Genomic DNA, 72,089 nt, shown 5'->3' on the forward strand with positions numbered 1-72,089 from the left:
AATATTAAATAAAAACATCATAAATATAATTTATCACCCCTCTTTTTCTCACAACATTATATATTCAAGTTTTCAACACAGAAATGTAGAATCCATAGCATGCTTCTTCGTGAATTTTACTTTCATATTTTCAATAACGTCGACTTGAAAGTCAAAGTGATTTCACCGTCGAGTTTAGTCATGTTACCATTTTTTTAACGCAAATATATTTCCGCGGCGCTTCGATTCAATTTTACAAAGAGTCCAGAGGCTTTGATGTTTTGAAGAATATATATCGCTCCCCGATTCACTGTTCATAAAACCCATATAAGAACTAATTTTTTTTCCTATTAAAATGCCATATTATATTTCATATCCAGAAAAAAAAAACATTAGAATATTAAAAGCATAACCTATGATACCCCAGAATTTTCCTTTTTTTTTTTTTTTTTTTGGAATATGAATGCAAACATAACCAGAGTCTCTAATAATTCCAATATCTGTAGGTATAATGTGATTTTTGTATGCTTGTCGAAAAAATAAAAAAAAAAGTGTGAAATGATAATAATAAATAATTAATAAAATATATAAAAAAAAAAAACAATATTGAAATGAAGAAGGAAGTGGCAGACAGATGCAACTGATTGGATAACAGCGTCAACAACATATTGAAAGCTTTTTTCCCTCTTTAGTGAAATTCAATTCCAATTTCCACCATATATACCCATAACCAAATCCTCCTTCGCTTTTATAAAAAAAAACCCCACTAAATCCCCTCTCCTCATCGATCTCCCCACCACATTTACTGTTTTCAACTCGTAGATTTCGCCATTAATACCCCAAGATTTCGTTTCTCTGTTTACTTGTTGATTGTTGATTATGATTGCAGCGTAAGAATTCTGCTCTGTTTCCTCTGTTTCTTGATTTTTTTTTCTTGGCGGGGCTCATTTCACCGGAGACCATGATAGCGTACATAGACCGGTTCGTGCACGAAAACGACGTGGAATCCATGCCGGAGCTGGACAGAGATGAGGAAGACGGCGGCGGGGTTTTGCCTCTCTTTAAAGGGCTGGAGCTTCAGGGCACGGTTGACTTCGACACCGCCGCCGCCGGGAAAGATTTCGGCGGCTTGCAATCTTCCGAGCCTTTAGCCATGATTCGCCCCGCCTCCGCCGACGACGTCGCGAGGGTGATAAAGTTAGCGTCACGATCGCCGCAGCTCGCCGTCGCTGCTCAGGGTAACCGCCACTCCATCAACGGGCAGGCCATGGCCCACCGAGGTCTGGCAATCGACATGAAGTCGATGGATAGCAGAATCCAAGTCGACCCATCCGGGTCGCATGTCGACGTCGGCGGCGGCGCATTGTGGGAGGAGGTGCTGAAACGCTGCGTTTCGGACCACGGATTGGCCCCCCGGTCGTGGACCGATTACCTCGATTTGACGGTGGGCGGGACGCTGTCGAACGCCGGAGTTAGCGGCCAGGCCTTCCGTTACGGGCCACAAACAGAAAACGTAACAGAATTGGAGGTGGTCACTGGAAACGGCGACGTATTGGTCTGTTCCCCGAACCAGAATTCAGAACTGTTCTTCAGTGTCCTCGGTGGACTCGGCCAATTCGGAATCATCACTCGGGCTAGAATCTTGCTTCAACCTGCCCCAGATATGGTATATATATATATATATATATATATATATATTCACAACTAAATTCGGAAATTTTAGCATTCCATATTTTCAAATTGCTCATTCAAAACGTTTTTCTTGTTTCTTTGGGTAAAAGGTGAGATGGATAAGGCTGGTGTACGGCGAGTTCAGCGATTTCACCGCCGATGCTGAGTTCTTGGTGAGCGGCGGCGCAGGCGACTCCTTCGATTACGTCGAAGGATTCGCATTCGTCAACAGCGACGACCCGGTTAACGGTTGGCCGTCGGCTCGGTTGCATACCGGTCATCCATTCGACCCGACCCATATGCCGCCCTCCGCCGGCCCCGTCTTGTACTGCCTCGAGCTGGCCCTGCATTACAACAATCACCACCGGCGCTCCGCCGTTGACAAGGTATTGAAAATTTGTATCCATCCTTTTCCTTGTATTTATTTATATATTTTATCTAACAAATCTCACAACAATAAATTTAGCATCGGGACTATGTAAGAATTGCTTTAGGGAGTTTCCGCCTAGGTATCTGTTATGGAGGGACCCAGATTTATTACAACACATGAAAAACCATACTACTTTTATTTATTTTTAAAAAATGAAATGAAAGAGCTTATGAAGATGATTGATATGTTGACCGGCGAGGCATGTAATAATGGGCGACCTTCTTTTGTGGCAAAAGAAAGTCAACAAGAAATTACACGTGTAATCTGTTAGGAGGCGGAGGCGGAGGCCACCGCCGCTGCTGCGGCGGAGATATATAATGCGGTGGCGTAATGTATCTCCCATTAGATTTGGTGTGTACAGAGTAATTTGACGCAACACTTTATTTTCGAAGTGACATGAAGTCAGCCCACCCTTATTACAGCAAAGCTTTAAATCTCCCAAAGATTGTCTTTTTGTTCTCTACATTTATATATGGTCCCCCTCGTCGCCACTTCTCCCCATATTTCACCCCAAAAATGCATGGTCTAGTACTGTTATAATTAATTAATACTATAACTACTAACAAAATGTAAATAATTATAGAAAGAGAATTGATTGGATATTATTATTATATAAAAAATGGTGGGAATGCATGCAGAGGGTGGAGAGAATGGTGGGAGGGCTGAGATATTGCAAGGGAATGAGGGGGGAAGCGGAGGTGAGCTACGTGGAGTTTTTGTTGCGAGTGAAACGGGCGGAGGAAGAGGCCAAAGCCAATGGTATATGGGACGCCCCACACGCATGGCTCAATCTCTTTGTGTCCAAATCGCACATCGCCCATTTCGACGCCGTTGTTTTCAAGAATATTTTGAAGCATGGCATCGGTGGCCCTATGCTTCTTTATCCTCTGCTACGTTCCAAGTACGTCTATTTCTATCTAATTTTGAAATTAGTGTGTATTCATTTCATGTGTATGTTACTTGCAAGTTGGAATATTATTGGCCATCCATGCACAGAACAAGGGGGGCAATTTGGTCTTCCTGAACTCGATACACTTTTTACAGAAAGCGAGATTTCAAGATGGGAGGGGCGCAGCTGATATTTACCTTATATATATAATTCAACCTACAAGTACAACCCCACTTATATTTCTCAAATTTAGCTAAAAATTCACTAGTCAAGAAAAAAATTTGGACAAGGTTTGATTGATTGTAAGTTATTACTATTTAACGAGGTCAATTTTGCGTGACAAATCTCGAGAATATAAACTTTGTTTCATTATTATAGGTGGGATAGTCGTAAATCGGTGGTTTTACCCGCGGAGGGAGAGATATTTTATTTGGTCGGATTGCTACGTTTCTCGTTTCCATATCATCCCAAAGGATTAAATCTGTCCGTAGATGAAATGGTCGCGCAGAATGAAGAAATCGTCGAGATTTGCAAACGCAAGGGGTTCGATTTCAAGTTGTACCTTCCACACTACGGTGATCGCAAGGAGGGGTGGAGGCAGCATTTCGGAAATCAATGGACGAGGTTCCAGCAAAGGAAGGCCAGCTTTGATCCGAGGGCTATTCTTGCTCCTGGCCTCAAGATTTTCTCAAGAAATTGGCAACCCTCGTGATATTATATATATGTGCTAGATATATTGGCTTTTGTTTTTTTAGCAGTACTGCATGCCCCCTCTTGTATTTTTTTTCTTTTGCTTGTAATTCTTATATATTTTCACTAAAAAGAAGAAGAAGCTCAAGGAATATGCATGTAAATGTAATGTTGAAGAAATTTTGATTTATTATTTCAAATAATGATCTTCATCGACGCTGGTTTTCGTTCTCGTCTAAAATGATCACTATAATTCATTCCCGTGCTTAAACGTAAAATATGATGCCTTATTTGAACCCAACGGGTTTTGATAATTGAATTAGTGTAGAAATAGGTGGTCACAAGAAAACGAGCTTGTTAATGTTATGTCGTGCATCAACGTACCGTATATCAGTGTATAGGAGGTTAGAATGCAGCCGACTTGTGTCGACTCGAAAAATATTTAATTTGAACCATATAAAGTTGGACCTATGTACAATAGTTGAATTAGTGTAGAAATCGGTGGTCACAAAAAAACGAGTTTGTTAATTTTATGCCGATTGCCGTGTATCGACGTATTGTATATCAGTGCATGTGTGGTTAGAATGCATCTGACCTGTGTCAACCCGAAAAATATTTAATTTGGATCATAAAAAGTTGAACATACAATAATTGATTTAGTGTAGAAATCGGTGGTCACAAGAAAACGAGCTTGTTAATGTTATGTCATGTCATGTATCGACGTATCGTATATCTCTGTGTGGATGATTAAAATACAACCGACCCGTCGACTCGAAAAATATTGAATTTGGATCATATAAAGTTGAACCTACAATCTGCCTCGAAAAATACTTCGAATTCGGGATGATAAGAAATTTTTTTAAATTAATTTTTATATATATAAAAAAGACTGAATATATTTTATATAGTGTACTTCTGAAAATTTTTTAAATTGTATATTAATATCATAAATTTCATCATTTCATATTTTTAAAAATTGTTTTTTAAATTAATATATTTTAATTTTTCTACAATTAGACTTTGAAATTTAAATTATTTATGAGTAAGATTTTTTTATTACATGTCTAAATTATATCATGTATTTAAATTTTATTTAATTATTTTGTTAGAAATAAAAAAAATCAAGTTAGTCATATTCGAGTTCAGGTTGGTTGTTTTAGGTTGATTCAGGTAGATAAAATTTTCTATAATATATTTAGTGGCAGACCTACATGGTCCCGAAAGAATGCGACCACCTCATCTAAAATTTTAAAAATTTGTGCTATATATATAATACCTTTTTTATCCACAAATTTAATTGTGTAACCTTCCCCTCCATAACAAAAGAGTCTCCTCCATTTTTCAGCTTTAAATAAATAATAATAAAGTCATATTTGGAGATCGCGATGAAATATTGAAAGAATGATCAATCTTTACTATTATTGAGTTAAAAAGTTTATGAAGTGATAGACATGCAACTTCAAAAATTAAACAATAGTTTTAACAAGGTTGTTACACATATGTTGTTATGTATTATATATTTTTATCCATCAAATTCATTTTTTTTACTTATGATAAGAACAATTGATTCATTTTGCTAAGTTTTATCGTCCGATTTCTCTTAATTGATTTATTGCATCTTGAGAACCAACTTATAACTTTATGTTTTACATATGGAGTTGTAATAATTTATCCGAGGCTGCAAAAACTAGCAAGCTTGCTTTTTTTTTTTTTACATATGATGTAGTAATCAATTATCCGAGACTTCAAAAACTAGCAAGATTGCTAAAAATATAATTTAATCGAATAAATATCGATTATTTCATTTAATATATATATATATATATATATATATATTAACATTTGAAGTTAACATTGTTATTATCTGTTGCATGTAATTACAAATGTGGAAAACATTTTTCGAGTAATGAAAATAATAATGAAAACATCACTTCGGAATCGGTTGAGAGATGATATATATATATATAACTTTTGAAGTAAACATTGTCATTATCATTTGTAATTACAAATGTGAAAAACATTTTTTGAGTAATGAAAATAACAATAAAAACATCAATTCGTAATCGGTTAGGAGATTATATGTAAATAATTATTTGATACTGTATATTAAGTATGATGTGTTTGATACAATTGATAATGCCGATATAGTTCAGTATTTTCAAAACATGAAATATTAGAGAGTGTTAAATTGAAAAAAAAATCTATATATATATATAAATAGAATAGTTTTCCAAAAAAAGTAAATAACAATTTTTCCTCCTAAAAAACAATACTAAAAATGGAAATATAATTAATGATAAAAAAATAATAAATTATTGTGAAGAATATTAATTATTGACAACTATTTGACACATATTTCAAGACAAAATAAATGGATGTCTTCTTGGATTTTGCATAGATGTTCAAACTATTTATTTTTAAAATAATAATAATAATAATAGAGTTTAAATAATATATAAATTAAATTTCATAAGTTAATATGAGTTAAAAAATTCAAGGATTGTTGTGCTAAAAAATTAAAAAAATAATAAGTTCTCGATTTTTAATTCAATATGTCGTGGAGATTTTTCACTACACTAAATGTTTGTATACGGACATTAATATTATTATTCTGTATTTTAAATCAAAACTTTGTACAAATATTTACTATACAACACATTATTATTCGATGACAGACCTAATTTTTCCATTTAGAATTTATTTTGAAAAACTCAATGTTTTGTCATGGTCATCGGTATCCATATTTGGATTGAGTCATTTGAAATCTATGAATTATTATTTTCACACTATTCATTTCAATGATTCTAACATTTTATGGATTTGAAAGTCATTGTGATTAGTTCAAATATAGTGTAAATAAATATAAAAATGACTTGATTTCTTTTTTTACAAAATGTTATTCAAGCAATAAAAATACATTTAAGTCTACGGATTTCATATCCATTTATATTCAAATTCGACGCTAATTTAATTTAATTTTAATTATTTATTCAAAAGTTCATACTTACTAATTTTTAATTTTAATTATATATAAATGAAGTCCCGTGCATCGCACGGGATAAAATACTAGTATAAAATTAATACATGAAATTTATTGTACATTTTTTTAAATCTATCAAATTCGTCTCATAGTATCGAAAGTTTTGAGTACGCCACTTAATATACTAAGTCTATCCAATCCACATGAATTGACATACCTGTATCAGTATATGATTATCTTGCCCAAATATTGCCCCAAAAGTATATCTCCCATGTGCATATAATAAAAGTGTATGGATATAGCTTTTGTCACCGTAGATTTTGGGACTTGTACTTGCTGAATTTTTCACCAGAAATTACTTGTTTCCCCATGTACACCAAACTGAATTCCTCACGTAGTGATAGCTTCAACTTTTGATTTTTTTATTTTATTTTTTATTTTTATAAACCTCCCTTTTTACCTTTAGCTTTCTCGTTAAAAGGGGAGAAAAGTTTAGAACAGAATTGATGGCGAAATAAAAGGGGGACCAACACCCAATATTTACAATTTTTTTTTAAAAAAAATTATTTTGCGCAATATAGGAAAGCAATGATAAGATCATGATTTCTTGTAAAATGCACCTCTAATTAATATAATATTATAGAGCTAGGGGGGGTTGAATAATTTAATTAACTATTATGAAACTTTATCGTGTGGTGCACAGAGTATCTGATACGTATATTGGTATCCGTGTGATGCACAACTTACGTCGCGGCTCACAGTGTCATGCATATATTCACACGTTGCTTTTCAACATTTCCAATTAATTAATTAACTTCACAAATTTTAGTCACAATAGGAAAAAAAAAATTCACAAATCAAAGTTTACGTATTACATTGGGACAGATGAACCCTCGTATTTAATAGTGTAAATTATGCCAATCAATTGAATCGTATTACATGACAAATTAAATTTATATTAGTCGACGTGAAGTTTTGTGATTGAGCCCGATCGAGTTTGTTTGATTTTAGTTTCTTAATATTACGAGAATAAAGTAAAACTATGGGCGAGATGTATATATATATATGCACATGGGCGGAGCTAGGAATGTGATTGAGTGTAGGCATAATAATTATAATGCAAAAAAAAAAAAATTTAATCGAGAACCATAAATAATGTATGTATTTTAGTTCGAACACAAACTACACGGTCGGAAGCACATTTATTTTATGGAAAAACGTCAAAAAAATGACGAAAAACATCGCGTACATAATTCGAAATCAAAAGCAAATTTGTAAAAATTTACATTTTACATTAAAAAAATAAGCAAATTATTTTTCCTCTTAATTACAAAAATTGCACATAATTTAAAAATAATTTAATAATTGACCAACATTGAAGAAAAAAAATAGACTTGAAATTTAATGAAATTGTGGGTTTTGTTAAGAATTTGAAACATGAAATTAAACAAGTAAATATGAATTGTAATGGCTGTTAATCAAAATTTAAAACGCATAATACTTGTGACTCGTGAGAAAAATACATTTTACAAATTTTGTAGATGAGGTAAAAAATTTAATCTAAGATTTGGGTCAAAAAAATTATAAAAAAAGAGAAAATAATCAATTTTTTTGGATTTAATGTGAATAACTAAACATGTAAAATAATAGCATTTAAAAATATAAATTTGAATTTACAATTTATACATAATATATACACTATATATTAAATAAGATCATGTTAGTGACATATCAAAACATCAATAAATTTCACACAAAAATTTAGTTTTTGCATAAATTGTATTAGAATTTTCTATTATATATATATATATATATATAATTTATTGGTGAACAGACACATATATATATAGGGAAAATTGCAAATTTAGTCCTGTATGTTTGTCACTTTGCAATTTTGGTCCTTTATGTTTTTACATTTCAGTTTTAGTCCTGCATGTTCTGATTTTTGGTAATTTCGGTCCTTTTTATTCGAAAATGCTTACGTGGCACTGTACACTTCATCTCCACATCAGCACTGAATTGGTGCCACGTCAGCGCCACGTCGGAAAAAGGATTAAAATTGCCAAAAAAATAAAGATAGCGGACTAAAACTGAAATGTGAAAACATAGAGGACCAAAATCGCAAATTGATAAAATATACAGGACTAAATTTGCAATTTTCCCTATATATATATATATACACAACTTTTTTTGGGGGCTCCGCCCATGTATATGCATACGAATTCATATATTGATTTAGAACGATGATTTTTTAAGCTTTATATATGTTGGAATGCAATAAATGTTTTTGTAGGATAGAACAATCGAATCATGACGTTTGAGCTGTTGTGCAGTTTAAAACATTTCGAGTTACACAATTACCACCAACTATAGTTTTTGGTAAAACAACATACGCTCGATCCTAAGATTATTTGTATAAAAATAAAAATTAAATTAAACTTAAAATATTCTAGAACATACTAATAAAGGAATAATTTTGTTGTTTTGACGGGTCGAGCTGGTTTATATATATTTTTTTACATAAAAAGTAATTTTCATGATCGGGTCGAAAAGGATATACGTCCCACAAAATTAATATGTGAGACATTGTTTATTCTAATGGATTGGGTCGTGTTGGAGCTTCATATCGAAAAATTAACTCGTGTGACATTTTGATAAGAGTTTTTGTACGTAGTACGAGCAGGAGTGTGTTTTCGATATATCGTATTAAAAATATTGATATGAAAAAAATTCATATCGATATCGAAATTCAAAAATTTTGGTATGAAAAAAATTCATACTAATATCGTATAGATATCGAAAAAAAACGATATACCAAAAAAATGTATATATATCGAAAAAATTTCGATATGGTATCCTGAAAAGTCGATATTTTGGTTTGGTATATCAACCCTAAGAACGAGTAAACTTATTGCAAAACGATATCACTGTATTATATATATGAATGAAACGAGTCAACTCGATCTGTACATCCAATTATAAGTAACTTTTGACGTAAAAATCAGAACTTTTCATGGATTAATGGTTCGAGTCAAAAATCTATTTCACATTATTTTTTTTATTATTAATATTCAATAGACGAACCTCGAGATTGGTCCAGGTAGAGGTAGAGGTAGATTGGATTGTATTGTTATTGTATGTGGCGAGAGAGAATCAATTGAAAGTTGAAAAGAGAGGGTAAATTGGTGCCCACTCTATATTCCCCTTTACAACTGTACTTTTTTGTATAATTGTGGTTCGCCAAAATCTTTTTCTTCGTCTGTCAAAATAAAAAAACATCTTTTGGTACCTAATCTACATGACTTTGATTTTATCTCTTCTTGTCGTTTCCCCCCATCTTTTTCATTTTTCCCATTTCTTGATCTCGTTATAATAATATTAATATTACGATTCATAAATTTTTTAGACCAATTATATTTTGTACTTGACTTCAAATAAATGGAATTGGATGACCAGTAGTTGTCGAGGAAATCTACGGAATGGGTCCGTCGATCATGTATTTAACATAGAGCAAACTGAACATAAGTTGGAATTAGAAACCTGATAAAAATTTACGTCAAGAATGTGATGTTTTTAAAACCGAACAAAAGATAACCGAGAGGATACAAATATACATCGCTATTACATAACGATTAACAGTAAGTATAGATTTCATCCAAGATTATAACTTTCAAGGTTTTATCTCTACCTAGCTAATCCATGATTGTATTCGTTATCGTGAAATTTTTATTTGGCTAATGGCTTTTTTATGTGTGATAAATGATGATGGTGAACATCGATCCATCATTTTATTAAACACAAAACCTTGTGAGATCACGTCATATATTAATTTTATAAAACTGATATTTTATACGATTCAACTCATGAAAAATATTACATCTTATTATAAGTTTATTTCCATTATAAATATGAGTTAATTTTACTTATTTCATAGTCCGTTAAACGGTCTCACACTCATGGGCAAAACCTTTAGTGGCCCATACTAGCCCACTAAATTTTTAATACTACTATTGGTCCATTCAAAGATTTGTTTTAAACATTTAATCAAGTCCAGCCTATATGTATCTTACCAATAATAATTTAGCTCATTTTCAAGCCCACCAAACGTATTTCGCCCTTGCTTGGACGAACCAATTTTTGATTAAATGGTTTAAATTACTAGGAATATATTATTATTAGTCGGACCCAAATCGGCACTTCGGCCTTATTAAAAAAAAAGTGCTTCTTCGGTGAGTCGGTCCATTAGGTGTGTGGGTGGGCTTTTGGTTTTGGTTTTTGCATCCTTCGGCCGGATGTTGAAAATCGAGAAAACTTGTTCCATGCATACTTGAATTAAAATTTCTAACAAATTTTCCCAACCATCCCTAGAAATAAAAAAAAAAAGGTATAAACATTAAATATAAAAAAATAAAAGCACAAAAACCATTTAAAGTTTAAACCCAAAAATACCCATAAAAGAATATAATAAATATGCGCGACACATGCTCCCAGAACATTGGTCCACCTACAAAGAATCATTTATTTATAGGAAAATACAATAAAGTCTGGGGTTTGTCAAATATTCAACCACCAGTACTCGAACGTGTCCTATATCATTTACATGGAACACATTTCTACAAATTTTTTCAACATACTCATAGATTAAATTATTTCCTATCAATGATTGCGGTGTATTAAGAAATGTATAGGTTTGGTTGGTTGTTGACCAACAGAAAGCATCGGAAGAGAGTTGATTCAGCACTTCCTCATTATATTGGCCACATTTTTTTCGTGGATTTATCGACGTTAATATCGAAATATTATTTAAAAAGTTGTTCTAATAGTCATAAAAAAAATGAATATGTCATGTCACGAAAAACATTAAAATTTAAACATATCATGTTCTTGTAATCAAACTTCACAGAAAGATTTTAAAATAGTTATGCGACCATAAACTATGAATGAAATATAAAAATATGTGTGACCTCAACATGTCAAAGTCAAAAAACTAGCTAGCCAACATCTTTATATATCCATGTTAGCCGCTTTACACTTCAAAATGAAAGCTAGAATCATCAACACAATCATAATCCCAACCGAAGAACCACCGGCACGATGAATCCAGTACGGATCAAACCTGGTGCATCCGAGCTCCCAGTAGGCCGAAACAACGATGGCCGCGATCAAAACCAGCAGCAGCAGAGGGAGATATGAAGAGAAGTTGAAGGGTTGTTCATCGAACTCGGGCTCGGTCAAATATCTTCTATCGATGTACAAGGGAGAGACTACTGCAAGAATCGTCAAGCCTATGGCTACTAGCCTCTGATCATGTGACGAAAGCCTGCGACCCGTCCTCCGAACCGCCGCTTGCTCCATTCAAATGCGAACAATTTTCATCAAAACTGAATCATTTTCAAGTCTGTAAAGGTGTCATCTTTGGAAGATAAAGGAGATGAAAGCTTAAATGCACGTAGAATCTGTGGATAAGAATGAGCTAGTGACATGAATGAATAGGACTCAAGCATTCTACTAATAGTGGGAATCTGATTCTTGTAGCATTAAGTCCATTCCCAGATAAAAGAGGTGTGTATAACATCATGAGCTACACAAGTTAATTTGAACCTTCTTTTTTTTTTTTTTTAAGTTAATTTGAACTCGATTCGAACCGTTCATTTCGACGGGTTGGATCTTGAACTTGATAGCTATGAGAATGAGAATGACTCGAGTTGGGACCAATTTCCCAAGGATTTGGGCTATTTTGTTATAACTTATACAACATGCTTTATGTATCTCGTTCACGAGTTGTTCTATGCTACATCAGTAAAAATACTCCTCTTATGTTCACATTGATTTATTTATTTTTTCCCCATTTTTTTTGTTGACGTTCCATTGGTTCCTTCAAATGACATTCGACATGGGCTTCGCAGAAGTATTGGGCCCCAATCACGTCTTATTCCATGGGAAGCCATTAATCCTCGGTCCATCCTCTTATTACATTTCCCAAGAATAACAAGCCGTCGATTAATTGTTTGAAATTAAAATTTCAAAATAAATAATTAACCATATATCCTCAATGAATTGGGAGTTAGATTTTATGGTATTATTATTTAAAATATTATAATATACTATAACATGGATTTTAAAATTTCATGTATATTGATTTATTGGTCATGTATGTTTTTGTTTCAGCAAAAAAATAAACACACTGACCGTTGATTGATCAAAATAATCGATTTTCGAAGTTATTGTATCAAAACCAAAATTGAAAAGTTACTAGATAAAAACAAAAAAAGCAAGTTATTGGATCCAAACACATATTTTTACAATATACATTTTTTTTAAAAAAAAAAAAATCACATACAGCTAATTTCTTGGATTTGGAGGTGTGGAGTTGTGATTGAAGTCGAGAAAAACACCTGGGAAATCAAATGGATAAGATGAAAGATGGTGTAATGTATGGATGGATCTTTACATATTTCCAAATATAAATAGAGATTAATTTTATATTATTGTAAGAGGTAGAGAATTCAAACAAAATTTTTTGGTTTCAGTGGGATCCATAGAACAATCTTGTTAATCTAAGTCATCACAAAATAATGAAAACAAAAGAATATCCACAGCCATACGTCCGATTGTGATGGGATAATAAAACAAATAATATATCTCCCCTGCACGTTGTCTTAATTTACAAGCAAAATGAAATAATAAAATAAAATACACACGGCAGAGCCGTTGACGTGTCATCTTCGATGGTTTACAGGCAACGTCAAGCGATGCCCACAAATTTTTTTGTTTTGGTTTTTGGGAAGTAATTTTCCAATTTCCGTGATTTTCAAGATTATATAAAATAATAAAAAAATAATTTACTTGTGGGGGGGTGCAGTGAAATTTGAAATTTGAAGGAATGGAGTTGAAAGAACAGTGTTGTCATAACTCATAAGTAAAGGAGCTGCCTTTTTTCGGTATTTTGAATAATAAATATATATTTATAACTGTAAGGAATTGGCTGGGAGGTCTGTATTGCATATTTTGACTATCGGGTACCCTTCCTATTAGGGCGGGAAGCTGAAAAATTTCGCCTTTAAGTGATATATTTATTCTGATTTTATCAATGGGGACTAGGGTTTTGTGATTTTGTGTAGTATATTCAAATTTCGAAAGCTGTTCATCTTTTTGCTGTGATACTGTTGTCTGGGAATCGGAGGAGAAGTGAAAAATGGCTCTCCGGAAGGGGACGTTGGTGTGGGTGGAAGATAAGAACTCGGCTTGGGTTGCAGCTGAAGTTGTCGATTTTGTCGGTAAACAAGTTCAGCTCCTTACTGTATCCGGCAAAAAGGTGATTTCTTTTTATGTTTTTCTTCGTAGGTAGTTTTTCCAAAAAATCGAGCTTGGACACTGCGTAGTGATTGGTCTTGTATTGGAATATGTGTTGTTATGCAGGTGCTGGCGTTGCCGGAGAAATTGCATGTGCGGGACACGGAGGCAGAGCTTGGAGGAGTGGACGACATGACAAAATTGACTTATTTGAATGAGCCTGGAGTTCTTGATAATCTGCAGAGAAGATACGCCCTCAACGAAATATATGTGAGCTCTTTAATGGCTTTCACTTTCTTGTTTTGGTCACATTGTAGGCTCTCTTGTATGAATTAGAGGGGAAAAAGTTAGTTTGCAAGCTTCACGTATGCCTTATTGTTGTACCGCTTCTGAGAATCGAAAAGTTGGCGCACTTGTATGAATTGGCAACTACTGTTGATTTTAGCATAGTTTCAATTGGTTACCATTCGCTGTTAAGGCATTTGTATGTTTAAAGCGGTGGTGATGCCGATGGAACTTTCATGAGCTTTTAGATACGCTGTATATCCATTATGAAGAGAGGTTTGGTTATTACATGAATTAATTGTTATGTGCCCAGTTCCCTTCGAAGGAAAGTTTTTTGTGCTTTTTAGATCTCACTTTTGCTCATTTTTTTCAAGTCGTGCAGTAACTAGTCTCGATTAGTTTGACAATCTTATCATCTCTTTGGCTGTAAACAAATCTTCCACCTGCAATTCTACAAAGTCAAAATTCTAAAAGCATAAAGCTAACGTCTGCTATTATTTCTACCATTTGGGCCTTAATACCTTGTAGATATTAATGCGTATCATGTTTCAATTTGAAAGCATGCTGAAAAAGCAATTATGTTAATTTATTGTCGTTTCTACTTCAAAGAGTAAAAGGATCAGTTTCACTGCATTCTAGTGTTTGGTTCAATAGCTTCTGAGCTTGGGAACTTTTCCTGGCCATTGCTACATAATAAATATGTTTTTATGCTTAGAATGATGCTGCACGGCTTGCTAGCATAGAGATATTTATTTTCATTTTTTATGTTGAAGATGTCTGAGCGGTAGCAGGATTATACTTTTTGATAGGGACACACAGCGTACAGGTTTAAGATGACATCAAGAAGGATATGATTAGTTGAATTCGATATGGGCTTGAATTTGAAGAGAACCATTTTTATATTGCACATCAAAATACTACTTTGCAAAATGTCTCTCAATTATAAAAGCAAGAAAAATCAAGAAACATTGGCAAAAAATACTCTGAATCAGTGTCGCAAGGAAAGAAAGATTTGAGGTTGAACTTGCGAAGAATCCAACATATTGTTGCCAGAATAGATGATTGCATACTAAAACCGTTTGGTCTTATGTATGCATTCCAACTACCTAATTACTTGTACAGATAGTGGTACATGATAAGCTGTACATAAATGTTAGCATTGTGTGAACTTTATACCTGGTTGGTGCTTCAATGATTCCATGTTAGCGGTGGTTGTTATTTGCTCCTCGTGAATCTTAGATGTGATCGCCTTCTACCTAACCACATTCAGTTAGCATGCAATTAGGATTATTAGCATAAACGATGAAAACAAGTTAACCGTTTACTTTAATAATGCTAATTGCATGTGAATTAAACGTGATCAGTTAACGGGCCCTCACATTAGAGGGGCTTCTTATAGAGTTGAAACTGTGGAACAAGGCTTATGATGCCTCATTTGGATGTTTCCTTTTAGCTCGATGGATTGTTCTGTGCCTGGTTTCATTTCCGTGTATGGCTATTATTTGGTTTTTTGACTTTGTATTTTTTGTAGATATTACTCTTTTGCCAGGTTCAAAGTGTTTGAATCATGCACTTGTCAGTTAAACGAATATAAAAAGAGGCTACAAGCAGTAAAGTTTTATTGTTTTGTAGTATCTAAGTCGATTTATGCATCAGATCAGGGCACCTGGTCGTTTGTTTTGAGAAAATACAATTTTTGGTTTTTTAATAAATTGTGCATTGGTTTATCATATCAAATTTCCATTTAAAATCTAAGCTTTGTAACTTTTGATTTTGGACGTGCATATATATATATGTGTGTGTGTGTGTATTTAATCTTTTTCTTCTTATAAGAGGGTTTTCACGATCCCGGTCTCTGTTTTTTGTCTGACATAGCTTTGTGTCCATGTTAGACATATACAGGAAGCATTCTGATAGCAGTTAACCCATTTACCAAGCTTCCTCATTTATATAACATGCACATGATGGAGCAGTATAAAGGTGCTCCATTTGGTGAACTGAGCCCCCATGTATTTGCAGTGGCTGATGCATCTTACAGGTTTTCCTCGTTTGAATACTTTGTTATGGTTAAAATTCAATCATTATGCTTGTGCAATCTGGTCATTGCTGGTCTGATATTTATGGTCCAGAGCAATGATGAGTGAGGGTAAGAGCCAATCTATACTGGTCAGTGGAGAAAGTGGGGCCGGAAAAACTGAGACAACAAAGTTGTTAATGCAATATCTTACGCATGTTGGTGGACGTGTTACTTGTGATGATAGAACTGTTGAACAACAAGTTCTCGAGGTAGGATTTTAATCTATTTTATCATCTAGTGCTTGTTGACTTAACACTTGCACTATAAAACTAATAGCTGTAGGCATCGGTCTTTTTCAATAAGTTTTTTCTCGTGTCAGTGGATATGTGATGATACAGAAAAATAACATACTATTGTGGTTAAGAAACCTAATAAAAAATTTATTACACTATTGTTACTGTGATTCTGTGAACCAAGATGTGTTGTTGAGCTGCAATCAATGCTAACATCTACCTGTTTCTTTTTTAGTCAAACCCACTTTTGGAGGCATTTGGTAATGCAAGAACTGTTAGGAATGATAATTCAAGGTATCTTATGACACTCATGCTTATGTTTGAGCAGAATTTCTTCCCGACAGTTGATAGTACGGACTGGAATTTCACTGTTTAAACTACTCGTGACATTGATAAATATGAAGATGATTTTTTTGTCGAATTTTTGTAGAACTGAGACCTGATCAATGTATAACATCTGATTGAAGTCTGAATTTATTGCTTTTGTTAATCTTTTCTTGATGATTTCATGGTTTCTTTCAAATGAAATATTACATATATATGAAAGGAATAATATTAATCTAACTATCAGTTTACCCAGCAGATCAACTGAAGCTTGTACTGTTCCAGGCTATGCCTTTGTATTTGTTTCCTGTCCTCAACAGTGTTGTGGAAAAAATGACAAAGCTTCATCATTTGACTTAGATCTTCTATCCTTGATCAATTCTGGATTATAATGCTATCTTTTCTGCTTACATGCAGTCGCTTTGGAAAATTTGTTGAAATCCAGTTTAATTCAAGTGGCCGAATTTCGGGAGCTGCAATTAGAACATACCTTCTGGAGCGATCTCGTGTTGTTCAAATAACTGACCCAGAGAGAAACTACCACTGTTTCTATCAGTTGTGTGCATCCGGCAGGGTACTCTCAATCATTATTTGTGTGCATCTGGCACTGTTTTTATCAGTTGCTTGCATCTGACATGCATCTCTTCAAGATTGATTTAGTAAATTGAAATTCGAATGTTTGTGCATTTAAGATTGTGATAAGACTTTTTCTGATGTTTAAAGTATTTAATAAAGCAATAATCGAATGTACTCCCTTCTTTACTGGTTTGGATGTGGTGCACTGGTGATTATAAATCAATGGTTTGGATGTGGTGCACTGGTGATTATGAATCATTTCATTGATTTTCACATGTGACATGACTAATTTGCTATCAATTTTAAGTAGCTGTGGCTCGTCGTGCTTTTTTGTTGCAGTCTTACATTGTCTAGCAAATACATTCCAGAAATGTTTAAAATGACACCTCCTAAACCATCTAATGGAACTCATAGCTTTTACTCTGTTTGCCTCTTACTTCGATTATAGCTTGCAGCTTTTAGTTTAGTCGCGCATAACATGCTGAGTTACGTGTCATAGAAAGTAACCCCTCCGTAAATGTAGATAAATAGTCATTTTTTTTAATTGTATGTGCTTAGTTTGTTGACATGAGATTGTGCACAATTTTATTGGTTGTGGATGAACATCAGTTGTTAAAAGTTCAATACAATGTTGTCTTCCCTTATCTTTTAGCTCTTTTAACTTCCAGATTTCATGTTTGTGGCCACTGTTTTTGTTCAGGATGCAGAGACCTACAAACTAGGTCATCCCAGCGAGTATCATTACCTGAATCAGAGTAAGACTTATGAGTTAGATGGAGTGAGCAGTGCTGAAGAATACATGAGAACAAAGAGAGCAATGAGTATAGTTGGCATAAGTGAGGAGGAACAGGTTTGTCACACTAAAAGCTGCAAACTTCTTTAATCATGCGATTGATATTTCTTTGGCTTGTCTTTTTATTTGCATTTTCCCACAGGAATCAATATTTCGAACCTTGGCTGCTATTCTTCATCTTGGAAATGTGGACTTCTCTCCTGGAAAAGAGCATGATTCATCAGTCATGAAGGATCAGAATTCTGTTATGCATTTGCAGATTGCTGCTGATCTTTTTATGTAGGCAACCTTTTTGTTCCTAGATAGTTCTGATTATATTTTTGTTACTCGTACCCTGGCCTGTTTTTTGCCTTGTTGACTTGTTGTTTATCTATGTGTTGGTTACCTGTGTAGTATTATTGTTTTTTTTACGAGGTTGGTTCATTTGCTTTCAGAATCATTTGTTGTTCACTTTCCTCAGGTGTGATGTTAATCTTTTGCTAGACACACTTTGCACGCGCTCAATTCAAACTTATGAAGGCATAATAGTGAAAGCTCTAGATTGTAACGCTGCTGTGGCTGGCCGGGATGCTTTAGCCAAGACTGTTTATGCTCGGCTGTTTGATTGGTACGCTGAATATCTTATGGATTGTTGATACGGCGCTTGATTACATTAATTACATGAATGTTGATCTGGACGATTTCTATACGTTTCAGGCTTGTTGAGAAGGTTAATAGATCAGTTGGACAAGATCTGGATTCTAAGATACAAATTGGAGTTCTGGACATTTATGGGTTTGAATGCTTTAAGTCGAACAGGTAAATCATCATTGATTTGTTTTTTCCCCCATTTGAAAACACATACTTGTTAATTCCTATAATATCTGGACAAAGATTGAAAACTAGATTGAAAAAAAAAAGCTCGACCAAGCAAGGAAGACCATGTAATATGTAGTATTAGCTTGAATGGCATCAATTTGGTTGTTTTAAAAGACCCGTATTGAGGTGGAATTTTGAAAACCTGAGGCAAATGACTGAATGAGCTTCTTTAGAATGTCATCATGTATGAGGGGAAATATAAGTGCTTCATTCTAGCTGTTCTTGGTCGATTATGTTAATAATTTGCTAGTGTTGGTCTGGTCTTTTGCCTTTTTGGTGCATAATTGGGATTTGGAAACCAGATATCAGAGCTCCTTTATTGTTGGTAAACCGTAAACAGCATAGTTCCATGTTTCTGCTGGTCTCTATGTGGATTACCTATTCTCAATTTTGATGGTTGTCTGCTTCGGGAACTTAACTTTTTATCCTGCTTTTAAGCTTATATTTTAAAATTTTATTTCTGGTGAACTTGGCTAATCTGCTTCCATTTGGACAGTTTTGAGCAATTCTGCATCAATTTCGCGAATGAGAAACTCCAACAACACTTTAATGAGGTGATGCATGATTTTTTGGTGAATGTGGTCATGATGTGCTTGGTCTTTGCTTAGTTTTATTCTTATCTTCTTTCGTTCTTTCTTTTTCTCAGCACGTGTTCAAGATGGAGCAGGAGGAATATCGAAGAGAAGAAATTGATTGGAGCTATATAGAATTTATTGACAATCAAGATGTTCTGGACTTGATAGAGAAGGTCTTTCATTACCTTTCATTCGACTAGTTTGATATCTGATGGAATTAAGATCTGATGCTCTTATTACTTTTGAGTTTTGATCTTATCTTTCATGCGATCAAAGTCAACATTTTTCCACAATTCCTGTCAAGGAGCAGCTGTATGGATAGCAACCATACTAAGATTTGAAATGATTTGACTAATCTTGATAATTTGACCTGCTTATGCCGCATGCTTACCACCCATGATGTCTGCTTTAGCTTGAAACTTGTTTGTGTGACTATATGGTTAGAGTAAATCATGTTTATGTGTGAAGATCCTGAAGTTGAGTTTTGTATTCCATGCGGTTGATTGTTTAGAGTTATATTTGAAAAACAGTACAAACAGTAAGCTGAAGTTTTTCATGCTTTAATATAATTAACTGTAGAGACACCTCATGTGCTCTTGAAATCAAGAGTCATTTGCCGCCTCTGAAATCACTCTAAAATCTTCAAGTGATTAACTTTTTTGCTAAACATTACTCTGTATTTTTCACTTTCAAAAAGGACTACAAAAGGATATGTTTCTTTTATTTATTCATTTGGTGCTAATGTTTCTCGTTTGGACTCAAGCTTTATATCCATTCTTTTCGCAGAAACCCATTGGAATAATTGCTCTGTTGGATGAAGCTTGGTACAATAATATTATCTGACTTCTTCTGAGTTGCTTTTATTTGTTTTGTGGACTCACTCTGATCGTAACGCTCTACTTTTTTCATGCAGCATGTTTCCCAAATCAACGCACAAAACATTTTCAAACAAGCTATTGCAGAATTTTCGATCACACCCACGATGGGAAAGCGCAAAATTTTCTGAAACAGATTTTATTATTTCACACTATGCTGGCAAAGTATGTTATAAGTTATATAGAGTCTCTACACATTGCTAATTTTGTTATCATTGATATTATTTACTTTCCCTATTTCTTTAGGTCAATTATCAGACTGATACATTTTTAGACAAAAATCGTGATTATGTTGTGGTTGAACACTGCAACTTATTAGCTTCTTCAAAGTGTTCTTTCATTGCTGGCCTTTTTCCAGCACTACCTGAAGAAGCTTCTCGATCATCATATAAGTTTTCATCGGTGGCATCTCGTTTTAAGGTACCAAATATAGGCTTTAATCTATTCCTTATTAATATCTTAAAAATAGACGTCGGTGCATAAATTATTTCTTTTGTTATTATGTGGGGCATTTTAACTGTTTAACAGCTGGGATGATATTAGGCTGTTAACCTGTTATTATAAATCACCTGGTTTGATACCTTATATTGTAGAATCTTTGCTGAGCTGATTTTCTGCTTTTCGTAAGAGAGAGCTTCAGATGGCAGTTGTATCGATCTTATAATTTTTTAAAATGTTTTCTCCTTCTAATTTTTGTTGTGAACTTGTGATTGCCTTTTTGGATGGCCTGGAACTCTTGGTGTTTTGACCGGTTAAAACAGAAATAGTTGTCAAGTTACTTCTTGGTGGAAGTGTTGCAAGTTGCAACCACAACAAGAAATGCACAAAGATATAAAAATATATAAAGTGAATGTATGTTGATGAAATAAAAAAGGAACTCCCAGATAAATGTCTTTGTACAACGCTAGCTCACGCTAGTACTTGACAATCAAGAAAAGAAAATTCTAACTCGCCTCTAGCAACATTCCTTCCATATATACTCCCCTTCACACTTGTGTGTCTGCCCTCTACTTTCTTCTAGAATAATCAAATTTAATTGTGGGCTTTTCACCCGCTATGTGACTCTCTTCTTTTTGGGCCACAACAGGAAGACTATCTGCTGTTCATACTTTGGTCCTCTCTTCCTTTTAGATTTGGTTGATCTTATTCTGTGCTAGTTGCTTGGCAATGTGTGTCGGCTTTAACTTGTGGGAAATAAAAAGAATTGACTCTCTTAAAGAGAGGGATTGAGAAATCTCTACCAGCTGATGGGAAGAGTCTATCAGGCTGGTGTTCTTTCAGGACTCCACAGTAATAAACTGTAAATTATTTTACATAAAATATGGAGCAAAATTGGATATCATGTGGTAAATCCTTTTTTGCATTTCCGAGGCTCGTTCCAACCACATGAGCTGTGTCAGCCCGATGTTCTCTCAGGACTCTGCAGATTCTTTAAAATCTTCACTCTCTTAGAGCCTAGAAGTCATTAAAATCTACATATAAGGCCCCGAAATAATGAACCTTTGAATTGTCACTGATTACATTTACATGCCACAAACAAGTAAAAATTGATTCAAAATTACTAAAAGATTACGTATTACTTCTGCTATGTCAGTCATCTGTTTACGATAAGTTATCAGTAGAATTGATTTATAAACTATCGTGGTATTTAATTACGTAATTTGGATGTGATTCTTTTATGTTTTAGGCTCTTGTTGTCTGTGCTTAGCTTAACTGCTGTAAAGTGTTATATTTACTTCAGTTTTATTTTGTCCCCACCTATGTTTGAGTTCTCACTTTAGTTGCTTGAATTACATGTTGCTCCAAGAATCCACTCTCCCATTTGCTTCATACTTATTACTCTACTCATAATGGGTCAGTCACTCCTTTGTACTTAATCGCAGCAACAACTTCAAGCACTTATGGAAACCCTCAGCTCTACAGAGCCACACTACATTCGATGTGTGAAGCCAAACTCGTCCAATCGGCCTCACAGGTTTGAGAATCAGAGCATACTACATCAATTGCGTTGCGGGGTTAGTGCCAGCAAACTTCTTACCATCACATGTTTCATATAAGTCTCAATATTTTTTTGTCAAGAGTTTTGGTTGGTTGCAAATGGTGGTTCTCATTGTATTTTCAATCTTAGAGGTCCATTAAGGCCTGCGAGCTGCGAAGTGATCATGTTTCAATAATTTTCTTCTGAATACAAAGACTCTTTTGTAAATCAAGAACTTTCTGATTCAAGCTTAACTGATCATCTAAAACATTCTAGTGCTCTTTTCATTCGTCCTTTTTGCTTGTCTGGAAACACAGGAGTCAGGAGATAGGCACCAATGGTGTTTATTACTCACAAAAGTTATTTTAGATTGATTTATTTGTTTCAATTGTGGCCCATATAAATTTATTAAATGCATTTTTCTTCAATTTTGTAGGGTGTTTTAGAGGCTGTCCGTATTAGTCTGGCAGGTTACCCTACACGGAAGACTTATCATGAGTTTGTAGATCGATATGGGATTATTTTCTTAGATATTATGGTTGGAAGGTGTGATTTTTAATTTTCTCATTTTTTTTACAAAAATTTGTTTTGAATAAACTTTAAGTTATCTCATTTAATGTCAGCTTCATAGTGTGTTTTCTTTTCTTCCTTTTCATGGTACTTTATGGTGTAGAGTAGGCAGCCTTTCTCTTGCTATACATTTGACTCATGATCTGTTTCGGTAGTATATTTTTTTATCTCTATTTTGTTATAGATATCATGGTTGGAAGGTGGGATTCTTAATTTTCTCAGTTCGATTTTTTTAAGAAAATTTGTTGTGAATTAACTCTAGGTTATCGTATAATTTTCAGCTTCACTCTGTCTTTAGTGTATTTTCTTTTCTTCCCTTTCCTGGTATTTTATGGTATACAGTTGGCAGCCTTTCTCTTGCCATATATGTGACTCTTGATCTTGTTCGGTAGTAAATTTTTTGTTTCACTCTTTTGTGGGTCTCTTCATCATCATGGAGAATGAACACGTCAACATATTGGCATCTGCATATTCGTTCAAACATGGTATCAAATTTGTTGCAAATTACTGGACTGTTGATCTTAAGTGCATAAGATTTAAAAAATTTGATACAGTACAGTGTCTCTTTCTTGCTCATGATTGTGGTTTCTTGTTTGAATTTTTTAGACAAGTTGAGTATTCACCTTTTTTTTTGTTGCAGTTATGATGCCAGAACCATGACTGAGAAAATATTACAGAGATTAAATCTTGGGAACTTTCAGGTTAGTTTGTCAGTAGTCAGTGGTGAACACGCCAGATTTCCATCTGCTGCTATGTAGTCTTTAATTCTGAATTTTTCTATGTTTCTTTCATGACGCCTGTAGACTAGGATCAATTCTTGTAAATAAATATTTGATAGTGTTATGATTTTATTTGATATCTTAGTCAAATATTATAAGTTTGGTCGGAGAAAATCAGTAATTTCTGATTAGTAGGGATTCTCTCATTGTTGTGTATATACAAGTGTAATATGCTTCACATAATAATACAGAAAATATATTTCTCCCAAAGTTCTACACAAATGCATGTTTTTATATTTTTCCCTTCTCCTTTGCAGTTGGGAAAAACCAAAGTTTTCCTTAGGGCTGGACAGATTGGTATCTTAGACTCACGGCGGGCTGAGGTTTTGGATACTGCAGCCAAGTGTATTCAGAGTCGTTTGCGGACATTTGTTACCCGCAGGGATTTTGTTACAAGACGTGTTGCTGCAATTTCTTTGCAAGCATCTTGCAGAGGTAGTTTTTACATGAACTTGAAAACAGCCTGCAAATTGTGGCTTCTGTGTTGTCATACATTTGGATAAAAGACTTGGTGGAAAAATCCCAGTCGCTTGGCTCAGATAATGCTGTGAATTTTTGTGGCTGAATACAATGACTGAGGATGACGACCTCTGATTTTTATGTATGTTGTCGCCAGTATGTTTATGTTTTCAGTTGACCAAAATTAGAGGAATTATGATAATCAAAAGCATTGTTAATTAGTGGAGCATAACCTTTCTCGAGCTGAAGAGGATGCTTGATATTTGTATTTTTGTGATTTGATAATGCAGAACTTTCATCTGTACGAGTTATTTAGGGATTAGCATCATCAAGTTACATCTCCGTGTGTAAACCATTTCCTTTCTACCTTAGTAGCGTCGTGAATATGCACAATTTGGTGATGCAAATCATGTGGACTTGAGAGCAATGTTTTATTATTTGGCGAAAATTTGACAACAAAGTGGTTTTCAATTTATGGTTTTATCATTCTTGTGTAGGGTATCTGGACCGAAATAGGTTTGCTTTTATGCGGGAGACAGCTGCTGCCATTGTGATGCAGAAATATGTCAGATGCTGGTTTTTGAGGCATAAATATATGCAACTCTGTGCTGCCTCTCTACTCATACAATCTACTATCCGTGGTTTCTTATCCCGCCAGAAGTTTCTTTATTGGAAAGAACACAGTGCTGCCACTGTTATCCAGGTAGCGTTATTAGGTTCTGTTATTTGTGTTTTGAATTTTTTCTTAGATCAGAATTTGTTTGCAATGTGTTTGTGGAGGAATCTTCTTGGACTTTCTGATTCACAATGAACAGCCATACTTGCCCACGGAACATCAAATATTTGAGGAATCATTTTTATGACTTTGACTCGCTTTAAGCATGTTTTGCATTGTTTTGTTTTATGATGCAACACGCTTTGCAATTTGATATTTTGCATTATTTTGTTTGACTTTTGTAATTATTTTCTTGTGGGTTATCTGAAAATTTTTCTTTGTTCAAGCATGTGGATAATATTAAATCACAGAAGTAATTCTACAATACTTCTACAAGTGAAGTAAACAAAGAATTCCAAGGAATGTTTTTGTTTACATTTTACAAATTACATTTGTCTCAGGCCCATTGGCGGATGTTCAAGGTTCGCTCGATCTATCACAACCGTCAATCTAAGATTATTAAAATACAATGTCTGTGGAGGCAAAAGTTTGCAAAAAGAGAATTTAGGAGGCTTAAAAAGGTGAGCACATTGTTTTGTCTCATGGGTTCTGAAGATTTTTTTCTCTTATTTTGACGTGGTATGTTGCAATTTCGGCACATCTTAAATTTGTCGTGCAATATAGGAGGTGTTAGGATGTTGTCATTCTCGATGTATAATCACTTTTAACCTTCATTGTTTCCTCCGTGGTTCAAATTAGAAAATTAGTATTTAGGTGGGTGAAATATGAAGTATTTTAAGATTTATAAAAGTCTTAACATTCTTGGTTACTGCTTCAAATCAATTGTGGGAAGGATTCAGTCGTTTGGATTTAATTTGTGTTGTTGTTTTTATGAATTCTTGTACAACACATTTACATGATATAATATGGCGTATGGTCCAATATAAAATTGTGTGGCATTCAAAGTATTTATAGGTGAAACATTAATTTTTACCGTGTTTTCCTGCTTAGTCAGCCATTTCTTTTATGGATCCTTATTTTACTTTTGGTTGGTTATTGAATTGGCAATGATAGTTTTGTTTGCAGTTAAACTATGTCTGGTGTTTACCCGTAGTTCTTAAAAGGCACATCTGGCCAACTCTCTGTCAGATTTCATTGTTATTCCAATGATACATCTGACCTGGACATATTGGTACTTTCTTCATAACTAACCTTCTCCATTTCTTTTTCAGGAGGCTAATGAGGCTGGTGCCTTGCGTTTAGCAAAGAGCAAGCTCGAAAAGCAATTGGAGGATCTCACTTGGCGATGGCATCTGGAGAAAAAATTGCGGGTATTAATTATTGGAATATTTACGGAAGAATTAAGAATAAGCAATGATGACATTCTGTTCTTAATACATTTCATTTTGGTTTTCTGCTATACACTACCAAAATTTTCAGACTTGGCCAGTTTAAAGTGTTTGTGGTAGAGTTGAGATCTATAAATTTTTTCCGCTAACAATATTAAGTTTGTGCTGCCTTTTCTTCCTTGTATGTTTATAGCATGTGGCATGTGATTAAAAACCCTCATCTTAGTGATTTATAATTGGTGGATTAATTTGATCTTTAATCATGTTTCACCCAAAAAAAAAACTAAGAAGGTTTGCTTAGATGGATGTTTCTGTTTTTAGATTATTTTACTGTCGGACATGTATGGTGTCTTTCATACATCCCAAACTTCTTGCCCTCTATGTTCTGTTGATTATTTTATCTTATTAGAAGTATTCATATTGTTACAAACTTCAAGATTGTGGTTAATAAAATGAATTTGGGAGTGTATTCACCTTAGTTATTTTGTGTCATGCATTTGCTTTGTTTATCATATATAATATGAATTGTCATTATATAAAACATGTCCAGTAAACATGCACATATGAACAAGTTTTTTGTTGCCTTATGGTTCGAAAAGAAATCATAATGTGCCACACCTTTTGTCTCTGATTTTGGAGTGCAGGTTTCCAATGAAGAAACTAAACTATTGGAAATTTCGAAACTTCAAAAGATTGTGGAATCGCTAAGACTTCAACTTGATGCTGCCAAACTTGCAACCGTTAACGAGTGCAATAAGAACATAGTGCTTGAAAGACAGCTTGAATTATCAGCTAAGGAAAAATCAGCATCGGAAAAAGAAATATATTCTTTGACTGAACTGAGGAGTGAAAATACCCTTTTAAAGGTAGTCTTGCATGAGCTATTGTCTGTGTTCAGATTGATTGTGATTTGATCATCTTGCCTTCTTCTGTTAAAGATTTTTTTATCCCTCTGTGGTTATTTTAATTAAGCATTTAAAATTTTGTTTATATTAAGATGATGTTTTTGTTTTTCCTGTTTGTGATATTGCCTATTAGATAATTCTATTAATGCTTCTGATCTACGACATAATTTGATGTAGATAAATTGAAAATTTTAATGATATTTGTAATATTGGCATTTTTTTCCCATTTTGTATTTCTGTCAGATTTGTGCATTAAAGTTTAAATCTGTAATATTTTATGACCTAAGTTGTGGGTCATCAGCTTTTTCACATTTTCAACTTTTTTAAACAATTTTTTTATCTCTGAATAAAGTGCTCATATTTCACTTTTAATTGGTTATGTGACTTTATCTCTACTTTATTATTTGCAAAATTTCCACACCATGCTGCTACCATTGTTACCCTGTTGCTTATTCTAGGTTTGAGATAATAACTTGAGAACTTGTATTCACTAGATGACTCATGAACTTCAATAATCTACTTTTTCAGAGTTCCTTGAATGCATTGGAAGAGAGAAACTCATCTTTGGAGCAAGAACTGGCCAAGGCTAAAGAAGATGGCAGTAAAACTCTTGCAAAGTTGGACCAAGTTGAAAAGACATGTCTGCAACTCCAACAGAATATGCAGAGGTATTCCCTCTGTTAGTACATCTACCTTCTTATAAGCCCAATGGCACCATCACGAATATTCTTAATTTGAAGAGATGTTTTTGCACATGCTTAGTTGTGACCATTGTGAGTCTTTTGCATCAGTATGGAAGAGAAGCTCTTGAATCTGGAGAATGAAAATCTTATCCTACGCCAGAAGGCCTTGAATCTGTCTCCAAGAAGTAACCGACCTGGGTTTGTCAAACCTCTCTTTGATGTAAGCAGTCCTTGTATAAAAAACGCTTGTAGCTTAACTATTGCACAACTTATGTAATTTAGCATATAATCTGGCTTGTAAGCTCTGCTTCACAGAGAAAATGTGGCACATGATGATTAGCTCATAACTAATGAGTGCTTTTGCTTTTGAATCGGAAATTAGTCGGATCTCCTGCTCCTCTCAATTTATAACTATTCTTGTAACAAATGGTTCCTTTACCTTCTGAAACAGAAATTCTCTGCTGCGCTTGTTCTTTCTTCTGCAGATCAGAAGTCTTCATATGTAAGTTTGGTGTCTCCATCAAATGACTGCTCAGTTTAATGGTTCCATTAAATGACTGCTCAGTTTGGTGGCTCCATTAAATGACTGCTCGCATTTTTCCTCTTTCCCTTTTACTGTAGGAATCACCGACACCTTCCAAGTTTATACCATCGCTGTCACAAGGCTTTTCTGATTCTCGCCGGACAAAATCAGTTGCTGATAATCATCAGGTTTTGTCTCTTTCTGGATTTTGTTTGGGTGATTAGGGCATGCTTTCTGGCAGAAAAATGGCTTAAAATGGAAGTGTTCTAGTTACCCGGAAACCTTGTTTTTGTACGAAGATAAAAACAGTTGTGTTTATCCCACTTCATGAATCGAAACTGTTGCAGGTGAACTTTGAAATTCTATCACGCTGCATTAAGGAGAATTTGGGTTTCAAAGATGGAAAACCAACAGCTGCTTGTGTCATCTATAGATACCTTCTTCATTGGCATGCCTTTGAATCTGAGAGGACTGTCTACTTTGATTTCGTTATTGAGAACATCAACAATGTTATGAAGGTTATTTATATCTTACTGATTATATGAGTTTTAAATTTTGTCCAAGTCCATTTTATATATTGTATTTGTTTTTAATTTTTGTTTTAATGCTTGCCATAATCTGTAGAATCTGGTTAATGAATTGCTTTTATCAATAAAAGCTTGTAGGAAGAATATGAGGTTTATTCTGTAGTACACACTTCTTTTGTTTTTTTAAACATCTTATTTTGTGGCATAATTGGTCATAATATTTATTTATTTTAATCAAAGTTTTTATTGGCATTGTTTGTACGCTAAAAACTCAGGTCAAAATACTGGAAATATATTTAAGATTTAAATATTATATAAATGATAAATTAACTCAACAGTTTCATGGTTATGTGTGTTGGTGTATTGATTTGTGTCCCACATAGGTTGGCTAAATAACTTGGAGCTCTTTATATAAACAAGGACAAACCTCACCTCTTGAGCTAGCTTTTGAGGTGAGTTAGCTCTTGAGCTAGCTTTTGAGGTGAGTTAGGTCCAAGTTTAATTATTAACATGGTATCAAAGTCCGGGTTCCCGTTATGTGTTGGACGGCCCATAGTTGGCCTCACCCGTCCCATAGTTGGCCACCCATTTAATATATCCACGTTCCAGTCGTTTCATTCCTGGGCGTGAGAGGGGTGTGTTGGTGTATTGATTTGTGTCCCACATAGGTTGGCTAAATAACCTGGAGCTCTTTATATGAACAAGGACAAACCTCACCTCTTGAGCTAGCTTTTGAGGTGAGTTAGGTCCAAGTTTGCAAAGAACGAGGATTGGAATAATAATTCTGTATATTCAATAGACTACAAGGTACACATTTAAATAGAATACAAAGAGAGAATCTAATCTCCTAAAAACAGAAAGATAATATACTCTTACCAAGTTACAAATATTTGACAAATCCTACCAACCATGAAAATATTCACACAATCTACTTTATATTTTATTTTATTCTACACTCCCCCTCAAGCTTGACTGTAGATGTTGATGAGACCAAGCTTTCCAACAAGAAATTCATGAGTTTGTTCAGACAATCCTTTTGTGAGTAGATCAGCAAGTTGATGAGTTGTGGGAACATATTCAAGCCTGACAATCCCTCCGTCAATTTTTTCTTTAATAAAGTGCCGATCTACTTCAACATGCTTAGTTCTGTCATGATGAACGGGGTTGTGAACTATACTGATGGCAGATTTGTTGTCACAGTAGAGTTGCATAGGTTCTGTACACTCCATTTTAAGTTCTTTCATCACTCTTTGGATCCAGATGAGCTCGCATACTCCATGTGCCATTGACCTATACTCAGCTTCTGCACTACTTCTTGCAACCACCGACTGTTTCTTGCTTCGCCAAGTTACTAAATTACCCCACACTCGGGTACAATATCCTGATGTTGACTTTCGATCAGTAAAAGAGTCTGCCCAGTCTGCATCTGTGAATGCACTCACTCTTCGATCATCACATTTTGCAAAGAATAGACCTCGACCAGGTGTTTGCTTCAAATATCTCAATATTTTGTAAACTGCATCAAGATGACCTTGACAAGGTGAATGCATGTATTGACTTACGAGACTAACTGCAAATGCAATATCTGGGCGGGTATGTGAGAGGTAGATGAGTTTTCCCATGAGTCGCTGATAACTTTCTTTATCTATTGAATTTCCCTCCAACATTTGTTTTTTATTCCCCAATTCAATCGGTGTTTGGCTTGGCCTGCACCCTAACATTCCAGTTTCCTCCAATAGATCCAATGTATACTTTCGTTGAGAAATAGAAATCCCTTTCTTGCTTCTAGCAATTTCCATTCCCAAGAAGTATCTCAGTGTCCCAAGGTCTTTAACTTCGAACTCCTTAGCCATCATCAGCTTAATGTTCTGCATTTCTTGATTGTCTTCTCCTGTGACAATTATATCATCAACATACACTATAAGAATGGTCATTTTCCCGTTCTTGGAGTGTTTAACGAATAGTGTATGGTCTGCTTGTCCCTGACTGTAGCCGGTGAGATATCCCATTTTTTCTCGGCCACATATTACAATTTTGACAGATTGTGCCCACTGTAAGTAATTGTGACCGTTGAGTTTGTGGGCAGTGATTTGAAGAGATGAATTATCACTCCCGGAAAGAGGAGCAAGAGGCGCTGGCGATTTCTCAGAATTCTCATCGGTTTTTGATGAGTCCGATGACATTTTTTGGAGATGATGACTGCGAGAGAGGAGGCTGATTTCGAACTTTCTGGCTTTGATACCATGCAACGAACGAGGATTGGAATAATAATTATGTATATTCAATAGACTACAAGGTACACATTTAAATAGAATACAAAGAGAGAATCTAATCTCTTGAAAACAGAAAGATAATATACTCTTACCAAGTTACAAATATTTGACAAATCCTACCAACCATAGAAATATTCACACAATCTACTTTATATTTTATTTTATTCTACATTATGCTTAAATATGCTCAAGTTGATATGTGACAGTTGCAATGTGGCATTTAAAAGGCATATAATTGCTATCATTTATGATTGTGTTGAAAACTGCATCTGTTTTACACGTTCTTATATGGTTTTTATTTTAGGAGGGTAATGACGACGCCACTTTGCCTTACTGGTTATCTAATGCATCAGCACTTTTATGCCTTCTTCAAAGAAACCAGCGCTCAAATGGGTTTCTGACTACTTCTTCTCAGCGATCAGGGCTGAATGGGAGGGTAACACACGTAAGTTTTCTGATGATCTAATATCAAATTAATATGTAAGTTTGGGTGGACTGAAGATGTTATTTTGGTGACATTGTCGGAGTTTAAAGCTCTGCTGAAACATGGTTTTTGCTTGGGGGGATCCGATGCACTGCATGCAACTTGTGTGTAACAAGCACTTTCTTCATCATGAAAGTTTCTTGATCAAGGATTTTCTATGTCTCACATTTGTCATCAACCATGATAGATAAGAGTGTCCAAATAAATTCTTTATTGAACAAATCCTATATAACTTCAAGGCATCAGGTGCCATTTTATATGGTTGGTAGTCAATACGCGCTTTTTGGTTGCTAGTATACTCTGTCAGCACATTCAGTTTTTTCCCCCCTTGTATCCAGCACTTTCTTTAAAGTGTTACTGCGACAAAATTAATGTCCTGGTTATTGTTTCTCAGGGACCAAAACCGTCTTTCAAGTATCTTGGATCAGATGATGGTTTATCACACATGGAAGCAAAATATCCAGCTATATTATTCAAACAACAGTTGACTGCTTGTGTAGAAAAAATTTTTGGGCTGATCCGGGATAATTTGAAGAAAGAAATATCTCCACTACTGGGACAATGTATTCAGGTGTCTTGTTTACCTTTGTTCCTTGGAAATGCTAAGCTGCCTGGTTCACATCTTTTCAAATCGATAGACCTAAACAATGATATATCCTTTGTACCAACTCGTTTTTTTTGTGATCCCATTGGTGCTCGTCATCTGCTTAAACCTAAGTATATTTATTCCCTTTTATAAAAAAAAATACTTGTATCCTTGTGATATTAGACATCATTTTGTTTTCTTTGTTGGTTGAGATACTCAGGTGCTAGTATGTATTCCATATCTGGAATCTTATAGATCAGTAATATCATCAAATTTTGGTTTCTGTTTAAAATGATCAAAGTTCTTACTGCGATTACTTTTTTTTACTGGGTTTCACTAGATGCTAGTATGACTAGGGTTTTTTCTGGAAATGTGCAGTCAGCCAGGTCAGGTAGATTGCCATTGTGCAGCTCTGTGGTCATACCCTATTCTTTATTTCTAAAACTTCCCCTGATGGGGAATTGGCAGTGTACTGATTTTTGTGATACTATTTCCTGTGTGCATCTTTGGGTCGAAATTGGAGGTCTAACCGTCTCAAGCAAGCTCTCGTTCTTGAAATTCGCTGAAAATAATCTTTCTCATTCTAAACGCCTATGCCTAATAATACTCTTTGTTCTGTTCAAAAGGCACCAAAAAATCAAAGAGTCCATGGTGGAAAATTATCTAGGTCCCCCTCTGGAGTTCCTCAGCAATCACCAAGCAGTGAGTGGGATAGCATCATCAAATTCCTGGATTCATTTATGGGCCGTTTACGTGGAAATCATGTCAGCATGCTTTTCTGTATCCATAACATTCCATTGTCTACTCCATTTGGTTTTTAAGTTTATTAATGGACTGATTCATTGACTTCCAGGTTCCTTCTTTTTTCATCCGGAAACTCACTACGCAAGTGTTCTCTTTCATCAATATACAATTGTTTAATAGGTATGATTTATGACTTCAAATACTTAAACGTTGCCCCCTTCGGACAAGATGAAATAACTTGCCGAACTTATTTGCAGTCTTCTACTTCGTCGAGAATGCTGCACATTTACCAATGGTGAATATGTCAAATCTGGTTTGGCTGAATTAGAAAAATGGATAGTCAATGCCACAGAGGAGGTATTTTGTATTTATTTCTGGTTTGCTTTTATTTTCCTGTACAGATTGGGTATTCTTAAGCGTTTTCAAATGCAGTTTGCAGGAACCTCTTGGCATGAGCTAAATTACATCAGACAAGCTGTTGGATTTCTGGTACATCAAATACCGCTTTATTCTTCTCGTATGCTATTGAATCTTTTAATGTGCAGTTACACAATACTCATAGTTGTGACTACCAATCTAGGTGATACATCAAAAGAGGAAAAAATCTTTAGATGAGATCAGACAGGATCTTTGCCCGGTATGACCTTTGTTAGTTTACATGCACAGTTATGCACCTTTCAATTAATTCTGTGTGAAGAATGTTATCAGTTAGTCTCATCATATTTCGATACTGAATGATTTGACAGAAGCTGACGGTTAGGCAAATCTATCGAATAAGTACAATGTACTGGGATGATAAGTATGGGACTCACAGTGTGTCGGCTGAGGTAAGTGGTTTAGCCAATTGCCTAGTGACAGCTTATTACGTTGTTGGATTGTGATTTAAATGACATTTTATGTTTATCCATGTTTTGTTTGGCAGGTTGTGTCTCAGATGAGGGAGATTGTAAATAAGGATTCACAGAGTTTGTCGTCAAATTCCTTTTTATTGGATGACGATCTTAGGTGACAACTTGCTGCTCTGTTAGAATATTAGTGATAAAATGCATCTTATATAAAATTATGGTTAACCTCATGAATAATATGTTCATAACTTGTTCTGCTTCTAACTCTGCTACATCCAACTTTCGCACTGGTTGCTTGGTTGAACAAATTCCATTCATGAAAATCCTGCATTTTGTTGGTGCTCTATATGTGTTTTACAATAAATCATGTATTTAAACTGTTGATAAGTTTTCTTATTTGCTGCTCTGCTTTTCCTTTTCGTATATCTGCAGCATTCCTTTCTCCACTGAAGATGTATACATGGCGATTCCGGCAATTGATCCTTCAGATATTGAGCTTCCAGAGTTCCTTTCAGAATATCCTTCAGCAAAACTACCGCAGCAGACTTTGAAGTAAAATATTGTCCCACTTTGTTTTGACAGTATGGCTTGTTGATCATGTGTCCAGCTGTGGACACGGGAGGCCGAGGTACCATGCATTTATCTTGATCCTTATCCCTGTTGGTTGGAATGTTGAGTTGCCTAAGATAAGGACGGTTTTTTTGAGATCAAGGGGAGTTTAAGATGATGGAAGAAGTGTCACATATTGGTCAATGCCATAAGAATACTCAAATGTAATTTAGGTTAGGACATCATGTGATTGTACAAAGGAATAGGTAGCAATTTTACTCCAAGGCTCAAGATGAAATCTTTCTCAAGCTTTTCATTGAGCTATGTACATTATTCAATTCAATATCTTAGCAATGATGCCATTTTGTTGTATTCTTTGCATCTTCTCTGTCATTACTTTAACATGCACTACAGATGTACTTTATGGTTGCATGTTTGGGCATTTCGAGTTGGCTTTCTTTGTGTTTTATTCGCTTTTTGTATTACATGAATCTTTGGTATATATTGATATATGTACATCAGTTCTATTAAAAAACGTGAGACTTGAAACCATGAATTATTGAATTTTAAAAATCCATGTAATTTTTTGGATATGTTAGGTAAATATCAAATATATATCTCTTTGTTAATTTACGTACATGTCATGATAATTGTGACGGTGGATTTGATGTATATTCAAGATAGATGTCATTTCAAATTCATTCTTTAAATTTTTCTGTAAATCAGATCTCTTTCTCGATATCTAATTCGTTCGTCCTGAAAACGTGAATAGAATTCCATCTTGACAATTACTCAAAACTCAAATCAATGAATGCATAGTTCAAAAATAACCTTGAAACAAAGATTTCAAAAATTATTTGGTATTCAAACAGATGCAAAATCCAAAAAAATTATCTACCGACTTTTGATTATCCTTGATATTAAACGTCGCATCAAGGTGTAAGAAATCAATGTTGTGACTTTAATTTTCCCATTGAATTCTCATAAACGTCACTTTTTCCGGTAGATGAGATCCTAGCATATGAGTGATATCCAAATCATGCATCCAATGGTTCATATTTTTACACATGCATAATTAATTATATATTGTTGACTCGACAAATCATGGGACATTAGATCTATCATTGAGATATTACTAATATGCTAGGTTGAAATTTATCACTTTTTTCCCCTCTGTAGACTCTAATACTTCTTCCTCCCAGCAACAATCACTGTTATTAATGTTGACCAGTACATTCTTTTTTCATCAATGCCCTATACAACCACCAATGCATCTCCTCTTTAAATCTATATTATTTAGCATGGTTACCACCTCCCTATACCATACATCACAATCTTCAACTCCTAGTCGTCAGGTGCACGTGTTGTGTGTTGCATTATATTTTTGTTTGGTTTAATTATGATACTATAATATTACGAGGTGAAAAAAGATCAACATCTTAAATTAAAAATGTCTAATACAAGAGAGATTATAGATATCGTTATTAATGTATTCAAATCCAATATTTGAATTATTCATATAAGAAATCATATATTAATTCAGAATGCTCATATTTTGTATAATTCATAGTTGCTATCAATTGATATACAAGTAATTCAATAATTACTTTAACATTAAAGGGTAATAACCCTTGTGGTAACTAGCATGATAGAAATGTAATCGCTAGTTTCTCAGTTGTGGAATCCATATTTTCTTGTCTATAGATACTTCTATATATCAATCAAGTTTTTGTATTTAAAAATATCAGGTACAACGCACTACTATTAAAATCCATCTTAGACCATGACTGTATTTTCACCAAAAAAAAAATTTCAGATACCTACTCAAATCCAAAACCTACACCCCTTAAAATAAACACATATATATAGATAAAAGCTAAAAAGAATTAAATGCACAAAACCAGTAATTGAAACTCAAGAAATACACAACAAAAAATAATTGTAAATATATGTAACACGTGCTCCCAGAAAATTGGTCTACCTACAAATAATCATAGGAAAATACATTAAACCGATAACACCTGGGCTGTATTAGTCTGGGGATTTGTCAAATATTCAACCACCAGTCAATCTAACTTGTATCAATGCTATGGCACAAGTTGGGAGCACCAATGTATCAATAAAATGTTCCTAATTCAGCACTTCCTCATTATATTGGCCACATTTTTCCCTATCTCTTCTTTTGTTTGCTCACACACAGGTATATCACCAATGTACATGTCGAAAAAAGCCCCTGTAACAAGAAACATATCCGGCTGTAAGATAACGATATGCAAGAAAGTAGACATAGTTGAGTTCAACTTACTGCACAAATCTTTGCTTTGGACTGCTCCAATATGATTTCCTCCAACTGCACAAACGAAAAAGAAATTAAGCGTTGAATTGGAAGTCCGTTTCTTCTATATTTTATGGTCTTAATTGTTTACCAAACACAGAGATCGCACAGGCTAAACACAGGTGCCCATAAAAGGCTGGGTAAGATTGCCTCTACAAATACAGAAGAACATCGCAGTTCTTATCTGCTCTTACCTTCAGTAATTATATGTCCATCAGCTGTGCGCCTGAAATCAATTATAGTTCCCTGAAAATTTTGAATGTAATCAGAATTGTATCTCGGAATGGAGCACGAGATAAGAAACTAAGGATCAAAATTTTGATCCTTACCATTTCTAAGGGAATGTCTCGTGAAAACAATGAACCAAAGGCATCTAAGCAGCGGAAGTCAGCATTAGGGTTTGTCTAACACAATCAAAAACTTGTCAGTTCCAAGAATTTGAGGGAATGTGACGGCAAATGACAGGTAAAAGTCTAAAAGTACTTACTTTTGTTAATCGATTTCGGAGAGACTTTTCAAAAGCACTGACAACAAAGAATTGGAAAAATGAATCAGAAACATTAATAGGTTGTAGTTTCAAATGCATATATGTCTTGTTTCATTCTTCTTTAAAGTTTAAACCTGTGTGGATTCAATCACAAATATTTTTCTCCTTGAGACTTCATAAGAGGGTATTTTTCAATAGAACGTTTCTCTATATGCAAATCGCTCAATCGCTGATTTCAGATGTATGAGGAGAATATCAGAAAATTGAGAACATAGTAAAGTTTCTCCATTTGACGAAGTTTTAGAAGCTAATAGAAGTTATCCCACAACCATTCCAAATATAATAATCCTTTAAATGAGACTTCTTGAACAAGGCATAACTTACTCTTTCACAGAGTTGATTTTGATTCCATTGCAACTGACCACAAGTCTAACTGTCATGTTTATATCTTCCCTGCAGCACGTGGGCCAAAAATTTATGAGAAGCGTCCAAGAAACATTGAACATTCAATTCGCAAACAGTTTGTCACAGGCAGAGGCCCCTCAACTCCAATCAATTTGTCAAATGTTGGGACAATCAGGTTGATAGGACTTGGTTTCTAGATTCGAGCACACTTCGTGTGCGCATGTAAAAAAAAAACCATCAGAAAATTCCGTAAATGTTATAACCAACCTAAGAAGATCCTGATAAAAATCTCGGCACTTGTTCAACTCATATTCTGGAACGCAAGCATACTTTGGCCCCAATTTCTCACAAATGTCAAACGGATGAACATCTGTCGGGAGAGACAAAATGAGCTTGTACCGTGGGAACTTGATGCAATAAAATATTTTTTAAGGTTACAAAAGCTGGTCTAGCACTCACAAAAGCCAAATGCATATATATTTAGGGACTTGATGATAATTGTCATGATTCTAGATCCAGTTCCAACAAGGACCTGAAAATTAGGCAGCGTCGTCAGCAAGCATTGACCATAACAGAAATCCAAAGGTAAATGTCAAAGAATGGCTCAATATAAAACTAGCATACTGCTCTTTACATCTAGTCAGCATTAGGATTTGCGCATAAAAAATCATAATGGCAAAAATCAACTTAATTAGAAGAAAACTTTTCCATTTGTTTGTGAATAATCATGCATTAGAAAAAAAAGTAAAATTCATATGCTGCTTTACTCAGAGGTTCTTATATTTTTTAATTATATTATTCCATATAGAGGAAAGACTTGGGCCAGTATCAAAGTTACGCTAGATCACAGATAATTCATGCACTGCACTGCACAACATCTCTTGTGAGAGATCATAGCCAACTACTAAATTAGAAAATAGAAGCCACAAAAACTGAAATCTTTCGCCAAAAGATTTAGATATGATGCACTTACCTCTGGATTGAAATTGGAATCCCGTTCTCCATCCATTCTGCTGTCCAACATGGTTGGGAATTCGATTCCTGTTCTGCGCTCAACTGCATTCTTAGAAAAAGCTAGACTCTGGAAATAAAGATTATTGAAGGGTCCACGTCCTCCATTTTCAATCTCACATGGCTTCTGATCTAAACATATTTGTGTCTCTATAGAGCTCGTTTCTAGCGGAAAAGCTAGTGCATTTGTAGCGCTGAGAAAAAAACAAAATAGCCTTAGACTTTATATGAAATGTAAAATTAAAAATTAAAAAGAAAGGAGCAAAAGAATGAACCGAAATACTTGTTAATAAAGAAGATAAAACAACTGCACCTACACATTTGTGAATGGTGGAACCAACATGGCAGCTAATGAAATCAATGGAAATGACTGAATCCGTTCAGTTTCTCCATACAATTGCTTCAGAGTAAAACTCGATATCTTTCCGAAAATGGAAGCTTTCCTTCTAGACCTCACTTTCCACCAAAATCCCGTAAATTCCCGTCTTACTGAAGAAATATGCTTTACACGTGTACAAGCTTTACCATAGCTGGAACGGGAACCAACATGATCACCCTGTAGTTTGGAATTGCTGGTATTCGACCCCATTGCAAACCATAACACTAGAGCACCAGAAAACTTTGACATGCAATTAAAAGCCTCTTGAAGAACACCACTTCCATGTAAATAAAGATATCTTGAACTGTCAACCAATGAAGCAATGTGAGAGAGCCAATGACACCTTGAACCATGTGGAATAAGGAGATCTGCCGAAAAAATATCAGATGACCCGCCATCCTGGTCAATGAAGAACAAAAAATTGTTCCTCATATCCAACTGCCACTCGGTTTTTTACACAATCAAGGAAACCGAGTGATGACTATCTCCTTGTATAGTTTACTTACACCACACAGATTCAAACCTGCTGGATTTCATGCAAAAACTAACAGAATATTTTAGTCATTTCAAACCAATAATGTTTCGGTTGAGAAAATAAGAAATGCCTACAACTCACACTTAAAAAAAATCCCAATAACCAAAAGATTAAAATATCAAGATCAAACGTTGCAACAAGATTAGCACAACAACTAACCCTAAAAGAAATCATCCGTTACATGAGATCATATTTCTAAGGTGAAAAAAACAAATTTTCGAATGCCATTTCAGATTATAAAGAGAACTAAAAAATTGAAAGAAAGGTAGAAGAAAAATTTAATCACTCTCTCAAATTTAAAAAAAAAAAAACATCTAAAAATCAAACTAGACAAGCAAATTGCCAGCGCACAACTCTGTCGCATTGATGTATACTTCTTGAAAAATTCACAATACTTGGAGAACGCAAAATCGCGACCAGGAAACATCAACAACGAACCACCATTTCAGCTCAAATACATCGCAATCTTGAAAAACACACAAAATATTGCAATGGGTTTACGATCAAACATCCCAAATCATCATCTCACCCGATAGATCAAACAATGTACCGATTACAGCAAAACGTGATAAAAAAGTAAATAAAAAGAGAAGAGCGGAACAAACCTGTGGGAAAAGGTAAACAACTGAACACGGAAAAGCCCTTTAATATGCTTTCCACAAAGATTTCTCAAGCAAATCCAAAAGAGAAAATTAAACATTCATTAGGAGGAAAAGCATATGCTGGCAAATGGTACGTTCCAAGAAACGGAGCGGAAAGCTGTCCGGGTTCATTGGTTATATAGGCCATATGATTTTCCAAAAAGACTTCTTTTTTGACAAGTCGCACTTTCACGCTCGTTAACAACGTGTTTTTCCGAATATTTTAATTATTTCATAGGAAAAACGTGTTTCTATATTATGAGACTACGTGTTATTTCCATTAGGTTCGAAAGAATTTTATTTTCCTATTATTAATTACGTAAAAGTTTTGTTGGACCAATAATATAATATCGTGTGTAGTTTTTTAACTTAGTTAATGAAGTATATGTATATGGTATTTATTTTTAAATATGTTCTAATGATGAAAATTGATTATGTATTTTGGGTTTTTTTTTAATTTTAAAAAAATATTAATTTCAAAATTGTCATGTTCTGAGGAGTTTTGCCGTCAGTAACAGCATACCTAAAAATAAATTACAGTCCATTGTTTACTGCAACATTACGCGTGATAGAATTTCCTTGATATAGTCGTCGTGTGTGCTTTGTAATTTTCCCGTGATTTTTTTTAAACATCTCTTTTGATCGAAGACGCTTCAAATTTGAAGGTTTTCAGGCTTGAAGTGCACATCTATTTTCTAAGAGAAGTGTATCATGATACCGAGAGAGTTCTGGAGATTTTGTTAAATAAATATCATTGGAAAAAAACAAGGTGATTTTTTCTAATTATGTTTTTTACCATTAGTGGTATTTATTTTACTACATGAGTTTATATTGCTAGTTTTTCTATTAATTCAATATTTTCACTATTTTTTCAAGGAATGTAACAAAGCGAGGGTCAAAAGATCCCAATGTACTATATTTATAAAAGACACATATCTCATCAATAGTTTTTTCATAAATTATTGATGATAAGTTTAAGCTAAATGATCATATAATATTATTTGGACTTATATATTGAGAATCATTTACAAAGTCATATCATAGCGTATTTAAATTATATAGGGTTTTATGGAGTTTTGCAATATGGGTTTTGAGTTTATGATAAACATTTGACTACTGCTCTTGTTGAACGATGATGACATGAAACATACACGTCTTATTTTAGATGTGGTGAAGCAACCATCACATTACATAATATTTCAATTATTTGGGGCTTGCCTATTGATGGTGAGCCTGTAACTGGTACAGAGGGTTCACACAACGTTGTTGAATGAAATCATATATGTCTCAATTTGTTGGGATTTACGCTATTGACATCGCATTTTAAACGTATTCACTTTATCGATGGCCACTTTATATGAACATTGCATGTCTGCACCTACTGACGATAATAGTTCAGAGATAGATGTCGTAAAATATAACCGTTATATATTAGTGATGATTATTAGAGGATTAATACTTCCAGATTATCAAGGACGATCGGTTTAGACTTATGCTTCGCAACCACTCCGGAATATTGATCGAGTTAAATCTTATAGTTGGGGAGTGCAGGTTTAGATGTCTGATCCATGGATGAATATTTTGTTGACAACTTGATAGTAAACTTTGGATCAACTATTAACATTTTATGCACAACTTGAACCAACTCGAAAAAAATAATATATCGTAATACTCGTATTGATCTAATATAAGGGATAATATATTTAATACTCGTATCGATCAAATATAAGGGATACTATATTTGACCGACTCATTCTCGACAATAACATGACCACCAAAATATAGAAGTACGTCGACGTTATCCATTTCGAAGAAGAAATTTCAGACAAAAAATTTTAACATAAGAATTTGAACCGGAGAAGAAGTGTAAGAAAGAAAGAAATGCAGGCAGCGCGCTCGAGCGGTAAAATTTAACCGCTCGGGCGCCCAACTTTTGCCAAACTTTTCTGTCCCGCTTGTTTGACGATGCACCCGAGCGGTAATATTTGACCGCTCTGGCGGCCAATATGCCACGCCGCGCCCGTCGACTGCACGCGCGCGTGTTTGTTGCATCGATTAGCGTCTTGCCCCTTTACAAAACATCGGTGCCCTAAGGGCCCAATCACATAATCCAAAGTTGGATTATATAAGGTGAGCAATACATTGGAGTTTTTCCAATGTGGGACAGCTTTCCCTCCAATTTATTTCACCAAATTTAAACTTTTCCAACACTTGGAACAAGCATTTCAAGTCCATTTCAAGTCATTTATTCCAACAATTCATTCAATAATTTTCCAACAATCGCCCACATGAATGAATTTCACGTATATTAGCATTCACTAGAAAGTCTTTTTGAGTTATTGGTACATCAGGATAGGTACCTGGTGGCTTTGAACCAACCTTAGTAAAATACTATCGGATTTACTAGTTGCATAGTGACGCGATGTCTTGAACTAGTCAACCGTTTATGTAAACCAAGTCAATAGTATTTACATAACAATACTCTAAAATATTTTCTTCTCACGTTGTGTCCATTTCGGCCCAGGACCATATCTTATATGCATAAGTGTTTCAATCAAAGCGGTCAATACTTTGCACTTATATAGGTGATCTCCTATCAAGAGTATTTTGCGTTACTCTACCTCATAGGTATATGAATCATTAAAAAAAAACTTAACCTCACCACATGTTGCAGGTACATTCTACTTGGATGTTATAGGAATGAGTGAGTAAAGATTCCAAGTACTCAAACTAATATTTATAACTTAGTTGTCCCATTGAACCAAGGTTTTGGGATCTCCAATTTTTAAGGTTGGGTTACCGCTATAAATATTTTATTGTGTGGATTCTAAATTCATTCCACTTAGTAGTTTGTACATTTGATCTCTATTTATACTTTTTGTAAGCGGATCAGCAAGGTTTTCCTTTGACTTCACATAGTCAACCGAAATAAACCCATTTGACATCAATTGTCTCATGGTATTGTCTCCGACGAATATGTCGAGATTTACCATTGTACATACTACTTTGTGCTCTTTCTATTGCTGACTGACTGTCACAATAAATAGTAATGGAAGACACCGGTTTATTCCAACATGGAATATCTTCTAGAAAGTTTTGAATCCATTCGGCTTCTTATCCTGTTTTATCTAAAGCAATGAACTCGGACTCCATAGACGACCGAGCTATACAAGTTTGTTTAGAGGATCTCCATGAAACCGCTCCTCCACCAATTGTGAACACATATCCACTAGTAGACTTGGAGTCTTTCATGTCAGAAATCCAATTTGCATCACAATATCCTTCTAGGACCGCAGGATATTTTGTATACATTATTCCATAACTTGAAGTGTATTTTAAATATCCAAGCACTCTCATTAATTCTTTCCAATGATCCTCACTTGGATTACTTATGAACCGACTAAGTTTTTTTACTGTATATGCAAGATCAGGACGTGTACAGTTAGTTAAGTACATCAAACTTCCTATCAACCTTGCATATTTCACTTGTGAAACAGGTTCTCCTCTATTTTTGGCTAAATGTGTACCCAAATCCATAAGTGTACTAGTCGGAGGACGTTTTGTGACATTAAATCGTTCAAGAACTTTTTCTACATAATGAGTTTGTGATAAAATAATTCCATAAAATGTTTTAGAAACTTTAATCCCTAGAATAATATCACACAATCACAAATCCTTCATGTCAAAATGTTGTCTCAACATTTTCTTGGTTTTTACAATCAATTCATGGTTGCTTCCCATGATTAACATGTCATCTACATAAAGACAAACAATTACATTTGTAGTACCTTTAATATAGACACATTTGTCACATTCATTTATTGTGAAACCATTGGACAACATAGCGGTGTCAAACTTTTGATGCCACTGTTTAGGAGCTTGTTTAAGTCCATACAACGACTTGACAAGTTTACATACATTTTCTTCTTTTCCGGGTACAATAAACCCTTCTGGTTGTTATATATATATTTTTTCAACTCTACATTCAAAAATACAGTTTTAACATCCATTTGGTGAATCTCAAAATCATACAATGCAGCAATAGCTATGAGAACACGAATGGATGTTATTTTAGAAACTGGAGAGTAGGTATCGAAGAAATCATATCCTTCCTTTTGTCCAAAACCTTGAACCACTAGTCGAGCTTTATATTTATCTATAGATCCATCTTCTTTGTATTTTCTTTTAAGGATCCACTTGGATCCCAAAGGTTTACATCTCGGAAGGAGATTAACCAACTCCCACGTATGATTGTTCGGTCCTATCTCATGGGGTACGTGTAGGCATGTGATTGGCCAATTCATATGGGCCTCACATCAATTGACGTGGCCCCACATGAATGGACCACTCACATGCTGCCACCTACCCCATGGGGTAAAACCTATGGGGTAGGGTCGAACGAACCCTTATAAATGAGGTAAACGTGCTTCAGTTCATACAAGGACCTCGCCATATCCTGCCGACTTGCTTGGCACAACCATACTGCAGTTTGTTATTCCAGCAATAATCAATAAACATTTGGTCGCGCATTCAAGTCCGTTTATTTTGTACGATTTACTTGACTAATTTAATTAGTCAGATAGTTTATCCTACGCATCGAGAAGTAAAGTAACGGATCTAACAATGACATCGTACAAAATAAACGGACTTGAATGCGCGACCAAAGTAGGCATCGAGAAGTAAAATAACGGATCTAACAATGACATCGTCACAATTCATCACAATTTTTGAACAGACTTATTATTATTTTTTAAATATAAAATTCATAACTCAAAATATGTTTTGATATTTTTAATGTTTTTTTAATATATAAAAACTAAATATATAGTCATAGTATTTAGCTATAACAATAAAAAAAATTAAAGTAAAAAAAAATTAAAGTAGAATAATAAATTTTTCGAAAATAAAGCTCCATCCAAATAATGAATTTTCTTGCTAAAGAAGGCAGCTTCATTCGATGGCTTCCGTATCATATAAATCAAACATATCCCAAGGGCGAAACGATAAAAACCAAACCAAACCAAACGATCGAATTTATTTCAAGAGTTCCACAGAAGATGGCGCAAGAGGAAGATGTGAAATCGAGGCTGCAGGAGCTGCAGAAACAGCTTTCCAAGAAGCAGATGTTCGAGGAATCTGTTTCCAACATCAGATCTCTCCTTCAACAGCGTTATGCATCCGCTTCACCTTCTCTCCAAGAATTAGTCTGTTTCTTTCTTCCCTAAATTCAATTTTTTAAAAAGAATAAATGGGTTTTATCTCGTGTGAGTTTGATGGCTGGTTGATGAAAGTTTAACTGGATGTGCCAATGGTTGTGATCCTTTCGGTGGAATTGACTCCATGTGGGTAGTATTGGGATGGGCTGTTTTAGCTTTTTCTGTCCTTTTCTCCTTGGTCATTTTTGGTTTGCGTTCACTGTTCACACAATCCTCGTTTTTTGTATTGATGATATGATGGGAAAGAATCATACTGTTTAACTTTAACATGAGACGACATCATCTTCTTTTACACGTAGTTAAATTCATCTTTTAGGTAGTTTCATTAGAATTCCTCATTCAAAATGCTATTTTTATGTATACGTTTACAAGAGATGCATTTGTAGCTTAAAAGTTTAATCTTGGGAGCAACAATTCTTGATGGGGTAGCTTGCCCATTTAAAAAGATCTGATAAATTCGACTAGCATCAGGTATGTCTAAAACTGACCTGTGTTTGATCCTATTATTTGGCTTCAAAGCCGTGGTTTATTCGATTCCGTAAGTTTTAAGTTGGTGCATTTTAGGTGGGGATTGATTGGAAGTAACGATTCTCCTCTGAAAAAGTGATAAAAATATATTTGTCGGGGATGCTGTAAAGGGATTTGAATTACATTGTTGTCATCATCCAAATAAGTGTCAAATGTTCAATCCTTCATTTATCGTTGTTTCTGTGTATATTATCCATTTAATTCCTTTTTGAGATGCTGATAGTTAACATCAGTATCCATTTCTCTAGGAATCAACTTGTTTTATTTGCTATTTGCAGTTCTATTCAGTATTATGCCGAGTTGCGACTATTTTGAAGACAAGATACACGTCCCCAGGGTTTTGGAATGCTGGGCTTAGGCTTTTCGAGGAGGCTGAGCAGATGGTCAAGGATCAATCCAAGAAGAAACACTTGCAAAGTTGCATCACTCAGGCACGAGAGCAATTGGGTGAAATACAGAACGGATCTGAAGAATTAAGAGATACACAAAATAGAATTAATAGAGGTATAAACATCTCATTTTCCGGAGTATCGATAATTGTAAATATGTTGTACTGTAACTTATAGGACTGATCATCGGACTATCCTAGCAATTGGTTTCATGGTTTAGATTTCCATCTGTTTCAAGTTGGAGAAAATTATTAGTAGAATTTTGTTGATTGGAAATAATTTAATAAATGATCTATATGACTGCCACCTATAAAATGCAATGTTTGGAACATTGAGTGTGATTGGTGCATGATTTAAAATAATTGAGTTGCATCATACCATCATCTGCAGTTTCTGGTGTATTCGGAAGGCTCGGTTCCACATATTCTTTATACCATGGTTTTGTGCTGTCACTCTATAAAATCCGATTCTTTATATGCATTATTCTTATGGTGCTTCTTCTTCTTCTTTTTTTGTTCCAGGGCAGTTTTAATTTAATTTTTAATGTTTGATTCAGGTTATCTCTTTGAAGGGCATCTCACTGTCGATCCTGAGCCTCCACAGCCTGATTGGTTAGTGCAATCGAATTTGCTTACTGCAGCTGCTACCTTGTTGCAAGGTGAATCTTCAGGGCAGTTGGACAGTAGTAACACCATGGATGGTGCTGTGAACATACTTCAGGACCTGGTTGATAGGCTGGATAATATTGTGCCAGAGGTATTTTTGCCATTTCTCTTTTGTCTACCAATATATTTGCCCCTTGAAAGTCAGATTTTAAGGAGACGTCATTGATCATTGTTTTGTTCTTCTTGTGTTTAATAATCGTTACCCGTACCCCAATTTGATGTATTTCTGTAGTTCGCATTTAGGCTAATATTTTGTATCCAATGAGTTTATTTGATTCCATTAGGATTGAGAAATTGCGAGTCCCACAACGCCTTTTTTTACTAAAATGTGATGTCATGATGGATAACTTGTTCAAATGAAGTGCTCAAAAACACTTTACAAGAATCCAGAATGGTAGGTTCCGGGATTCTGCATGCAATTCTATTTGTAGAGAAAGAAAAAAAAATAATTGCTTCTTTCCTTTTGAGGATAACCGTTAAAAATTGAGATTAATAAAGTAGTTTTTAAAGAAATGGCTTCTATATCCAAAGTTCCTAACTGATCATTCGTTTGTTTAATTGTTGTGCCTTAGTGCAGACAAGAATATAATAAATAGCACTACACTTTGTCTAGATGGATGATTTGTTGCTTCTTTAGCAGTTTTAAGCTAGATTCTTCAAGGCAAAGCATATAAAATCTGTTATGAACTATGAATTGCCTAAAAATGATGTTCTTCTGTTAAATCATAGCATCTATTATTATTTATCTCTAATTTTCTTTTGGTTCCAGATCCTGGACATGGATTCCGGTGTCCCTAGAGTCCCACCTGCAAGCAAGGAAGTAGTGGCAAAGCTTCCGGTTACTACAGTTACAGAAGAAATCTTGAGCAAACTTGGTAAAGACGCCGCATGCTCCATTTGCCAAGAAAATTTGGTGGTTGAAGATCAGATGCAAGAATTACCCTGCAAACACATGTTCCATCCTCCTTGTCTCAAACCATGGCTGGTACCTTTCCTCACTTGTTACTCTAATTTATCAGGCGATGTCTTAGTCGAAGAGAGTATATTAGATACTGCTTGTCTGTGTATCTGCTGATGGTACCAGATGAGAAGGCTAAAAGGAGCAGTCTTCTTTTAAATTTTCTTACAAACTGCATCTTTTTATGTATTACATGTATATCACCCCTTCAATTTTTACAGTTTAATTTTGCCTGTTCAAACCCCACTAAATATCTGGAGTCTATACCGTCCAATGTTTTTTGAGTAATCTTTGACTCGATAGAATGAACAACTTGTCTATAATGTGTTCAATTCAATCCTTGATATCCGACCTCTAAGAAACTAACTTTTAATCGACATGGTTGAAACTTTTCGCTTGATGGGCTGAACAAATTCAGGGATATCCTGACTTGCAAGAAATTGGCTTTTAGCTTACTCTTGAATTTCTTTGACGTGATAGGATGTACATAATTCTTGTCCAATATGTCGGCATGAACTGAAGACCGATGATCATGCATACGAAAGCTGGAAGGAGAAGGAGAAAGAAGCTGAAGAAGAGAGGAAAGGTGCTGCAAATGCTGTACGTGGAGGTGAATACATGTATGTGTAGAAATGAGGAGTCGTGAGATTTTGTTTCCAATGTTTTATGGGCATATGTATCCGCTGTATCCATCGTCATTTTCGTTACATGCTGATGTTTATCATCATATTTATACTCATTCGAAAAGAATTATATTATTTATGACCGGATCAAAGTAAGGAATTTGATATAAAGGGAAAAATCTGAATATCCAAATACAGGCATTAGCTAGTTTTCTTTATCGATCATTCGATTCATTCCTGATTATATCCATTTATGGGGACCGTACCTTTGTTCTGTTCTCGCAAATTTGAAGCATACTTTCTTATCAAAATGGGCTGACTCACGGGCCCTGCTTAATTTTGTTCACTGCTTCTCACAAGCCCGCTAAAAATTGACTCTATATATTTATATTATTTTAAAAAGAAACAAAAAATCGAGGAAGGATTTGTTACAATTTGATGAGAAAGATTTTAGAAAATTTTCTGTTAAACTTTTTTTTTTTTAACCGCTTGCATCTGATAAAAATAAATCCCCTCTTTGGATGATAAGATTTGGTGTCAAATCAAATTTGGTGCAAGGCATTTGAGGCAATACCGGCTTTCTCCTCTAATTTCAACTCAGTGTGTACAAGTTTAATGATTTGCAATAATCCATCTTTCAGTTTAATGATATATATTGGTAATTCCGAGCATGCATTTCTGTCTCAATTTTATAAGTTTTTTTCCCCTTTTTTTGTGTTGAATATATAATTCACTTTTTATGTTTAGTATCATTTTTTAAAATTTCTCACTGATATATTCATGCTATTATATTATTATAGTAAAAAGTCTTTAATTAATTAAATTTTAATTTATTGATGAAATTTGAGATTAAATTACGATTATAACTTAATTTGATTCTCAATAAAACCAAAATTTTTAGACAAATTAATCATTTTATATGATATCCTCTTTTTTTAGCCATAGAATTTTATCTTATTTATCAAAATGATATTTCGCTATCTTTGTTTATATTTTAAAATTTTAGATTAGATAATTATCACTATTAAACTTTTGAATATTTAACTTATCACGTGAATTCTAAAAATAACATGAAAATCAATTAACATAATTTTTTTTATTATATGCATGCATCGCGTGCAAGGGATACTAGTTTAATTAAGTTTCGAGTACAATTGAATGGATTAGATAAGAATAAAATAGGAAGTTTGTTTGCAAATTATGTTTTCATCAATAAGTTTCTTAATCCATGTGAAAAAATAAGCTTGTATATTCGAATAGAAAAAATATGTTTTATATTAATGTTTACACACGATACTCATGATATATATATATATAGTTGGTCTTTTGTGAGATGATCTCACGGATCTTTATCCGTAAAACATGCTAAAGCTACTCATATTTACAATAAATAGTTATTTGCATAAAAACTAATACATTATCACGAGTGACCCAATTACGAGATCTGTCTCACAAAATTTATCTGTAAAATCATCTAAAAGAGTTTTTGTGATATATATATATGAGAAGTTTTCAACTTCTCAATAATTCCTGCCCAACTCGTCTCCGACTAAAACCCGGTATCGGATTTTAGTTTTATTTTATTTTTCGCATCACTAAAACACGGTACCGAGTTTTAGTTATCGGGACCAGTTGGAGATCATTGGTTGGGCAGCTGAAAATATATATATATATATATATATATATATATATATATATATATATATATATATATATATATATATATATATATATATATTTTGTGACGTGGAAATCCGCAGCTGCTACCTTTCAGTGCGCTCTGGGTAAATTCCCAAACTAAAGCAATAGCCTGCAAACTACGTTAGTCAGGTAAACCACATTGGGCAAACCCTGTGTGATAGACTAGTCCAAGAAAGTGTTGGCAGGAGGAATTAAACTCCTGACCTCTGGCCAAAAGTTCACCTACTCCACCAACTTGAACACCCCTTTGGGGCTTATATATATATATATATATATATATATATATATATATATATATATATATATATATATATATCTCGCAAAGTCAGCTTGGCCCGCCAACTGTTTAATGGTAGCTTTGTTCTTTGCATGTAAAAAGAGGAATAACAAAGCCACCTTTTAATCCCACTAAGAAACCGTAAATACCTTTCCTAGTTTTGCCATCATTGACCATCACAGTAATAAATAATTAAAAAAATAAGTATTCCATATTAATTTTACTCAAATGAAACATTTAAAGCTGATCATTATTAATACTATTAATTGAGGCACATCCGATATGTGTGTGACCTGATACATAAATATTTATGAATTATGTATAGACATAAGAGCAGCACTTTCCACATAATTCGAAAGAAAATGAAGCAAATTGAAATGGGGGATAAAATAAAAAAAAACGTGTAAATTGGAAATGATAGAAAGAACATGAGTGAGTATAGGGGCATTTTTGGATTAAAAAAAATCAGACCAAGACTCAATTCAATTTTTACGTGGTGCTTAAGCTTAAACTTAATAAATAGTAATAGATTAGTGCATTATAAATTTTAATTAATTTGGCGATATAAATAATCTAAAAAAACTGTAAAACTCATCTCTCCATACAAATCTCAGCAGCAAATTCGAAATATATGTATTTATATAAATTTCGGACATTCTTTATTTGATACAAGAAGACAATGATTAGTGATTACCCCGATGGCCTCGCGCGCAGGCTGCTTTCACTAAAGATACTCGAGTTATATTATTGCAAAGGAGTGAAGAGTCAAATCATTAGCCTTTACGAAATTGAAGTTTAGCCACACTTGAAATTGATTAAAGCTACGGACGTAAATGAGCCGAGCCGAGCCGAGCCGAGCGAGCAATTTCAAGTTTGGGCTCGACTTGTTTGATATATGTAAAAGGTTCAGGTTCGGCTCGAGTTCGGTCCGAGCTTTTATCATAAGGTTCGGACTCGGCTCATTTATCATATTAAATGAGTTTGATTCGATTTCGGCTCATTTTCAGTTAAAATAAGCGATCTCTTTTTCAAGTTCGTTAAGCAAGTTGTTTTCATGTTCTTTAAGGGAGCTCGTTGAGCACACTCGTTTTTTGGCTCGTCAGGCAAACAACGGAACTCGAGTTTGATTTTTTCGATTATAATTTCTCGATAAAATTGACTACAACTTGATTTACAACTTTACCATGATCTAAAACTTCAACCTCTAATCCAACCCAATTTCAAAAAAATCGATCAATTTCATTCTTCAAAGTTTTCGATCTTTACGAATTTACAGCATCATTACTACATGCTTAATTAGTCATGATATATCTCAAAATCTCCGAATTTATTACAGATCAAATTCGAGATGCAAATTTCAGTCACAACCCTTCGACAAGTACAAGGTGCTCTCTTCTCTACTGTATAGTACACAATTATTTTCGTCATTCCAAAAATTTCATCACACGATCATATAATTAATAAATCAAAAGCTCCCAACTAAAAATGCTAAACTCAAGTTTCGAGCACTCACCCTTAAATAAAATAAGCACCGTCTATGCTTAGTTCACAAGTATATAAAAATTTATTATATGGCTTAATTGTTATAATTTATATTTCTTTTAAATTTCAAAAGGTTTACATTTATTTTAAAATATTTTTAAAAACTCACTTCACTCTTTTTTTTAACGAGATATAAGCATTACCTGTTACACGATTCCCCAGTATATGAAATATTTTAATATGTTGTACATGTACATATATTGAGTTAACAAGTTTTAACTCAACAAATTTAATTTAGATAATTTCTAACTTCTTTTAACTAAAACTAAAAGTTTTGAATATCATTAATCTATCATATATATATAAATATATATATATTCTAATTCTTGTAATACATTTTTTTTAAATAAAATTGTTATTTTAGTTCGTTAGAAAGTTATTGATTGAATTATCATTCATTAGTAAATTTAATTTAAATAAAAAATACAAATTGTGGCTACGTCCTATGTGTTGTAATTAATTCATCTTTCTTTCAACAAAGTATTGTGTTACAACTCACAATCATGTCATTTGCATTAGTATTAATTTTTTATTTTTTCACTCAACATATGAGCCGAGATTGCTCACAAGTCACAAGCCATATTGCATATTCAGAATATATATAAGAATCTTACTCAAACTCGATAAAGGAACTGAATTCGAACTTGCAAGCCATATAAATTAATGAACATATTCGCGAGCTCCTAAACGGGCCGAGCTCGAGCTCGCGAGCCTCTTTAACGAGTCGATGTTATCAAAAGTATCACGAAGAACCACAGTGCGCAATGAATGACACAACAACAGCGATCCGAGAGTTTAACTCTCTATTTTTAAGACAGATTTGCCCCACCTAGGTGTTTACGGGTTTAGCGCAAAATATCTCCCAAGATAGAACGCTGACAACCTCAAGTAGTAACACTACAAAATCGAAGAAATTCGAACACAAAGTGATTTAAGAAACTCTTTAAGCAAAAGAAGGGAGAGAGATTAGAACTCTCTATGCAAGACAAGAGAAGAAAGGAATGAGTGAATGAGTAAGAATGAATGCAAGTGGGGTGATCTATTTATAGACGTTGGACAGTTGCATGCGGACGGATACATCAGATGGCTGCACACTCAACCGAAAGGACGCAATGGTTCGGACCGAAAAGATGCAATGTTTCATACCGAAAGGATGCACTGGTTCGGACCGAAAAGATGCAATGTTTCGGAAGGATGCAAACTTTCATCTAGAAAAGATGCATCAAATTCTCATTCAAAACCAACCATCTTATTTTATTATTATTTTTCCAACAATCCCCCACATGAATGTGAATTTATGTGAATATGTATGCATATGCTATAAGAGAGTTTCTTGCAAAAAATTATTGCATGGGGAGAGGTAGCTTGCGGCTTTGAACCTTCCTTAGTGAAATACTATCGGATTTACTAGGCTGCCTAGTGAACGTGATGTCTTGAACTATTCAGTTGTTGATGTAAACCAAGACAATAGTATTCACACAATAATTTTTTCTCACACTTTATTTGTTCTCATGGTTTTGTCCGTTTTGGCCCTGGACAACATCTTGGATTCTTAAGTGTTTCGTTGAAGCGGCCCGTCTTCACACTTAAATAGGTGACCTCCTATTATATGAGTATCCTGCCATACCCTATTTCTTAAGAAATATAGGAATCATTAAAATTTTGTTAAAACTTAACCTTACTACTTGCACAGGTTGCACTTTTATCCTAGGAATGAGAATAGAACGAAGTTCTAAGTGCAAGCGAACATTCATAACTTGATTTTCCCATTGAACCAAGATCTTGGAATCTCCAATCTACAAGGTTGGGTTTCCGCTATGAATATTCTTTAATTTTGTAGGTTTTAATCTCATTCATCTTGATAAGCAGTTTACTTGATCTCTACCTAAACCTTTTGTCAACGAATCCGCTAAGTTATCTTTTGATTTTACATAATCAACTGCGATAACACCATTTGAGATCAACTGCCTAATGGTATTATGTCTTCGACGTATGTGTCTTAACTTACCATTATACATACTACTTTGTGCCCTACCTATAGCTGACTGACTATCACAATGTATCATTATTGCTGGCACTGGTTTCGTCCAACATGGAATATCTTCTAGGAAATTACGAAGTCATTTCGCTTCTTCTCCCGCTTTGTCTAAATCTATGAACTCCGATTCCATAGTTGAACGAGCTATATACGTTTGCTTAGAGGATTTCCATGACACCGCTCCTCCACCAATGGTGAACACATATCCACTTGTGGATTTGTAGTCTTTTGTGTCTGAAATCCAATTTGCATCACAATATCCTTCAAGTATGGAAGGATATGTTGCATAATGTAATCCATAGTCCATTGAATACTTTAAGTATTTAAATACTCTTTCTAATGCTTTCCAATGATCATGACTTGGATTACTTGTGAATCTACTCAATTTATTTATCGAATAAGCAATATGAGTACAATTTGTAATATACATTAGACTTCCAATAATCATTGCATATTGTTGTTGAGATACGGGTTCACCTCGATTTTTAGATAAATGTAAATTTAAATCTACGGGTGATCTTACTGGCGTAACATCATACGCATTGAATTTCCTAAGTACTTTCTCAATACAATGAGATTGTGTTAGGGTAATTCCTTCAGACGTTTTTTGTAGTGACCCTGCATGGAATCACCTACTAACTGGCAACTAATAGCATGCATTAAACTTAATACAGCAAAATACTTAACAGAGTAAAAACGTGCGGAAACATAATCCATAATTTACATATCAGCTTAGTAATATAATCCAGGCTTAAATCTGTAGTGATACAACCATATCGAAATTCTTAAAAGTAAACATTATACAGCTAATAAATCGTGCTGTATAAAAACTTTCAAAGCTCCTGCTCCCTAGTCCTGCCTTGAACTACCAGTTCCGTCCATCCTGCGACCTGCCCCATGGAATAGGGTGTCCAAGATAACAACTAGGACGTGAGCGCTACGCCCAGTACATAGACATGAGTAAACATATGTATATAATGCATGCAACATGATGACTGGTACAGGGTCATCTGAAAAGTCATGCTCAGAACCGGCGCCACATGAGTGCTGCCACCGCACGGATCAACCTCTGGGTGCAACCACACTCGTCTAGTACACCAGAGTAGACAGACATAAATGCCCCCGCCGTCGCGGTACTCTCAGTGACAGACTATCGAATATAGAGCTGAGCGGCTCTATAATCAGGTATAACAAGAAATAGGCTCAACGTGTATATGCACATGACATATGAGTATAGAAAACGGTAAATCATATCTCATGCCATATAATAATGCCAAATAAATGCAACATATAAACATGTAAACTCGCTGGCAATCTCAGTCAATGTGTACGTACCTCTAGGCTAGTTCAAGTATAATAGGATCCTAGGTTCCAAGCCTATATTCAAAAGTTCACCGTATCACTACATAAATTCTATAAGCCTTAACTAAGCTAATAAGTACTCCCAAAACTTAAATAGATTCTCGGACCATACCTTCGTCCGTAGTTAGCCCTTTGGAGTCGCTAGTCCCGGATGACTATAACCACACCTTGGTTATTCCAGAACCTCTATTATAACCGATAGGGCCCTCAAGTGTATAACTCACACTATATAACTGAAGAAGAAAACGCGGGAATTCGTATTTCAAAACCGAAGCAAATGAGCCCTATTTATAGCCAAAATCTCGGCAACGATCGGAACCACCGATCTCGGGATCGGAGCTTCCGATTCCAGCTCATTCTGTGCATGTCCGACACGTCGGGATCGGAACTACCGTTCCGGGATCGGAACTTCCGATCGAACCCCCGATCAACACTTGTCAAAACTTACGGCTGAATCATCGAGCATTGCTGGCTGGCTGAGATCGGAACCTCCGTTCCTGATCGGAACGTCCGATCCCCGTGCATCCGATCTGCTTCCGAAGTGATCAGGATCGGAGCTTCCGAACTGGGATCGGAGCTTCCGATCTGGCCCAAAGTCAAAAGCCCAAATTCCTCTTCCGAAGTCCAATAATACTCCGAAATAGATCAATTACCAACCCTTAATCATGTTTAACATATTATTATCTTAAAATGGTTTCCGGGTTACTACATTCTCCCCACCTTTAGATATTTCGTCCGCGAAATAACATCTAAAGATAAATCAAGATAATAATATGAAACATCAAACCATGTCTTATTACAACAACGGTAATTACATCTTATATGGTAATAAAAAATACAAGGCAAACAACTCATGATATTCTGCTCGCATACGACTCTCAGTTTCCCAAGTTGCTTCTTCAACGCCTCGGCGCTGCCACTGTACCATCACAAGTGGTATAGTCTTGTTCCGAAGAACTTTCTCCTTCCTGTCTAGGATACAGATTGGTCGTTCAACAAAAGACAGATCTGGCTCTAGCTGAATATCAGTAGATTGAATCACATGAGATTCATCAGCTATGTACTGTCGAAGCAACGACACATGAAAAACATTGTGTATACTGGAAAGAGATGGCGGTAAAGCCAAACGATAAGCAACATCTCCGATCTTCTCCAGTATCTGGAAAGGCCCAATGTAACGAGGAGACAACTTGCCTTTCACACCGAATCTCATCACCTTTCTGAAAGGTGATACTCGCAGAAAAACATATTCACCAGGCTCAAACTGAAGTGGCCTGCGGCGAATATTCGCATAACTGGCTTGTCTATCTTGAGCAACTTTGATCCTATGCTTGATCAAATCTACCTTGTCTACAATCTGCTGCACCAATTCAGGACCCTCGACTTGCCGTTCCCTGACTTCATCCCAGAATAACGGAGTACGACACCGTCGACCATACAATGCCTCGAAAGGTGCCATATCAATACTACGATGATAACTGTTATTGTAGGCAAATTCAATCAAAGGTAACTGATCCTGCCAAAATAAGCCAAAATCCATGACAGAAGAACGTAGCATATCCTCCAGCGTACGAATAGTGCGCTCTGACTGCCCGTCAGTCTCCGGATGATACGCCGTGCTCAAACTCAGAGTGGTACCCAACGCCTGCTGAAAACTACCCCAAAAACGTGAAGTAAATCGCGGATCTCTATCACTGACGATACTTACTGGAATCCCATGTAATCGCACAATCTCTTGGATATATAAGCGTGCCATGCGATCATAAGAATACTCCCGGTTATAAGGAATAAAGTGTGCTGATTTTGTCAAACGGTCAACGACAACCCAGATAGCATCACACTGACGTGAAGTCATAGGCAAGTGGGTAACAAAATCCATAGTCACGTGCTCCCACTTCCATTCGGGAATCTCAAGATTCTGCAGTAATCCACCTGGTCGTCGATGTTCAGCCTTGACCTGTTGACAAACCAAACATCTCGAAACAAATTGATACACACTTCGCTTCATCCCCTTCCACCAGAATCTAGTTCGCAAGTCCTTATACATTTTCATACTTCCAGGATGAACTGATAATCGACTCCTGTGAGCTTGAGATAGAATATCATTCCTGAGCTCCGCAACATTAGGTACAACCACTCTATTGGATAGGCACAATAAACCATCTGCCTGAAAATGGAATCCAGATGTATTAACTCCATTGGCTAGACGTGCCAATCGCTGAGTCTTAACATCAGATATCTGAGCATCTCTGATCCGAGAATACAATGCTGGCTCAGATAGAATAGTATACAAACGAATCCCATTCCTCCCTTTCTTGTGCTTGAGCGTAAAACTCAATGAACAACACTCTTGAATCATATGAGATATTTCATTAGTCTGAAGTGCAGACAGTCTTACCTGCCGACTCAAGGCATCAGCAGTAAGATTAGCAGAACCTGGATGATATTTGATTTCACAATCATAATCCTTCAGGAGATCCATCCAGCGTCTCTGTCGCATATTCAACTCTGCCTGAGTGAATAAATACTTCAAACTCTTGTGATCCGTAAATATCTCAAATTTCTCGCCATAAAGATAATGTCTCCAAATCTTGAGCGCAAATACAATGGCGGCTAACTCGAGATCATGCACTGGATAATTACTCTCATGCAACTTCAACTGTCGAGAAGCATAGGCAATAACATGTTCATGCTGTGTCAAAACACATCCTAACCCCTTACCAGAGGCATCAGTATAGACAACATAACCTCCTGATCCAGAAGGTAGAGCTAGCACAGGTGCAGTAGTAAGACGTCTACGCAGCTCGTGAAATGACTCCTCACAATCCGAGGACCAAATGAAGGCAACATCTTTCCGTGTAAGCTGAGTCAAAGGCCTGGCCAACTGTGAAAAATTCTCGATGAACCGACGGTAATATCCCGCTAGACCCAAGAAACTACAAATCTCAGCAACCGTCGTCGGTCGAGACCAGTTCAGCACTGCCTCTATCTTACTAGGATCAACAGATATCCCTTCATTAGAAATCACATGACCGAGAAATACTACCCGATCAAGCCAGAATTCACACTTGCTTAATTTCGCATATAACTGCTTATCTCGTAACGTCTGTAGAACAATCCTCAAATGCTGTGCATGCTCATCCTTGTCATGAGAATAAACAAGAATATCATCTATAAAGACGATGACAAATCTATCCAGATAATCTCGAAATACCTGATTCATCAGATTCATAAAGACTGCCGGTGCATTCGTCAAACCGAATGGCATCACCAGAAACTCATAATGCCCGTATCTGGTCCTGAAAGCAGTCGTAGATATATCTGAGTCTCGTACCCGCATCTGATGGTATCCAGATCTCAGATCTATCTTCGAATAAACAGAAGTACCCTGTAGTTGATCAAACAGATCATCAATTCGCGGCAAAGGATACTTATTCTTGATGGTGACACGATTCAACTGCCTGTAATCAATACATAATCGCATCGATCCATCCTTCTTCTTGACAAACAAAACAGGTGCTCCCCACGGAGAAACACTCGGACGAATATATCCCTTATCAAGCAGATCCTGTAACTGCTTTTTCAATTCCCTCATCTCTGACGGTGCCAGACGATAAGGTGCTCGGGATATAGGCGTAATTCCTGGTACTAGATCAATACCAAATTCAACCTCTCGAACCGGAGGAAAACCAGGAATCTCATCAGGGAATACGTCAGGAAACTCGCTGACAACCGGTAGCTGATCAATACCCGTACTACTCATGGACATATCAACTGCATAGATGAGGTAGCCCTCCCCACCTGACTCCAAGACATGACATGCCTTCAGAGCCGAAACAAGTGGCATCGGAGGTCGCGCACCCTCACCATAAAAATACCAACTATCACCCTCAACGGGGTGAAACTGTACCAGACGCTGATAACAATCCACAGTAGCGTGATACAAAGTCAGCATATCTATTCCCAAGATACAGTCAAAATCCGTCATCGCTAATATCATCAAATTAGCCGATAACACATTACCCTCAAACTCCAGAAGGCAACCCATCACTAGACGCTTAGTTACTATCTCTTGCTCCAACGGAGTAGATACAACTAAATCCATATCTAATGATACGTAAGGTAATCTATGTCTCTTAACGAAGCGACTAGAAATAAAGGAATGCGATGCTCCAGTATCAATTAATACAAGTGCAGGAATACCACATAACAAGAAGTTACCTGCCAACATGCGATCGCTTCCCTCCGTAGCCTGCTCCTGAGACAGAGCAAACACTTGCCCTTGAGTCTGGGGACGATAACCAGAAGAACTCTGTGGTGCTGGCTGCTGACGTGGAAAAGTAGAAGCCTGAGATCCAACCTGGGATCCCGATCCACTAGCAGAACCCATGCGCTGAGGACAATCTCTCCGCAGATGTCCCTGCTGACCACAAATATAACACGCCCCAGTAGCTCTCCGACATGAAGCTGCAGGATGCTTCCCACCACAGTGGCTACAAAACTCCTCCTTCTTCTTCTTCTTCCCAAAACGGAACATACCTCGTGAACCACGAGATCCAGATGAATTAGTAGGAGTAGAAGAAGACGTAGGTACAGATGGCACAACAGATTGAGCTCGAGGCTCAACAAATCCACTAGGCTGTGATGACATCATCAACTGTCCACGCCTGTTGCTGGTCTCCACAAGACGACAACGATTCACCAAAGTCTCATAAGACACCGGGTCATCACAGACGACAACCTGAGAGTAGATATCTTGGTTCAAGCCTTGCAAAAATATATCATATTTCGACGCATCACTCTCATTGATATGAGGACTGAAAGGTAGCAGATCAAGAAATCGCTGTTGATACTGATCAATAGTCATTGATCCTTGCCTCAAAGTAAGCAACTCCATAGATCGTGCTTGGCGAACAGCCGGAGGAAAATACAATTTCCGAAACTCCCGACAGAAATCCCCCCAAGTCACCTGTCCTCTCTCAGTACGTGCCTGAGCAACCTTGGCATCCCAACAAAAACGTGCTCTATCCTCTAGAACGAATTCTAGAACTTCCAGTTTCTGCTCCTCAGTACACTCAAAAGCTCGAAACGTGCTCTCAAGTTTAGACATCCAGCTTCTAGCTTGTTCAGGATTCTCGCCTCCCACTAAGGGTTTCGGTCCTACCTGCATAAACTTATTGATAGAGTAGCGACGTCTACCCTCATGAGGACGATGTTGATCATCCTGATGATGATGATGGCGACGATGATGATGACCACTTCCCTGGCCAACACTACCGTGACTCTCGTCAGCCATATCCTGAAAAGAATTGCACATTAAAATCCCAAATGCGCAAGAATTACTCAAGACTAAACTAAATCCCAAGTACTAATCCCAAAATCTATGCATGCTCTGATACCAAAAATGTAGTGACCCTGCATGGAATCACCTACTAACTGGCAACTAATAGCATGCATTAAACTTAATACAGCAAAATACTTAACAGAGTAAAAACGTGCGGAAACATAATCCATAATTTACATATCAGCTTAGTAATATAATCCAGGCTTAAATCTGTAGTGATACAACCATATCGAAATTCTTAAAAGTAAACATTATACAGCTAATAAATCGTGCTGTAGAAAAACTTTCAAAGCTCCTGCTCCCTAGTCCTGCCTTGAACTACCAGCTCCGTCCATCCTGCGACCTGCCCCATGGAATAGGGTGTCCAAGATAACAACTAGGACGTGAGCGCTACGCCCAGTACATAGACATGAGTAAACATATGTATATAATGCATGCAACATGATGACTGGTACAGGGTCATCTGAAAAGTCATGCTCAGAACCGGCGCCACATGAGTGCTGCCACCGCACGGATCAACCTCTGGGTGCAACCACACTCGTCTAGTACACCAGAGTAGACAGACATAAATGCCCCCGCCGTCGCGGTACTCTCAGTGACAAACTATCGAATATAGAGCTGAGCGGCTCTATAATCAGGTATAACAAGAAATAGGCTCAACGTGTATATGCACATGACATATGAGTATAGAAAACAGTAAATCATATCTCATGCCATATAATAATGCCAAATAAATGCAACATATAAACATGTAAACTCGCTGGCAATCTCAGTCAATGTGTACGTACCTCTAGGCTAGTTCAAGTATAATAGGATCCTAGGTTCCAAGCCTATATTCAAAAGTTCACCGTATCACTACATAAATTCTATAAGCCTTAACTAAGCTAATAAGTACTCCCAAAACTTAAATAGATTCTCGGACCATACCTTCGTCCGTAGTTAGCCCTTTGGAGTCGCTAGTCCCGGATGACTATAACCACACCTTGGTTATTCCAGAACCTCTATTATAACCGATAGGGCCCTCAAGTGTATAACTCACACTATATAACTGAAGAAGAAAACGCGGAAATTCGTATTTCAAAACTGAAGCAAATGAGCCCTATTTATAGCCAAAATCTCGGCAACGATCGGAACCACCGATCTCGGGATCGGAGCTTCCGATTCCAGCTCATTCTGTGCATGTCCGACACGTCGGGATCGGAACTACCGTTCCGGGATCGGAACTTCCGATCGAACCCCCGATCAACACTTGTCAAAACTTACGGCTGAATCATCGAGCATTGCTGGCTGGTTGAGATCGGAACCTCCGTTCCTGATCGGAACGTCCGATCCCCGTGCATCCGATCTGCTTCCGAAGTGATCAGGATCGGAGCTTCCGAACTGGGATCGGAGCTTCCGATCTGGCCCAAAGTCAAAAGCCCAAATTCCTCTTCCGAAGTCCAATAATACTCCGAAATAGATCAATTACCAACCCTTAATCATGTTTAACATATTATTATCTTAAAATGGTTTCCGGGTTACTACATTTTTTCAATCTTAATTCCTAAGATAACGTTTGCTTTTCCCATATCTTTCATATCAAAATGTTTTGTCAACATTTTCTTAGTATTCATGATGATATCATGACTACTACCCATTATGAGCATGTCGTCTACATATAGACAGACAATTACATATGAGTTAGGTATGCCCTTTATATAAACACATTTATCACACTCGTTAATCTTGAATATATTTGACATCATTGTTTTGTCAAACTTTTCATGTCATTGTTTAGGAGCTTGTTTTAGCCCATACAATGATTTAACGAGTTTGCACACTTTATTTTCTTGACCAGGAGCTATAAAACCTTCAGGTTGTTTCATATATATTTCTTCTTCCAACTCACCATTTAAAAATGCCGTATTTACATCCATTTGTGAATTTCGAGATTATTTAAAGCAGCAATTGCTATAAGTGCTCGAATAGAAGTTATTCTTGTAACAGGTGAATATGTATCGAAGAAATCCAACCCTTCTTTTTGTCTAAATCCTTTAGCCACTAACCTTGCTTTATATTTTTCAACAGATCCATCAGCTTTGTATTTTCTTTTTAGGATCCATTTGCATCCTAAAGGTTTGCTTCTTGGTGGGAGATCTACTAATTTCCAAGTATGATTTTGCATGATGGAATTTATTTTGCTGTTTATGGCCTCTTTCCAAAGCGGAGCGTCTGGACTAGATAGCGCTTCTCTTAAGGTCCTTGGATCATTTTCTATAGCATAACTAAGAAAATCAGGACCAAAAGTTTTAGCTATCTTAGCTCTCTTACTACGCCTTGGTTCTTCACTTTCATGAGTTTCCTCATTAGTGGATTCATGAACTCTTTTGGAAGAGCTATTTTCTTTTCCTTCTTTACAAGGAAAGACGTTCTCAAAAAATGCAGCATTCCTTGATTCAATAATCGTATTTTCATGTATATCAGGAATCACTGACTTGTGCACTAGGAATCTATATACACTACTGTTGTTTGCATATCCAATGAAGATGCAATCTACAGTCTTAGGTCCAATCTTCACTTGTTTTGGCTTTGGTATTTCTACTTTCACCAAACACCCCCACACTTTCAAGTATTTGTATGAGGGCTTATTTTCTTTCCACAATTCTTAAGGAGTTTCATTCTTCTTTTTATGTGAAATTTTGTTAAGAATATGATTTGCCGAAAGTATTGCTTCCCCCCACAAGTTCTGGGGTAGTCCAGAACTTATTAGCATGACATTCATCATTTCTTTCAGAGTACGGCTTTTTCTTTCTGCAACACCATTAGATTATGGTGAATAAGGAGCAGCTGTTTGATGAATAATGCCAGATTCATTGCAAAATTCTTCAAACGGAGCAACATATTCACCTCCTCTATCACTACGAATTTTCTTGATTCGTTTTCCAAGTTGATTTTCAACTTCATTTTTATAAGTTTTAAAAATTTCTAGAGTTTCATCTTTGCTTCTTAATAGAAACACATAACAGAATCTAGTGCAATCATCAATGAATGTAATAAAATATTTTTTCCCACCTCTAGTTTGTACAAACTTTAAATCACAAATGTCAGTGTGAATTAGTTCTAGAGATATCGTACTTCTTTTCACTTTGTAAAAAGGTACTTTAGTTAATTTAGCTTCAACACATACTTCACATTTGTAGTTTGTATCAATCTTAGTCTTTGGAATAAGATTTAACTTTTCGAGTTTCCTCAAGGTGTTGAAGTTAACATGTCCTAATCTAGTATGCCATAAATTAGAACATTCAACCAAGTAATTCAAAGCATTAACTTTATTACTTTCAAACTTGCGAAGTACATTCATTACATTCATTTTGAACAGTCTCTTTTCAATATATCATTTTCCTAGGAACTGTCCATTTTTCATGATTACAACTTTTCCAAACACTATTCTAAATCCGGCCTTAACCAGCCTAGAACCTGATACAAGATTCTTCCTTATGTTCGAAACATGAAGGACATCAATCAGAGTAAGCTCCTTTCCCGAAGTCATCTTGATGACCACTTTGCCTAAGGCAACGATGTTGGAAGTCGCATTGTTACCCATATAAAGTTGTCTTCCGCTTATAAGAGTATATTTCGAGAATAACTCCTTGTTAGCACAGATATGTCGGGTGGCTCCGGTGTCAATAAATCATTCTCTAGGATGATCAACCATGTTGGCCTCGAAAACCACTGCTGACAGATCTAACTCAGACAAGTCAACAGGCACAGATCTGTGTTGGACAACATTTGCCCGGTAATGATTGTCCTTCTTCGGTAAGCGACAATCATTGGCCTTGTGGTTCGTCTTCCCACAGTTCCAACATGTTTATTTCCACTTCTTGTTCTTTTCTTGATTCACATATTTCCTAAAATGTTTCCTTTCTTCGTAGTGTTCAGCTCCACCAAGTTTGCCTTTGCTTCCATCGGCATCTTACCATTTTTGATCTCCGCTTTGCGATTGTCTTCCTCAATTCGCAGCCTGACGATCAAGTCCTCGAGTCCCATATTTTTGCGTTTGTGCTTCAAATAATTCTTGAACTCCTTCCATAAAGGTGGCAGCTTTTCGATCAAGGCAGCAACCTGGAAGGATTCACTTAGCATCATCCCTTCGACCATTATGTCATGGAGGGTGATCTGAAATTCTTGCACTTGGTTTATCATCGTTTTGGTATCAACCATCTTGAATTCGAGGAACCTTCCGACTACAAATTTCTTTGAACCGGCATCCTCCGTCTTGTATTTTTTTTTCTAAGGACTCCCAAAGTTCCTTAGCCGTCTTGGTTGTAGAGTATACGTTATACAACGTATTGTTCAACCCATTCAGTATGTAGTTCCGGCACAAGAAGTCGCTGTGAGACCATGCATCGAAAGCAGACCTTTCTTGTGTGTCAGCATTTGGTGCCGGAACAGCAACAACTTCCTTAAAAAACCTCGCAAGATGAAGTGTTGTGAGGTAAAACAACATCTTTTGTTGTCATGTCTTGAAGTCAATATCGAAGAACTTCTCAGGTTTCTCGGCATGCGCATTAGAAGCGGCAGGGGCCGTGACAACCAGTGTAACAGGTGGTGGCGGCGTAACAGGGGGCGGTGGTGGGGGCGCAACAGAGGGCGGCGTGACAATGACAGATGGATCAGTAGCCATCATACAAAATCTGTCTTAAACTTGTTATCAAAAGTATCACGAAGAACCACAGTGCGCAATGAATGAAACAACAACAGCGAGTCGAGAGTTTAACTCTCTATCTTTAAGACAGATTTGCCCCGCCTAGGTGTTTACGGGTTTAGCGCAAAATGTCTCCCAAGATATAACGCTGACAACCTCGAGTAGTAACACTACAAACTCGAAAAACTTTAAACACAAAGTGTTTTAAGAAACTCTTTAAGCAAAAGAAGGGAGAGAGATTAGAACTCTCTATGCAAGACAAGAGAAGAAAGGAATGAGTGAATTGGTAAGAATGAATGCAAGTGGGGTGATCTATTTATAGACGTTGGACAGTTGCATGCGGATGGATACATCAGATGGCTGCACACTCAACCAAAAGGACGCAATGGTTCGGACCGAAAAGATGCAATGTTTCATACCGAAAGGATGCAAACTTTCATCTAGAAAAGATGCATCAAATTCTCATTCAAAACCAACCATCTTATTTTATTATTTTTTTTCCAACAGTCGAGCTCGAACTCGAGTTTCCGAGCCTATTAACAAACATGTTCGCGAGCTCACGAATCGAACATCCTTAAGCTCAAGCTCGGCTCGTGAAAATTGTCGAGCTCAAAATCAAATTCGGGTTCGGCTCGATAAGCTTAACAAATGAACTCGAACGAGCTTTTTATCGAGCCGAAATCCGAATAGCTCGCGAACCTTTCGTTTGTTCACATCCCTAATTAAAACGATAGATTTAGGCGGTGTCTGCAAGAGCATCTTTTTGAATTTCTATATATAATTTTCAAATATTTCGTTAACGGAAAGTTTGGAAATACTTAATTCTTGCGAATGTTACCTTAAATATCGTATTCATACGATTCAAACATTATTCGCTCAGTCCAACAAGCAGCTCACAGAGAGCATGGGGTACATTAAAATTGAATTTATCGAGGAATGTCAAAATTTGATTTTAGTGCAAGAAATTGATGCATATAATCTTATAATCGTTATATATGTTTTGATACGATGTTGGATATTATTGACTTTTTTTTTTTGTTGGATATTATTGACTTGATATGGAATATTATTAACATGTTTGACGTTTTTCGCTTAAGCGAAACTCGGATAAAAAATTAGGAAAAAAACACCACTAATTTTTAATTAAAACCAAATTTGGATCGATTAGAGGACCAATAGTCTGGTAGATAAATTAAAAAGTTCTCAAGATAATTTAAACTAACATGAAACACTGTTATCTCAGTTCCCCTATTATATTATAATACAATCATGATCTATTCACAAGATTGTCTTTTCTAAAAATGACTGATTAAATTACTTAATTTACACTTCATTGTCAATCATTAACAATCCTATCAAAGAACGACAACTTGATCATTCCACTAACTGAATAACATGCTCATCTATTGGCAAGAAATTAATAAGTACGTCTTAACATGTTTGGATCCTTGAGGGGAAATATATTTTTTCTCACAAGTATTATGATCAATAAAATATATCAATAATTTTGTCAAAAAAATTAAAATTATAATTTTGGAACAATATGTTTATTTTTTGTGATTTGAAATTTTATATTATCAAATTTCACTTTCACTCCTTTTAACTTTAAATTTTTAACAATGTTAGTCATTGTTCATCGATAGTAATAATATGACATTACACATCAAATCTCAATCACAACAAATAATCACCGAGAGTACTAAAGTGTCGAAATCGTACGCCATCTATATCGATCTTCAATTATATTGAACGTAGAACACGACAACTTACATCTCCCACTCATGGAATAAATCATACTTACTGTAATATATGTTGGACCCTATAAGTGAGACGATATCTACATTTATTCCCGAGGCCTAAATTGACTTGTATCAACAAACCACATGAGGGAATGTAAAGCCATCTTAAAGTGAGACAAGAATCTCCATAAAAGCTAAATAATGGAGTGTAGTAATAGACATTAATCAATGTGTGGTTACTTTTTGACCACTTATCTCTTTGCTTAAGCATGCCCCATTAAAGAGGTCAATGAAAAGAACTCAAAAGCTCGGGAATCCAATGTTAACTTGGATTTGCAATCATTATTTTTGTTATCTTTAAATTATCTCAACTTTATAATTATATTAAATTCAAAGAGCTTCGTATTATATTAGGATCGAATTGAGTATTGGCTTCCTAGCTAGATTTCTTTCGAAATTCTTGCTAGTGAACATGCAATGTGATTTAGTGGAATAATTTAGGTGTTTGTCGATATTTCATGTTTACTTTGTGTTTAAATAATCGTGTTTTAACCAAAATATATAACAACTAGTCAGGAATTCATGATGTCGAATTAAAAAAAATTTAAACGCGTACTTGAATTTATTGACTGATCTAAAATGAGAGTTATGGATCTTCCAAGACAACAAAGAATCAACCATCGTAGTTTTTTTTTATGATGTGAAAACTCGTAGCCGCTAGCTTTCGGTGCGCACTTGGTAAACCCTCGAACTAATGCAATAGCCTGCAAACTATGTTAGTCAAAATCAGATAAATCACATTGGACAACCACATTATTATTCCTTGAGATGGGAGCAGAAGAGAAATCTAGAATGTATATCGTATATATTATGTATTATTCTCTGTGCCGTGCGCCGTGATCATAACCATATATACATATATACATATATATAATTATATATATATAACTAAGAAGTCTTTTCTCTTTTACAGAAGACTTAATCGGATTGAGTTGTGGATCGTGTCAATTTATTTAATACTCTGAAAAACTCATAATTAATTAGAACATCTTATTAAATTCTTTATTAGATAACGACTTCATGTAGAATTAATTTAATTCATGTGAACCCATAAAATAGTTCCAACATCAAGTACATCCGCCATTGCATCAGTTTTTTTTAAAGGGTAATTTGCCCAAAAATCCCCAAATGCAAACATATTTTGTTTTGGGCTCTCTGATCATAAAATGTGATACAACATCATACATCATGTGGTACAAAACCATATAAAATGTGATACAAATTAACAAAAATTGTGGTATAAAAAAGTGGCTAGGGAGTGCAGAGAAAAACATGTTTGCATTGGGGATTTTTCAGCAATTTATCAAAAAAAAAAAAAAAAACCACCGCCCAAAATATGTTTATTCGGTTAATGATATATATTACTCATATGTTTGCAAAACTTTGTCTTAATACTCATGCATCCTAAAATAATTAATAAAATTGATGTTACTATAGACGTTCATGGGAATCTGATTGTACACTAAGTGGCAATCATGTGGAGCCTAGGGTTATCTCACCATAAAGGCATAATTACATTAATTCAATAGATAAACTATTATTCTAAATTCAAATAAACATCGTCTCGGTGACGTTTCAACTTAAATCTAATCACTATCCTAAAAAAACTACAATATATAGGTCTACTATCGCCAAAGTAAATATATATATACATTTAATATATCGTGCCGTACCTCACCTGAGACCGATATACTACGTACATGCATGTCACACATACCATTTAGGTACTTGCGCAACATATTTCACATATTACATGCCAATACAATATATGAAAGAGTCACCAACATCAACGACTGATCTTTTGCATAATATTTGTATTTGGTACCCTAACTATGTCCTTGACAACTCAAATTAAAATACATTAAACGACTCTCAAGCCAAAATATAAATCCATGGAGTTCATAATTTTGAAAATGTTTTCATGGAGCGTTCATCACTAAAATTTCTCCACTATTTTTATTAACTGATCAGAGTGATTATGCTCTATATAATAATTTTTGATATGACAATAACGTGGCATGCATAATATTAATTTCGTATTGAGTTTTATGACCGCGGACACTTGTATACCTAAAAGGCTTGAACTATGGTCATGGAATTTGTTAGGTCACAAGTCAGATCTTTATAAGTTTATAATGGAAATACATTTGTATAGTGGTTTATAGGCCTTATATTATTTTTAAAATTTTATATGAGGTACAAATAATTAATAAAATTGATGTTACTATAGACGTTCATGGGAATCTGATTGTACACTAAGTGGCAATCATGTGGAGCCTAGGGTTATCTCACCATAAAGGCATAATTACATTAATTCAATAGATAAACTATTATTCTAAATTCAAATAAACATCGTCTCGGTGACGTTTCAACTTAAATCTAATCACTATCCTAAAAAAACTACAATATATAGGTCTACTATCGCCAAAGTAAATATATATATACATTTAATATATCGTGCCGTACCTCACCTGAGACCGATATACTACGTACATGCATGTCACACATACCATTTAGGTACTTGCGCAACATATTTCACATATTACATGCCAATACAATATATGAAAGAGTCACCAACATCAACGACTGATCTTTTGCATAATATTTGTATTTGGTACCCTAACTATGTCCTTGACAACTCAAATTAAAATACATTAAACGACTCTCAAGCCAAAATATAAATCCATGGAGTTCATAATTTTGAAAATGTTTTCATGGAGCGTTCATCACTAAAATTTCTCCACTATTTTTATTAACTGATCAGAGTGATTATGCTCTATATAATAATTTTTGATATGACAATAACGTGGCATGCATAATATTAATTTCGTATTGAGTTTTATGACCGCGGACACTTGTATACCTAAAAGGCTTGAACTATGGTCATGGAATTTGTTAGGTCACAAGTCAGATCTTTATAAGTTTATAATGGAAATACATTTGTATAGTGGTTTATAGGCCTTATATTATTTTTAAAATTTTATATGAGGTACAATTAATAGTATAACCCATCTTGAATTGGATAAAATTAATATGTGAAATTGATTTTTTTTTTTTGGGTGGATATAAATGCGTAAAATGATTAATCGGAAAAAAACACACAGGGATCGATGTTTATAAATTAGCACACAATATTACTATAAGCCGAATTAAAACAAAACAAGAAATACATGAAGGGCTACCTAGCTGTATCTGGTCCTCCAAACATTCTTAAGCTCACAAATGAAATTAAGATTAAAAACCTAAGTGACATAATTTTTTTAAATCATGATAATGAAACTAATTAATGATCCCTAAAATGAACATGACAAAAATAAATTCTTCTAAAAAAAACACGAAAATTGAAAATCGCTTGTCGTGGTGGCCAAAAACGTGCATGCGCTTCTTTTGTTCTCGATTCTCTCTATTCAACTTTAATACGTGGACCTGAAAATTGTATCCAATATAATATCCAGATCAGAACATATATATTTCAAAAAAAATAATAATTAATTTAATAATAATAATAATAATAATAAACTAATTAATTTTTACCCAAAAAATAGAGAATCTTGATGCATTTAAAAGGAAGATTTGCCACTGGTTTCCTTGGGAGCATTGCACTTGAAGCATTCCATCCTATTAGCAAAGTTGTGCTCGTTGCAACCCAACCTAATTATATATATATTCCCAATTATTATTACATAAATCAAACATTATTTATTAACAAATTGATATTTTTAGAAATTAAAAGAAAAGATTAATTTAAAATTTGTTTGTAAAGATTGGTTCTCAAGTAAACATGCAGAAGGTGTACGTACGTACCTGGTGCATAGCCAGTCGCCAGATTTCCAACCAGGGCGGCTGCCGCCACCGCCACCGCCACCGCCTCCACCTCCTCCGCCAAACGCAAAGGCACGTCGCGGGTAGTCTCCGTCGAAAGCGGAGCAGCCGCCGCCGCCGCCTCCGGTGGCTTCATCCTTGACGGCGCCACACTTGAAGCAGCTGGAGCGGCTGGCGAAGTTGTGTGCTCCGCAGTTGCCAACGGAGCAGTACCAGTCTCCGGGCCTGACGTCGGGCCCCGTGAATCCGTACAAGTTCCCGCCTCTCCCGCCGCCGAAGCTGCCGTAATCACCTCTCTCTCCGGGCCTCGGCTCCCCGCAGCGCTGGCAGGAGTCCCTCCTTTGGAAGTTGAGGTGGTGGCATGATCTGCAGTTCCAGTCTCCGGGCCTGCTCATTATTCCTACAATCATATGTTTCAATCAAATAAAATAAAATTTAATAATCTCTCTTTTTAATTTATAACTTCATTTCATCATTGCATGTTACTCGACTAAATTAAATATCACATGCACAGAAATATACATTAGTACTCCCAAATGAATATCTTAAATAATAAATAACATCCATATTGATAATTATTCGAGTCAAACTACGTACGCACCATATTTATTGAAATAAAAACATTAAAAAAAACTGCATGCATGGACGAAGTGTGTGTATATATATATGGCTAGCTTCCCATGCATGAATGTTCATATATAATATACTTACCCTAAGAAATGAAATGAAATGAAACGCAGAAAATATGGCAAATTAAATAGAATACAATTAGTTGTGGTAAGAAATGGTGGTGTGGAGTGACGATGTTTATATAGTAATAAAGGGTGCCTCGAAAATCGAGAGAGGGTGGGTGGGTTCTTTTTCCTAAGCTAAATATATTCCCCTGACTCGCCTCCCTTGTTGAACAGTGG

General features: G+C 35.4%; 6 protein-coding genes across 10 annotated transcripts; 3 read left to right on the forward strand and 3 right to left on the reverse strand.

The window, feature by feature from the left end:
• Positions 1–651: 651 nt before the first annotated feature.
• On the forward strand, positions 652–3,858 carry LOC140871806 (cytokinin dehydrogenase 7). The gene is made up of 4 exons (XM_073274528.1): positions 652–1,645; positions 1,761–2,036; positions 2,719–2,981; positions 3,348–3,858. Exons 1-4 carry the CDS (start codon positions 941–943, stop codon positions 3,679–3,681), a joined length of 1,578 nt encoding a protein of 525 aa, XP_073130629.1. The 5' UTR covers positions 652–940; the 3' UTR covers positions 3,682–3,858.
• Positions 3,859–11,582: 7,724 nt separating this feature from the next.
• Positions 11,583–12,093, reverse strand: LOC140872368 (uncharacterized). The gene has a single exon (XM_073275188.1). It carries the CDS (start codon positions 11,992–11,994, stop codon positions 11,644–11,646), a length of 351 nt encoding a protein of 116 aa, XP_073131289.1. The 5' UTR covers positions 11,995–12,093; the 3' UTR covers positions 11,583–11,643.
• Positions 12,094–13,392: 1,299 nt separating this feature from the next.
• On the forward strand, positions 13,393–34,809 carry LOC140872331 (myosin-15). Its single transcript, XM_073275151.1, has 38 exons — positions 13,393–13,954; positions 14,059–14,202; positions 16,110–16,255; positions 16,347–16,503; positions 16,763–16,821; positions 17,269–17,425; positions 18,128–18,277; positions 18,363–18,499; positions 18,681–18,827; positions 18,917–19,018; positions 19,575–19,632; positions 19,725–19,826; positions 20,440–20,477; positions 20,567–20,693; positions 20,775–20,948; positions 22,412–22,543; positions 22,943–23,052; positions 23,717–23,777; positions 24,113–24,290; positions 24,812–25,017; positions 25,431–25,550; positions 26,202–26,300; positions 26,963–27,184; positions 27,752–27,891; positions 28,015–28,126; positions 28,358–28,408; positions 28,528–28,617; positions 28,777–28,947; positions 31,534–31,674; positions 32,108–32,284; positions 32,926–33,063; positions 33,153–33,223; positions 33,301–33,400; positions 33,476–33,532; positions 33,624–33,680; positions 33,790–33,870; positions 33,966–34,048; positions 34,321–34,809. Exons 1-38 carry the CDS (start codon positions 13,835–13,837, stop codon positions 34,442–34,444), a joined length of 4,539 nt encoding a protein of 1,512 aa, XP_073131252.1. The 5' UTR covers positions 13,393–13,834; the 3' UTR covers positions 34,445–34,809.
• Positions 34,810–36,341: 1,532 nt separating this feature from the next.
• Positions 36,342–40,348, reverse strand: LOC140871624 (fatty-acid-binding protein 2). Of its 5 annotated transcripts, XM_073274223.1 has the most exons (11): positions 40,195–40,348; positions 38,993–39,577; positions 38,638–38,869; positions 38,124–38,196; positions 37,932–38,034; positions 37,644–37,712; positions 37,260–37,296; positions 37,102–37,176; positions 36,967–37,018; positions 36,743–36,787; positions 36,342–36,670 (listed from the first exon to the last, which is right to left on the reverse strand). In XM_073274223.1, exons 2-11 carry the CDS (start codon positions 39,484–39,486, stop codon positions 36,573–36,575), a joined length of 1,278 nt encoding a protein of 425 aa, XP_073130324.1. In that variant the 5' UTR covers positions 39,487–39,577; positions 40,195–40,348; the 3' UTR covers positions 36,342–36,572. The 5 variants fall into 5 exon arrangements, with proteins under 5 accessions (XP_073130324.1, XP_073130320.1, XP_073130322.1 ...); XM_073274219.1 differs by having other exon boundaries at positions 36,342–36,787; XM_073274221.1 differs by having other exon boundaries at positions 36,342–36,787; positions 38,993–39,580; positions 40,195–40,345.
• Positions 40,349–45,190: 4,842 nt separating this feature from the next.
• Positions 45,191–48,796, forward strand: LOC140871626 (E3 ubiquitin-protein ligase AIP2). The gene is made up of 5 exons (XM_073274224.1): positions 45,191–45,434; positions 46,253–46,478; positions 46,920–47,119; positions 47,798–48,013; positions 48,467–48,796. The coding sequence occupies exons 1-5, from the start codon at positions 45,288–45,290 to the stop codon at positions 48,614–48,616; spliced, it is 939 nt and encodes a 312-aa protein (XP_073130325.1). The 5' UTR covers positions 45,191–45,287; the 3' UTR covers positions 48,617–48,796.
• Positions 48,797–70,483: 21,687 nt separating this feature from the next.
• On the reverse strand, positions 70,484–72,019 carry LOC140872304 (RNA-binding protein involved in heterochromatin assembly dri1). The gene is made up of 4 exons (XM_073275125.1): positions 71,890–72,019; positions 71,161–71,578; positions 70,891–71,007; positions 70,484–70,782 (listed from the first exon to the last, which is right to left on the reverse strand). Exons 2-3 carry the CDS (start codon positions 71,571–71,573, stop codon positions 70,917–70,919), a joined length of 504 nt encoding a protein of 167 aa, XP_073131226.1. The 5' UTR covers positions 71,574–71,578; positions 71,890–72,019; the 3' UTR covers positions 70,484–70,782; positions 70,891–70,916.
• Positions 72,020–72,089: the final 70 nt, after the last annotated feature.

Source organism: Henckelia pumila, unplaced genomic scaffold, assembly GCF_033568475.1.
Source record: "Henckelia pumila isolate YLH828 unplaced genomic scaffold, ASM3356847v2 CTG_461:::fragment_3, whole genome shotgun sequence".
NCBI lineage: Eukaryota > Viridiplantae > Streptophyta > Magnoliopsida > Lamiales > Gesneriaceae > Henckelia > Henckelia pumila.

Excerpts from the sequence above, each read along its gene's own strand:
- LOC140871806 (XM_073274528.1), top strand. The coding sequence starts at position 941 with ATGATAGCGTACATAGACCGGTTCGTGCACGAAAACGACGTGGAATCC. Across the intron at positions 2,037-2,718 it reads GGCGCTCCGCCGTTGACAAG|AGGGTGGAGAGAATGGTGGG; the intron begins GTATTGAAAATT and ends GAATGCATGCAG. Across the intron at positions 2,982-3,347 it reads TATCCTCTGCTACGTTCCAA|GTGGGATAGTCGTAAATCGG; the intron begins GTACGTCTATTT and ends TCATTATTATAG.
- LOC140872368 (XM_073275188.1), bottom strand. The coding sequence starts at position 11,994 with ATGGAGCAAGCGGCGGTTCGGAGGACGGGTCGCAGGCTTTCGTCACAT.
- LOC140872331 (XM_073275151.1), top strand. The coding sequence starts at position 13,835 with ATGGCTCTCCGGAAGGGGACGTTGGTGTGGGTGGAAGATAAGAACTCG. Across the intron at positions 18,278-18,362 it reads GCATAAGTGAGGAGGAACAG|GAATCAATATTTCGAACCTT; the intron begins GTTTGTCACACT and ends ATTTTCCCACAG. Across the intron at positions 28,409-28,527 it reads CAGATCAGAAGTCTTCATAT|GAATCACCGACACCTTCCAA; the intron begins GTAAGTTTGGTG and ends CTTTTACTGTAG.
- LOC140871624 (XM_073274219.1), bottom strand. The coding sequence starts at position 39,486 with ATGAGGAACAATTTTTTGTTCTTCATTGACCAGGATGGCGGGTCATCT. Across the intron at positions 38,870-38,992 it reads GTTCCACCATTCACAAATGT|CGCTACAAATGCACTAGCTT; the intron begins GTAGGTGCAGTT and ends TTTTTTTCTCAG. Across the intron at positions 37,713-37,931 it reads TTTTATCAGGATCTTCTTAG|GGAAGATATAAACATGACAG; the intron begins GTTGGTTATAAC and ends CACGTGCTGCAG.
- LOC140871626 (XM_073274224.1), top strand. The coding sequence starts at position 45,288 with ATGGCGCAAGAGGAAGATGTGAAATCGAGGCTGCAGGAGCTGCAGAAA. Across the intron at positions 46,479-46,919 it reads ACAAAATAGAATTAATAGAG|GTTATCTCTTTGAAGGGCAT; the intron begins GTATAAACATCT and ends TGTTTGATTCAG. Across the intron at positions 48,014-48,466 it reads CTTGTCTCAAACCATGGCTG|GATGTACATAATTCTTGTCC; the intron begins GTACCTTTCCTC and ends TTGACGTGATAG.
- LOC140872304 (XM_073275125.1), bottom strand. The coding sequence starts at position 71,573 with ATGAGCAGGCCCGGAGACTGGAACTGCAGATCATGCCACCACCTCAAC. Across the intron at positions 71,008-71,160 it reads GGCGACTGGCTATGCACCAG|GTTGGGTTGCAACGAGCACA; the intron begins GTACGTACGTAC and ends ATATATAATTAG.